Genomic DNA, 54,727 nt, shown 5'->3' on the forward strand with positions numbered 1-54,727 from the left:
TATGTAAATGGCAAGAGTAGGATGCCAACCAGATACCACAGTAGTTTTAAAGTGGTTCGGTCAAAATAACATACATCCACTTGCGAAACCTTCTTCGAAGAGGCTCCCAACATCCATTAGCAAATCTCTTTGTAGGGGAAGGACTAATACCCCTCTTACAACCTTTACAAGTGGTTCACACTCTTATAATTCTTTTCAACAAGATGGGAGGAGGTGAATACTCAAGCAATTTGAAAAACGAGACTTGCTAAGACTTTTCTAAGGCTCTTATATCAAACTATTGCTTTGCCAAAGGTTATATTCTCAGTTGAGAATTGAGGGGTATTTATAGGCCCCAAGAGGATTCAAAAATGGGCTCCAAAATTTGAATTCTCTTGGGTTTCTGAGGCTGGCGGTGCCACCGCCTATTGGTGGCGGTGCCACCGCCGGATCTCTCGGGTGCTGGGCGGTGCCATCGCTCAGTCCAGCGGTGCCACCTCTCAGTCCAGCGGTGCCACCGCTCAGTTCTCGAGTTCTAGGCGGTGCTACTGCCTAATCTGGCGGTGCCACCGCCTACACTATTTCAGCTCACTGGTTGGGCTCCAATCTTTGCCCAAACCAGTCCGAACTCGGGCCCAATTGGCCCGTACTTGGGTTATAGGATTAACACCTAATCCTAACCCTAATTAACATGCTAACTATGAATTTAAAGACATTTCCTAAGCTATTACAAAGTCCGCAAGTCAAGACTTCTTTCGGCGAACTTTCGACGGTCTTCCGATGAACTCTCGGAAACCATTCTACGGACTCCCGGTATGCTCCTAGACTTCACGATTTGATCTTGGTGAGTTCCAATGAGCTTCTTTGGCAAGCTTCGATCTTTCTCGGCGAGCTCCGTGAACTTCCAACGAACCTTCCGGCGAGCGTCCGAAAAACCCTTCGGCAAGCTCCTTACTCATTCTTGGCTAGTTCCAGTAGCATTTCCGACGAACCTTCGAACTTCCGTCGAACTCTTGAACTCCCAACAAATCCTTCGCGCTTGACTCCGACACTTGTTTCGCTTTATGTCTTTGTCATTATCGTAGTTATTCCTGCACACACAAACTAAAACTCTACTCCGATCTAGACAATTATTACAATGCGAATTGACATTCTGCTGCCCGGCACGTCATTGTTTGGCGCTTCGTCCGATTATTCAGCGCATCGTCCTCTCTTATGGCTTGTTGCCCAATCGGTGATTGACCTCCACAACCCCGATATCCTTGGCGCAATTCCGCTCTCCTTGACCCGATGCCCGACGTCTAAAGCCTTCTGCCGTCTAATATCCTAACGTGATCTCCTCCGGCGCAACGTCAATTCCTCCTGCGTCAACTGTCTAATCTTGATCAAGTAGACCTGTATCACTCAAAATGCAATTAAACATCTAAACATAATCAATTAGTTTCATCATCAAAATCTGAGATTCAACAATAATATTCATCTTTCACATAAAGACATGATTTATATGTTATCATGATTATCATATGAGTTTTTTCTTTTATTGATTAATGTTCAATAATTATTATGGTTATTATTCTATTATTGAACTGCTTATCATAAATTAAATTAAAAAATTTGATGAATATTATTTATAACTCATCTCACTAAGTTTTATCTGACTTGTAGCTACCAAAGTGGCTTGAGATGATAGACTTTTGTGATGTGAATTATAATAAAAGTTTTATCATTTATAAAATATTTTAAATTATATTTTATATTATTATATTGGTTTTACAGCCATCAAAGTAACCTAGACCAATAACTTATAAAATAACATTAAGGAATCAGTCCTAAATAACATCAAGGAAATAATATTCTCAATGACACACATAATTAGGAGATTTAGATAATCCTAAAAAAAAATATATTTTAAATAATTATGTGATAGGACAAGATGATACTATTTTGGATATCCTTACAGTTTAGGGTTGTATATCCAAATGTAATAATATTATTCCACAAGGATGGTATCAGTCCTCCATAGATGATCTTGAGTGAATACTAGATATGTCAATATTTCACCTAAATGTGAAATATAAATGGTATCAATAGTTCATCAAATTTTTAAAAAACTTAAAGTATTAATGTTATTTTATATTTTTACAGTGGTACTTCCGTCCATACATTCGTATGCTTCTAGTATCCCTATACTCTCTGGATCAAATTATTCAGAATGGTTAGAGCATATGCAATTCGCACTAGGTGTATTAGATCTTAACTTAGCATTGCTTGTTGAAAAGCCCACAGACATGACTGATGAAAGTACTATAGAATAAGTTAATGAAATGGAGGCTTGGGAAAGATCTGATAGGCTTAGTTTAATGTTCATAAGAATGATAATTGTAAATAATATAAAGACTTCATTACCGATTGCAACTAGCGCACAGGAATATTTAAAGGTTATTAAATATAGATTTAAATCTACTGATAAGTCATTGGCTAACATGCTAATGAAAGAATTGACTACGGCTTAATATGACGATACTTGAGGAATTCAGGATCACATCCTCAATATGGCTGATAAAGCTGTAAAACTTAAAGCATTAGGCATGAATGTTGATGAGTCTTTCCTCATGCAGTTCATTCTCAATTCTATTCATTCTCAATTCTATTCATTGTCAGTTTGGTCTATTCAAGATTCACTATAATATAAATAAGGATAAGTAGGACCTCAATGAGTTCACTAGCATGCATGTTCAGGAAGAATTGAGACTAAATTAGGAAAGTTCATATAATGTCATGACTGCTACTTAGGGAGCTGGTAATAAGAAAAGAAAATTAAAATACCATTCATCAAAGAAATTTGCTGGGTCTGAAAATATTAAACATACTAATGAAAAGAAAGCTTTTACTATAAAGTATTTCTTTTGTAGTAAGAAAGGACATGTGAAGAAGGACTGCACTAAACGCAAGACTTGGTTCAAAAAGAAAGGTATTAACTCGATCTTTGTATATTTCGAATCAAACATTACATAAGTTCCTTCTAATACTTGGTGGATTGATTCTGGTGCTTCAACTCATGTTACCAATAATATGCAGGGATTTCTTTCAATCCAAAAACCAAAAGAACATGAAAGATTCATCATTATGGGAATTCATCTTAAAGCGAAAGTGATATCAGTGGGGACTTATCGTCTACGCTTAGAGACGAGCTATCTGATGGATATTGTTGACACATGTTATGTTCATATTATTTCTAGAAATTTAGTTTCTCTATCTAGAATTGATGAATTAGGATATTATCTTTCTTTTGGTAATGATAAGCTTAGTATATTTTATGATTCAATAAAAGTTGGTTCTGGAATTTTGTGTGATGGTTTTTACATAATTAATTTGAATCTTGAGTTTATAATACTTACCAAAAAAAAATCTTGAGTTTACAAAGACATTATTGATCCTACAATAAGTGTTGGATTGAAATGTAGTTTCAATAATCAAAGATCTTTTATACTGTGGCATAGATGATTGGGGTATATCTCCAAGGAAAGAATTGAAATATTAGTGAAAGATAATATTTTGGAACATTTAGATTTCACTAATTTTGATATTTTTATAAATTATATTAAGGGAAAGCAAACTAAACATACAAAGAAAAATGTCATAAGAAGTAAATAACTCCTTGAGATTATTCATACTAATATCTACGGACCACTCTATATTCCTTGTTTTAGTGAAAAAAGGTATTTCATCACATTTATAGATAACCTGTCTAGATATTGCTATGTTTATCTAATACATGAAAAGTCTCAGGCCGTTGACACTCTTAAAGTATGCATAAATGAGGTCGAGAGATAATTAGAGAGAAAAGTTAAAATTGACAAGGGTGGTGAATTTTATCGCAGATATGATGAATCTGGTCAAAATATTGGTCCTTTTGCTAGATTCCTAGAACAACGGGGTATTTATACTTAATATGCATTACCAATGGTGTCACAATAGAACAGTATTACTGAAAGACGAAATCATACTCTTATGGATATGATTAGAAGTATGATGAGTTATTCCTCTATATCTGAGTTGATGTGGGGTGAAGCTCTTAGGACAACTATAAATAACTTGAACAGGGTTCCTAGTAAGTCAGTTCCATCAACTCCATTTGAGTTATGAACTGGTAGGAAGACTAGTTTGAGATATTTACATATTTGGGGGTGTCCTACAGAGATAAGAGTATTCAATCCACATAAAAGGAAATTGGATCCAAGAACTATTTCTAGATATTTTATTGGTTATCCAGAAAAATCCAAGGGATATAGATTTTATTGCCCTAATCATAGTATGAGGACAGTAGAATCTGGTAATGCAAGATTCCTAGAAAATGATGAAATAAGTGAGAGTGAAAAACATCGAAGGATCAATTTTGATATTGAGGAGATTCAGGTTAATTCTCCCATATTATCTCCTATTCGAGAAATTATTGTTTCTCAAATCAATGAGAGTATTGATGAGGGTGAAAAACAAAATAACATTGAAGAACTCTCACATAATATTGATGTGCCGCTGATGATCTTATAGAGCAATCACAATTGGCATCCTTAAGAAGATCTTAAAGGAAAAGGAAACATGCTATTTATAATAATTATATGGTATATCTACAAGAATCACATTATGATATAGGAATAAAAAGAGACCCCTTATCATTTTTACAAGCCATAGAAAGTAATGATTCTGAAAAATAGCATGATGCAATGAAAGAAGAGTTAAAATCAATGGTCATAATGGTGTTTGGGAACTCGTTGAATTGCTCAATAATTATAAAAGAGTCAATTGTAAATGGGTCTTTAAGACAAAACGTGACTCAATGAGCAATATCGAACGATATAAAGTCAGACTTGTGGCCAAAAGTTTTTCTCATAAAGAAGGTATCAACTATAATGAAACATTTTCTCCAGTTTATAGAAAGGACTCATTGAGAATTGTCATGGCATTAGTAGCTCAATATGATCTTGAGTTACATCAGATTGATGTGAAAATAGTATTTTTGAATGGGGATCTAGATGATGAAATCTATATAGAACAACATGAAGAATTCATAGAAAAGGAAAACGAAAGTTGAGCTTGTAAATTTAAGAAATTCATTTATGGCTTTAAACAAGCTTCTATATAAGTTTATTATATTGGTCTTGTATATGGATGATCTTTTACTTGCTATTAGTGATATTGGTTTATTGTACGAAACCAAGATATTTCTCAATAAGAATTTTAAGATGGTTGATATGAATGAGGCAGCTTATGTTATTGGCATTGAGATATTCATGAATAGATCTTAAGGATTATTAAGATTGTCTCAGAAAGGATATATTAATCGTATCTTGGAGAGATTTAATATGCAGCTTTGCTCAGCCAATGATATACCTATTACTAGGGGTGAAAAATTCAGCCAAAACCAATGCTTGAAAAATGACTTAGAAAATAATCAAATGAAGAATATTTCTTATGGGTGTACAATTGGAAGTCTATTATATGCTCAAACTTGTACAAGATCATATATCTATTTTGCAGTTGCAATATTGGGAAGATACCAAAGCAACCAAGGAATTGAACATTGGACAGCTGCAAAAAAAATAATGAGATATCTGTAGGGGACAAAAGATTATAAGCTAACATACATGAGATCAAATCAGCTTGAAGTGACAAGATATTCAGATGCTGATTTTGTAAATTTCCTTGATAGTAGGAAGTCCACTTTAGGATTTGTATTCATGTTATGTGGTGGGGTAATTTCTTTCAAAAGTGTAAAGCAATCACTTATTGTATCATGAATAATGGAAGCTGAATTTGTGGCATGCTTTGAGGCCACAAATCAAGCTTTATGGCTGTAAAATTTTATCTCATGACTTGATGTGATCAACTCAATTGCTATGCTACTGAGGATATTTTGTGATAATACCGTAGCAGTTTTTTCTCTAAGAATGACAAGTACTCTAGTGGTTCCAAGTATATCGAGATAAAATACTTGGTGGTTAGAGAAAGAGTCTAGAAACAATAAGTGTCAATTGATAACCTGAGCACCACAATGATGATTGTTGATCTATTGACAAAAACTTTACAGTATAAAATATTTAAAGAACATGTTCTTAGAATGAGGCTTGTGAGCAAGTCATAAAAGATATGATGATGCATGTTTAGATGGATGCTATTATGGATATTTTTCTTGCTTAATTAAAATTATTTATTTTTGCTATCCTATTTATATTTATGTTTATGCATATTATAGTTAAATTAATAATAGGATTGTCTTGACAAGACAAATTATAGGGATCATTATGGACTATATTAGGAAAGACTAATATTATTATGGTACATAGAAGGGAGTATGACATTGATGATATACAACTGTTCTGACTCACATAGATAGTTGGACTAAATATAGTATTATTATGTTTATTAGATTTATTGGCTTATTTTAAAATTCATGGCCATGTATAAAATAATTTTCAAAATTCTTTGGAATCCAATTAGGTAAAAAAATTTTAAAAAAAAATTATTTCATTTATTTTGATTTTGAATATCTTTTTATATCTTATCAATTAATAGGTCAAGTGGGAGAATGTTAGATTTTGTGGCCCTTTAAAATTAGATAAGATATATATAATATAACTAATTAGATTCTAATGACATATATTAGCCATTTAAAGTAGGATTCCTTAGGAGTTGCCCTTTGATAGGAGGAACTCTCCTAATAACTTATCGTAGACTTTCTGCTCTCGTCTATAAATAGATAAGACCTCTGAGGACTGTATAACAGACGTTATGCACCTTATAGAAGATTCAATTGAGGGATTATAAATTCTCTCTCAACTCTTCTCCCTAAACATCAATCTAAGTGGTCCTATGAAAGATCTAGTTTTCTTTTAGATTGACAGCGATCTTGGATCTAAAGACGCTGCTTTGCATATCAAACAAAGATCTCTTTTCAAATAGCATCAAAAGGTATGCATCGTAAAACCAAATTTAATTATATTTGATTTCAATCTTGGCATAAAAGATTGTTTTCGCATTTAATATAACATATTATAGATTATATGCTAACACCTTCTTCTTCAGTTGCAAACATTTGCTTTTAAAGTGCGGCCGATTATATTCATAGCAAGTTATTTTGTTCTTTTTAAATTTTATTGTGAAGAGTTCAAGGTCATCATTATCATCACTTGAGTTTTCTCCTAAGTGGTCTTCTATTATTCGAAATGCCAAATCCTTCCTATTCTTTGGAAGGTTGTTTATCATGTTCAATACAAGTCATTTCATAGGTCATTAAACACCCAAAAAGTTCTTCGAGCAGAAAATCGTTTAGGTCCTTTGCTTATTGTATTACCGTTACTTTAGGTCTTTGCTTATTGTATTGTCGTTGCTTATTGTGAAGAGTTCAAGGTCATCATCATCATCACTTGAGTTTTCTCCCAAGTGGTCTTCTATTATTCGAAATGCCAAATCCTTCCTGTTCTTTGGAAGGTTGTTTATCATGTTTAATACAAGTCATTTCATAGGTCATTAAACACCCGAAAAGTTCTTCGAATAGAAAATCATTTAGGTCATTTGCTTATTGTATTGCCGTTACTTTAGGATCCCAACTGTTTGGAAGGGATCTTAGTATTTTGTAATAAGTTCAAAATTAGAAAAACTTTTACCAAGTGCTTCCAAACCATTGACGATATTCATAAAACGGGTGTACATATCTTCAATGATTTCGCTTGGTTCCATTCGAAACAATTCAAAGCTATATATCAAAAGATTAATTTTAATTATTTAACTCTACTTGCATCTTCATGTGTAATTTCAAGAGTGTGTCAAATGTCATGTGCAGTTTCACAGGTCGAAATATAATTAAATTTATTTTTATCCAAAACACAAAACAAAGTATTCATAGCTTTTGCATTTAACGAAAATAATTTTTTTCTCAAAATCATTCCATTCATTCATAGGTTTAGAGCGTTGTTGAAAATAATATTCGATAATATTTTATAAATCAAAATTCAAAGAAAGCAAGAAAACTCTCATTTATATTTTTTAATACGTGTAGTCCATCCCAATGAACATAGGAGGATAAATGATAGAGTGACCCTCTATATTATCGGAAAAAGCCATCTCTCTTGGGTGTTAAACCAATAGAGAGAAACTTTAGCTCTGATATCAACTATTAGGATCGAAATTGACACTAAGATGGGGGGAGTGAATTAGAAAAATCTCATTCGATGAAAACCAATCTCGAGTGTGCTTGACTTAAAGTAGGAACAAGGTAGAGTGAGCAATAAATTAAGTAAGAAATAAAGATAAATAAGAAAGATGAGTGTACACCAAATTTATAATGGTTCGATCGTCATGACCTACATCCACTCCCGATTCCTCTTTCATCGAGGGCACCGGCTTCCATTATCGATCTTCTTTCAATGGGTGAAGATCACAATTGCCCTCTTACAACCATTTTCTCTTTTTCACAGGTTCAGGAGATAACCTTTACAAGCCACTCACCCCTCTTTAAAACTAAAACCGAAACTTATAGCTATAGGGGAATTCTCAAGGAATTATAGTAGAGTTTTCACACTATTTTTATTCAAGTTCTTATCTTAACCGAGTAGGAATTAGTGGGGTATTTATAGGCTCTAAATAGATTCAAATTTGGAGCCAAAATGGTCTCATCTTGGGTCTTTGGGATACTGGCAGTACCACCGCTTGCCAAACTGACAATTGGTGGTACCACTACCTGTCAGTCTGACACTGGCACTAACACTAGGTGATACCTCTATCTGACATAATATGGAAGACTATGTCTAGGTGGTAACACCGCCCAGTCTAGCGGTGCCACCGCTTGGCCCTTTTATGGATGACCGAATGGGCCATTCACTTAGCCCAAAATAGCCCAAACTCAGGCCCAATTAGCCCTTAATTGAGTTGACATTATTTCACTCCAAAATCGACTCAGTTAGACCTAAACTAACTCAATCTAGACACATGATTACAAGTATGAATCCTATGTTGTCTGGCATGTCATTAGTTCATTCGGCACTTCATTTGATCCTTCGATGCATCGTCGTCTCCTTCAACATATTGTCCAATCGGCATATTAACTCTTGTAACTTCTGCTCTCCTTGGCACAATGTCTAATCCTTCAGCCCGATACTTGAACTCATGGCACGAAGTATAGGAAAATCTAGGGGCGATATCATATCCATAACTAAAAATAAAAAACAAAAATCTTAAATTTTCCAAAAGGTGTTCTTTGTTATGCGAAGATTTATGCATAAAACTCACGACATAGAAAACCACAAATGCGATAGTTGTATTACCTAGGGTGACTGTATATCCTTGAATCCCTATAAATCTGTTGGAGAGGATGAAGGAGGTCAAGCGTCCTCCTCTCTAGCGGTGATCCACATAGTAGAGTTACGAGGATGCTCCTCAAATCTCCATGCCGGCTATCTGAGGAGGAGAAATAGAGATGACAATAGGAGGTGACTACCAAGAAGCCCCAGCCTATGGGTCTTTAGTTCCCTCCTATTTATAGATGCCCCTAGTTAACCCTAATGGATCCTATAATATTTGGTATTAGATCTCCATCCAATTACCCAAGCCTCTTAGATTAGTGGGTCTCTACCTAATAATCTCATATTAGCTCTTATTGGATCTCATCCATGGGATCCAATAATTCAAGGACTTTTTGGATATCCAATAAGATATGGGCTCTAGCGGATATCTCATATCCGAAACTCTACTAATCGCAACACCTACCATATGTATGTGACCCTCTAGGCCCAATATCAAGCTGGCCGTGAGTCATACCTGTCAAAATTCCTTCTTAGTGAATTATTATCTTTATAATAATTCACTCGACTCATCGACTATTGACGTACTAGGCCGCTATGCCACAATCCCCAAACTATAAAGGGGAATCCAATTATTTGGACCTATATGTCCTCAGTTACTATGTACCTATAGTTCCTCAACTATCTAATATCCCAGAGACCATATACCAAGCATGGTGCTATCAGTCCCATATAGTTTCTCCTCGAGTCTCACTCCAATCGGATTCTCCTAGAGAACTCTTTCTCTCTCAATCTGAATAATTTTGTTTAAGTAAGAACACACAAGATATTTCTCTCATGATACCGAGAGTGGATGATCCTCTATCAACACTCAATAGCCCTCGTAAGGTTAAATGCGCTCCCAATAATCGATTGTACTAGATTTAAAACTTCAAAATCTATAAGTTCAGTATCAAAGAGTGGAGTACTCATATAGGACATCCTTGGTGTCTCAAGTCTAAAGACCAGATACACTATTATGACTTAGAATCATTGTCTGACAATAAGGCATCATCAATCATCTAGTATTCCGCGAGTGAATCAATCAATGAACTCATTCTCCAATGAGCACTTGTACTATATTCTTAGTGTCCCCACACGAGCAGCTATGAGACTAGCTGCCTTTATAATATAAATGGATATACAGTACACCAGTCTATCTAGTTATCTCGATATCCCTTTCGAGTAACCTATGATCAAAATTATTTATGGTCTGTGTTTAAAGGTGAATCGGTCCCATTATCGTAATCTCATCATGATTCGATTCCCATTACACATATCCATGAACATCACAATATATACGTATATATACAACAAGCAATATAAAGTGATAAAATATCAAAATATAATAAGAAAAAAGAATGCATATCATGTCACATGTGCTATCACTCACGTGATTGGCTTGTAGGGCACCTATGACTAGTAATCTCCCATTTGATCTAAAGTCAATCACCTATGTGTCTGATCCCCATCAGACCCTTGTGACGCTCAGAGACAATATGAGATAATGACTTTGTTAGTGGATCTATGATGTTATCTTCGGATGGAACTCTTTCCACTACTACATCTTCTGATGAGACCTAGGTTCCCTCATTTAAGCAATCGCCCCGTAGTTATCACAATATAAGGGAATCGACTCTTCATTGCCTAGCACAATAACAAAACTTATTATGAACTTCTTCATCCAAACTCCCTCCTTTGCTACCTCTACTGTAGCAATGTACTCCGCCTTTGTAGTCAAGTCAATAGTAGTGTCTTACTTGGAACTCTTCTAATACACTACTCCTCCATTCATGGTGAACATATACCCTGAATTAGACTTGCTATCATCGACATCATATTGGAAGCTTGAGTCCATGCAGCCTTCAACCCTGAGGCTACTACCTTCATATACCAGTAAAAGATCCTTAGTCCTTCTCAAGTACTTAAGGATATACTTTACTGCTTTCTAATGCTTCAAGCTTGGATTCGCCTGATACCTACTTGTGATACTCAAAGTATACACTATATCAGGCCTGGTATATAGTATAGCACACATGATAGACACTATCGCTGAGGCATATGGTATCATATCCATGTCTGCCCTTTTTTTAGGAGTCTTTGGGGACATACTCCTTGAAAGTGATATCTCATGTCTCATTGGTATGAGACATCTTTTGAAGTTTTTCATGTCAAATCTTTTGACAATGGAGTCTATATACTTAGACCGGGACAAGCCAAACATCTTGTTAAATCTATCTCTATAGATCCAAATCCCTAATATGTATGATGCTTCCTATTAGGATCATTTTATTTTTCTTTTATTTTATGTGTTTTCCTTTTATTTTTTGTGTATTTATTAAGTATGTTAAAGTCGGAACTCTATAAATAGGATGTAACTACTTCTTTTCGGTTATCTATGAAAAATACTATTTAGGTTTTTGACAAACCGTAGGAGGTCGATCCCCTCGAAGTGATCAAGGAGGTCGATCCCCTCGAAGTAATCATCCCTTTCTCTTCCTTCTTTTACGATAAGACTTTAGGGTCTTATCATTTGGTATCAGATTATTTTACAATAAGACTTTAGGGTCTTATCATTTGGTATCAGAGCGGCGATCCTTGGTGTTCTCGCTACGCTGTAGCTATCATAAAAAAAAAAAAAAAAAGTCGTTAAGCTGGTGGCCATCGATAAGGATCCCCTGCTTCCCTTCTCCCCAACTGCTGCCCCTGCTCTTCGGCAGGCCACACCCTACAACGACCCTTGCTGCCTCCTTCCCACCGCCGCTGTTGCTTCTCAATCGATTGACCATTGTCGCCATTGCCCCCCCCTGGGCCAGCAACCTCTCCTCCTCGCTTTCCCATCTCGCTCAAGTGAGAAGGACCATCGGCACCATCTCCCAGCCAGCGGACCACCCCTTCGTCGCTGATACTATCGGCGATGTTGCCCTAATTGCCCTGCCATCGTGGCCCCGGTGCCCCCCCCCCCCCCCGGGGGGTCGCAGCTGCAGTCGCCGGTTGCCCCCCTCCTCACGGTGACCAAAACAGGGTAACTCACCGCTGCTGCCCTTGTTTCCAATCGCGCTTCCTGCAGCACTTCTCTTCCCCTTGAGTATAGTTGTCGCCCAGCCGACCCACTACCATAGCTAGCCACCATGCAACGACCGCCACTCGCCTCCCAGCTGCTGCTCCCCCTTGCTCTGCATCCTTTGTAATCGAAACAGAGCAAGCACGGGTAACTCACTTTGCTGCCCTTGTTTCCAACCGCACCACAGTCGCGGGTCCCTTTGCTGCTGCGAATGCTGGTTGCCTCCACTGTCGTTGCTACTGCCCAGCTAGTGATGTTGCCATTCGCTACCCAACCATGATTCTCGCAGCCTCCCCCTTGCTCTGATGATAGAAACAAGGCAAATCACTGATTGCCCTTGTTCCCGTAGTGCCAACGTCGATTCCTATTCTCCACTACAACCTCAACCCTGGCCACTTCAATGCTGCCTCTCCCTTGCTCTGCCTCCGCTGGCACAGCCACCAGTTGCCATCATCGCAGCCACAACCTAACTAATTGGCGATCGCTCCCGTGAGTCACAACAGTTGCAACCGTCGCATTCCAGCCCCTGATGCTCTCATCTCACGCAGCGACTGAAATGCAAGGCAGCACCTCTTCCTCCTCGCAGCAACTGCAGCACTGCCCTTAGTGTCTATTTCCTTAGCAACTTCGCAGCCATAGTGCGGATGCCCTTGACTAGACATTAGAAATAAGAACCGGGGATTACTGATTGCAATCGTATGCAATGGCTGCCGATAACTCAGTGAAAGCATAAATGGAAGTGTTGGAAATCAGAATTGAGAATCGGCTATAAGAAACCCTTTATGATTTCAAAAAGAGCTTATTGGAGTACTTTAGCGGGTTTTAACAAAATGAGAGCTCAAGTTCTACGTTGAACAGATTGGGAGGTACAGGAAAAGGGCCCCAGGATGGTGACACAAACTACCCACGCATTAGGGTAGAATTTTCACAATGGAAAGATGGGGATCCGACTAGTTGGATCTCTAGGGCAGAATTTTTTTTTTCATTTTCACATAACCCCAGAAGAATCCAAGGTAGAAGTGGCCTTAATCCAGCTCGATGGAGATGTAATCCAGTGGTACGATTGGTACAAAACTTGCCACGAAGTTCCTTCGTAGGAGCAGTTCAAAAAAGGGCTTCTTATTCACTTTGGCCCATCCAAATATGAGAATATTGATGGCCAGCTCGCCAAAATTTGTCAGACTTCTATAGTGTTAGAATATCAGAGTAGGTTTGAAAGATTGTTAAACCAAGCTAGAAATTGGTCAGAATGATAACTTCTGGATACATTTATTGAAGGGCTTATTCCAGAGATCCAGTGTGAAGTCAAGGCTGGTCAACCCCGCACTATGATGGCTGCAATTTTATTTGCACACCTGCATGAGGAAAAAATCAGTATGGAATATCGTCGAAATAAAGGTGCCAATAAACAGGTGATTAGCAGGCAACCCACCTTATATACTCCTAGTCGAAATCATAACACTCGCAGACTAACCCGAGAAGAACTCAAAGAAAGGTCAGCGAAGGGTTTGTACTGGCATTATGATAAAAAGTGGAGTAAGGAGCACCGGTGCAAACAAAGAAGACTTTTGATGATTGAACCGATCAAAGAGGAACCGAAAGCAGAAGTGTCAGATTCCGATCATGAAGATGTTGAAGCCGTCACACATACAGTGCATATATTTGCTGGCTACTCTAATCCACAAACTATGAAAATTAAGGGAACTCTGAAACAACAGCCTGTCGCTGTTTTGATTGATACGGGTAGCACTAATAATTTTATAGACAAGAAAGTTGCAGCCTGATTAGTTTACCACATCGAATGTTGTGACAAATTCGAACTCAAGGTCGCCGATGGACGAATTTTAACCTGTGACATCAAGTGCTCAACGATAAAACTAACTTTGCAAGGTCAAGAATTACTTGTGAATTTCTTTTTATTACCCTTGGAAGACTATGAAGTGGTACTCGAAATTGAATGGCTATCAACCCTAGGTGATGTCTCCTTAAATTTTTCTAAACTAATTATGAAGTTCTTTATTAATGGAAAGCGGGCGGCTCTCAAAAGAAGATGCAGAGGTAAGGTTATAACTATCACGGGCCATTGGATGGAGCGGGTCCTCCGAAAGACACACACCAGATTCTTGGTGCAATTGTAAAACATTGAAAAGGAAATGACAATGAACATCTCGATTGAAAATATTGAATCATTGCTAACAGAGTTTGTAGATATATTTGCAGAGCCACACGAACTTCCACCTCTTATATGTCATAATCATCAGATCCCACTATTACCAGGGAAGGCACCAACCAACGTCCAGCCCTATAGATATCCACATTTCCAAAGGGTAGAGATAGAGAGGATTGTTATAGAGATGCTCAAAATAGGAGTTATATGAGCTAATGTTAGCCTATATTCCTCCCCAGTCTTACTGGTCAGAAAGAAGGATGGCTCATGGCGGATGTGTGTCGACTATCGAGCACTCAATAACATTACAGTGAAAGATAAATATCCTATTCCAGTAGTGGATGAACTGTTGGACGAATTGGGAGGAGCTCAGATCTTCACTAACTTGGACCTACGATCGGGTTATCATCAAATCAGAGTACATGAAAGTGATGTTCAGAAAACTGCCTTTAGGACATATAACGACCATTATGAGTTTCTAGTAATACCTTTTGAGTTAACCAATGCGCCCTCTACCTTCCAGAGTTTAATGAATGATATATTTTGGGCTCATCTCCGTAAGTTTGTTCTGGATTTCTTTGATGATATTTTAATATACAATTCTTTCCTAGAAAGTTATTTATTACATTTACGAATTATCTTTAATATTCTTCATGAGCGTAATCTTTTTGTCAAGAAATCCAAGTACAGTTTTAGGCAACCTGAGGTGAAATACCTCAGCTATATCATATCTCAAAAGGGTATTGTAGTTGATCCTTCAAAAATCTAAGTGATGACAGATTGGCCAATTCCAAAGTTAATCAAAGCTTTAAGGGGGTTCTTGGGACTAACGGGCTATTATCGAAAGTTTATGAAAAATTATGGCAAAATTAGTGTCCCCTTAACGTCACTTCTGAAGAAAGATGCATTCAGATGGTTAGAAGAGGTAACTCAGGCATTTCATTTTTTAAAACTTGCAATGACTTCTACACCAGTGCTTACTCTACCCGATTTTAGTAAGTTGTTTGTGATGGAATCTGATGCTTCTGGAGCTGGAATAGGGGCTGTATTAATACAGGAAGGTTGGCCTATCGCTTATGCTAGTAAGGCTCTTTCCCCTTCCTATTTGAGTTTATCTATTTATGATAAGGAGATGCTAGCCATAATACATGTATTCATAAAATAGAGACCCTACCTAATTGGTCAGCGGTTTCAAATATGCACTGATCACAAAAGCCTCAAATATTTTCTAGAGCAAAAGATTTCTTCTTTAGAGCAGCAGAAATGGGTCACAAAGCTACTTGGATTCGATTATGAGATCGTTTATAAAAAGGGGAGCGAAAATTTAATAGCAGATGCCCTTTCACGCCTTCCAAAACAAGCTGAACTAGTAGCTATTTCTATTCCTATTTGTGAGACTTTGGAAATTATTAAAAGGGAATGGTCAGATAATCCTGAGATCCAAAATATCACTAAAAAATTAGAAAAAGCCCTAGGTTCTATCCCAAATTATAGTTGGGATTCGATGGACTTGCATTATAAAGGCCAAATAGTAGTTGCCCCACATTCTTCTTGCCAAGTGATAATTCTGAAAGAGTTCCATTCATCACCAATTGCTGGTCACTCGAGATTTCTTCGTACTTATAAACGAGTTCGACAACTTTTTTACTGGAAAGGTATGAAAAAATTCATTAAGAAATTTGTTGCAGAATGTGATGTTTGTCAGCGTCACAAAAGTGAGATAGTAGCCACCCCAGGCTTACTACAGCCACTCCCTATCCCTTATGCTACTTGAACCGACATATCTATGAATTTTATTGACAGACTCCCACCATCTCAAGGAAAAAGTACTATACTTGTAGTCATGGATAGGCTTACAAAGTATTCTCATTTTTGTGCTTTACGACATCCTTATACTGCTACAAGTATTGCTCGTATTTTTGTGGAAAGCATAGCTAAATTGCATGGGAGTCCCCGTTCCATTATTAGTGATAGAGACAAGGCTTTTACTAGCTCCTTCTAGACAGAACTTTTCCATTTATAGGGTACTCAGTTGAATATGAGCACTGCTTATCATCCATAAACAAATGGGCAAACTGAAGTAGTAAACAAGTGCCTAGAAAATTACCTCTGATGCTTTACTAGTGACAAGCTGAAGGAATGGATTAAATGGCTTCCCTGACGGAGTGGTGGTATAATACCTCTTACCATTTTTCTATTAAAATGACTCTATTTGAAGTAGTTTATGGTCAACCCTCGCCTATAATTACAAAATATATACCTTATTTTTCTAAAGTTGATTAAGTGGATAAGGAATTGATGGATAGAAACAAGATTATTCAGCTTTTAAAGGATAACCTCATAACTGCACAAGCAAGAATGAAACAACAAGCTAATAAACACCGAAGTGAACGAGAATTTACTGTGGGTGGTTGGGTTTTCCTTCGTCTTCAACCCTACAAGTGAACTTCCATGAAGGTTCAATCTTCCATGAAGTTGTCTCCTCGATTTTTTGGGCCTTATAAGGTATTAGAATGCATTGGACCAATTGCCTACCGCTTGGATTTGCCTGCTAGCTCTAAAATACATCCAGTATTTCATATTTCATGCCTTCAGAGGAAGTTGGATGAAGATGCGATAGTGTAGCATCATTTGTCGGACACTTCTACCACTAGGGAAGTTCAAGCTCAACCACAAGCCATACTTGATCGACGAGATGTAATGTACCACAAATATCCTGTAACTGAAGTGCTGCTGCGATGGGCCAACTTACCGAAGAAAGATGCCACTTGGGAGTCCTATAGCACGCTAAAGGAGAAGTTTCCAGAATTTGATGCTGCTTAGCCTTGAGGACAAGGCTGAATTGAAGGAGGCAGAATTTTTAGGATCCTTTTATTTTATTTGCTTTCCTTTTATTTTCTGCATATTTATTAAGTCTATTAAATTCAGAACTTTATAAATAGAGATGTAATTGCTTCTTTTCAGTTATCTATAAAAAAATACTATTCAGTCTTTTGACAAACCCTAGGAGGCTGATCCCCTCGAAGTGATCAAGGAGGCTGATCCCCTCAAAGCGATCATCCATTTCTCTTCCTTCTTTTACGATAAGACTTTAGGGTCTTATCACTTTCCCTAAGTTTTTCATGGAGAAGTATCTATATAGCCAAGCTTTACTACGTAGAGCATTCCTATATCATTAATGATCAGGATATCATCCACGTATAGCACCAAAAAGGTGATAGTACTCCCACTCACCTTTCTATATATACAAGGCTCATCTTCGTTCTTAACGAAATCATAAGATCTAATCGTCTCATCAAATCTTGTGTTCTAACTTCAGGAAGCTTACTTTAGTCCATAGATGGGTATAAGCAACCAGCACACTTTATCTGGACTATCTTTGGATACAAATCCCTTAGCATGTATCATATACACCCCCTCATTGAGGTTGCCATTGAGAAACACGGTTTTCACGTCCATTTGTCAGATCTTATAATTAAAGTATACTACAATAGCTAATAGAATTCGTATGGATTTTAGCATGACTATAGGTGAGAAGGATTCGTCATAGTCAACACCTTGCCTTTGACGATACCCCTTAACCACTAGCCTTGCTTTATATGTTTCTACTTTTCCATCTACTCTGATCTTCTTCTTGAAGATCCACTTATAACCAATGGGTACAATACTCTTTGGTGCATTAACTAAGTTCCAAACCTTATTGGAGTATGAAATCCATCTTAGAATTTATGATCTCTTGCCACTTCCTAGAGTCTATACTCGTAATAACCTCCTCCTAGGTTTGAGAATCAATATCCTCAAAGTCTTCTCCTATAATATGTTTCACATATCACTCAAGAGGATGGGATACTTTGTCGGATCTATGTAAATTTGGAACTTATGTGTTAAGTACTTGAATAGACTCAAGCTATGGAATGATGCTTAAGCTAGGTTCTCCAAACTCGCTCAACTCTATTATGCTCTCATTGTCTCCACCAAGAATGTGTTCCTTCTCAAATAACACTACTATCTTGGTTACAAAGACTTTTTGGTCCACGAGGTGATAGAAGTAATACCCATTAGTGTCCTTGAGGTATCCCACGAATATGTACCATTCCATCTTGGATTCCAATTTGTCGGGGTTATATCTTTTTGACATGGGTAGGGCAACCCCAAATCTTAACAACCTTAAGATCAAGCTTCTTTCTTTTTCATATCTCATATGGAGTAGACACCACCGACTTAGTTAAAATTCTATTTAGAAGGTAAGCTGTAATCTCTAGGGCGTATCCCTAGAATAAGACAGGTGTTGGGAAATCTAGAGGTGACATCATATGCACAGTGGAACAACATCAAGTAAAAATCCTACATTTCTCAATATGTATTTGTTGTCGTGCGAAGATTGATACACAAAACCCATAAAATAGAAACTATGTATGAGAAAGTTGTATTACCTAGGGATATCGTATATCCCTGAATCCTTGTAGATCTGTCGGAGAGGATGAAGGAGGTTAAGCATCCTCCTCTCTAGCGGTGATCCACACAGCAAGACTGCAACAATACTCCTCAAATCTCCAGGCTTGCTATCTGAGGAGGAGAAGGGGAGAGGAGAATAGGAGGTGACCACCAAGAAGCCCCAACCTATGGGCCTTTAGTTCCCTCCTATTTATAGAGACCCCTAGTTAACCCTAATGGATCCTACCCTATTGGGTACTAGATCTCCATCCAATTACCCAAACCTCTTAGATTAGTGGGTCTCTACCCAATAATCTCTTATTAACTCTTATTGGATCTCATCCATAGGATCCAATGATTCAGGGGCTTATTGGATATTCAATAAAATAGGGGCTCCAACGGATATCTCATATCTGAACCTCTACTCGTCGCAACACCTACTATATGTGTGTGACCCTCTAGGCCCAATATCGAGCTGGCTATGAGTCATACCTATCAGAACTCCTTCTAGCTCAGTGAATTATTATCTTCATAATAATTCACACGACTCATCGACTACGGATCTATTAGGCCACTACGCTATAGTCCTCATATGATATAGGGGGATCCAATCCTTTGGACTTATCTGTCCTTAGTTACCATGTACATGTAGTCTCTCATCCATCTAATATCCCAGAGACTATATACTAGGTATGGTGTTGTCAAGCGCATATACTTTCTCCTCGAGTCTCGCTCTAATCGAATTCTCCCAAAAAACTCTTTCTCTCTCAATCCGAATAATCTTGGCCAAGGATTTGTTTGAGTAAGAACACACAGGATATTTCTCTCATGATACCGAGAGTAGTGATTCTCTATCGACACTCAGTAGCCCTCGTAAGGTTGGCTGGTACTCCCAATAACCAATTGTACTAGATTTAGAACTTCCAAACATATAGATCTGATATCAAATAGTGGAGTACTCATATAAGACATCCTTAATGTCTCAACGGGCAATATCGAACGATATAAAGTCAAACTTATGGCCAAAAGTTTTTCTAAAAAATAATGCATCGACTATAATGAGACTTTTTTCTCTAATTTCTAGAAATGACTCGTTGAGAATCATCATGGAATTAGTAGATCATTATGATCTTAAGTTGTATTAGATGGATGTGAAAACATTTCTGAATGAGGATATGGATGAGAATATCTATATGGAATAATCTAAAGGATTCATAAAAAAGGGAAAAGAAAGTTGAGCTTGAAATCCATTTATGACCTTAAATAAACTTCTAGACAATAGACAATAGTATATAGAGTTTCATAATACTATTACTTCCTTCGGGTTTAAGGAAAACACTGTTGATTAGTGTATATATCTGAAGGTAAGTGGGAGCAAGTTTATTATATTGGTCTTATATGTGGATAATATTTTACTTGCTGGTAGTGATCTTGGTTTATTACACGAAACTAAGATATTTCTCAACAAGAACTTTAAGATGGTTGATATGAATGAGGCAGTCTATGTTATTGATATTGAGATATTCAAGGATAGATCTTAAGGATTATTATGATTATCTCAGAAAGGATATATTAATCGTATCTTGGAGAGATTTAATATGCAGCTTTGCTCAGCCAATGATATATCTATTATTAGAGGTGAAAAATTCAGTCAAAACTAGTGCTAAAAAAATGACTTAGAAAAGAATTAAATAAAGAATATTCCTTATGTGCGCAATTGGAAGTCTATTATATACTCAAACCTGTACAAGATCATATATTAGTTTTGTAATTGTAATGTTGGGAAGATACCAAAACAACCCAAGAATGGAATATTAGAAAGCTACAAAGAAAGTAATGAGATATCTGTAGGGGACGAAAGATTATATGCTCACCTACAGGAGATCATATCAGCTTGAAGTGATAGGATATTCAGATACTGATTTTATAAATTGCCTCAATAATATAAAGTCCACTTCAGGATTTGTATTCATGTTAGTTGATAGGGCAATTTCTTGGAAAAGTGCAAAGCAATCGCTTATTGCATCATCAACAATGGAAGCTGAATTTGTGACATGCTTTGAGGCCACAAATCAAGCTTTATGGTTATGACATTTAATTTTAGGATTTGGTGTGGTTGACTCAATTATCAAGCCACTGAAGATATTTTGTGATAACACCGCAACAGTTTTCTTCTCTAAGAATGGTGAGTACTCTAGTAATTACAAGTACATCGAAATAAAATACTTGGTGATTAGAGAAAGAGTCCAAAAATAACAAGTGTCAATTGACAACCTAAGCACCACTATGATGATTGCTAATTCATTGACAAAAGTTTTACAGTGTAAAATATTTAAAGAATACGTTCTTAAAATGAGGCTTGTGAGCTATTATTGATATTTTTCTTGCTTAATTAAGCAAGTCATAAAAGATATCTTTTAAGCAAGTCATAAAAGATATGGTGATACATGATTAAGTGAATGCTATTATTGATATTTTTCTTGCTTAATTAAAGTTATTTGTTTATGCTATCTTGTTTATATTTATGTTTATACATATTATAATTAAATATACTAATAGGATTATCTTGATAAGATAAATTACAAGAGTCATTATGGACTATATTAGGAAAGACTAACAAAGTTATGGTACATATAAGGGAATATGACATTGATGATGTACGACCGTTACGACTCGCATTCATAATTGGACTTAATATAATATTATTATGTTTATTAGACTTATTGGTTTATTTTAAAATTCATGGTCATATATAAAATACTTTTCAAAATTCTTTAGAATTCAATTAGGTAAAATTATTTTTAAACAAATTTTGTTTTGTTTTTTTTTATTTTGAATATCTTTTTATATCTTATCAATGGGTTAAGGGATAATATATATATATATATGATATAGATTTTATGATCCATTATTATAATTAGATAAGATATATATATATGATATTACTAATTAGATTCTGATTAGGTAAAAGAAATCCTACAATTTCTTATGAGATAACAGGAACTCTCCTAATAATTAGAATTATGAGATCTAATTATTTAATTGTATAAAAGATTGTTTCATTTATGCTAAGTTTATGCTGTCAGTCTGTAATATGTCTCAGCATTAAAAGATCATTCTTTTGCTTGTGTTTATGTATATATTTTTGAATATGTATATATTTTTGAATAGATCTTATGAAGCATGTAACCAAACCGATTCCACCAAGTAATCTTCGTCAGCAATGGATTAAGGGACACACAAAGATTTCTTATCGATCCAGACAAACTGATACGATAATACATCCTAAAGGTGCAGCAGAGAGTTGAGCTCTAGATTATATGTTGCTTGCAGAAAGTTCTTGATGCAATACAACCATTGTATACGACACAATGACAAAAGAATCAAGCTTCAACACTGAGGTCCACATTATAAGTTGCGTCCACAAGTCTCTTCTTCATGGTTTTTCGTGTTAGATCTCACAACTGAGATGAATGAATAACCTGAAGCAAAAGAATCATTGCCTGATCTCTCATGGTCTCCATGGCACTGGGGGTGGTGGGGGAGTTGGAGACATCGGTGGAACCGCAGAGAACATAGTGTTCTTGTCCACTCCAGTGCTCTCACCAGACAAAGACACCAGGGCAGCAACTAATCCAGCATTGCCTGCCAGTGTTGGCTCGGTGTAGTTGTAGTTCGTTCGAACATCCCTGAACCTGTCTTGTCTATCAGGGCCGGCGACCATTGCGCCAAAAATGATGTTTGGGTTTGGCTTTTTGGTGTCCCTCCACTTCAATCCTCCTTTGCAGCTATACTTCACCCCATTCTTTGGAATCGATGCACCCCGATGATGGACATGCTTAGGATAACGTTTGCCAAATCCAACGACATAGCTCATCTTTTGTGGATTTTTACCTAAAATATAATCAATCTGGCACACGAAGAGAATTAATCAGAGTTGATCCTAGAAGCTGTTTGATACAAGTACAGCATAATAAGAGAACAAACCTGAGTCCTGGCGAAATCACGTAAAACACCAGCAGGGAAGAAATTAGGGCCACAATACCATCCTGGAGTATCAGATGCTTCAAGATAGTCGCTGTAGACTGACGCAAGAAAAGCCACATTGACTACATACTGAAGGGGCTGTGGTCTTCCATGATTGAGTTGAATCAGACCACCTGTCGAAAACATGATCGATGAGAACCTCTTAAAAGGATCAATAACACCATTACCAAAAAAATAAAAATGTCAAACCTTTTGTCCGATTGAAGGAGTTAAAAACAGGTAGATATGAGCACATGACAATGCCGGTCTGGTTATGGAAAGTTCTCAGCATTTCTTCATATGGGTACCCAGGACTCAGGAACAGCCTTAATCTACTAAGAAGTACCTGGATGCAGAAGGGTGAAGATAAGCATCTGAGAATTCTGTACAATGATAAAAGGAATTTGATTTCTGAAGTACAGTTTGATTGAATGTAAATATAACTCAGCTGAAATATAACAGAAGGTGATCACCAACAGTGACAGTCAAATAGAATGCATCTCCTACTACTAGATTACATTCCCTTGCTACTGGCAAATCTAGCTCAAACACAATGAAGAAGTTTAGTCATCATAAACAAAATTCTAGTAGCGAAAGAAGACCAATACAGCTTATTTTTACACCTAAAAAATAGTTGTCTTAATGCCTAAAACGCTATCAAAGGAAGTATATGATTAGAAAGGCAAAACATACATATAGTTTCCCATCAAATGTATTTCTCTTAGATCCTTCATTACTCTGATACTTATGAGTTTATGAAATATATCAGAAGATTATCCGGGACATGCAAAAGAAAATAACTATACGGTCAAATAAATCTGCATGAAGAACAATATGTCCTAATGATATTTCTTTTGCATTCGGTGCCAGTACTAGTCTAATTGGTTAATTATAATGTCAGCAGGCTAAAGTTGACTCTACAGATGTATATTAAGCAGAGAAAACTTACTCAGTAATCTTCATACAGTGTCCTAAACAGATGATGAATTCACAAAAGCAATATCAAATTCTCCATGAAGAAGCATAAACAGCGGAAGTGTCACTCACTTGAGCACCAGTGAGTTTGTTATCCCAGCTTAGAACTCCATAATCTGGACCGCCCCAAAAAGCACCAGCATGTTTCGCGAGCTTGGGATGAGTAGATAACTGGAGGTAGGAGGCATTGCCCGTTGCAAGGTACATCCATGCGCCACCCCACACAAACTCATCCCAGTAACTGGTCGAATTGTAGAATATGGAGGCATCGGATCCGCCCTCGCTGTACCGCCCCCTCTGGTTCCTTGAAAACTTCCAGAGCGTGGCCGCGCCATGGACAAGCTTCTGGGAGTAGGCCTTGTTGTCCTTGAACACGATGGAAGCTGCAGCCAATGCTGCAGCCATCTCTGCCGCAAGATCCGAGCAACTGTGGCACTCATAGACCGGCCGAGGGTAGTCGATGTCCTCTGGTCTCGTCCAACAGTAGTGGTCATTTGGGTTTGCTCCACCTGAAGTGGCACCTTGCCCGACCTGCCGTGCATCTCAAGAACACAAGCTTGGTACCACTAATCTGTATGTTTCAGCTTCTAGTTTTGGGATTCGTTTGATATACCTGCGTGGCGATCCTATCGATCGTATCGGCTGAGGAATTGAAGGTCTTGAGAAGGTAATCGACACCCCACTTGATGATCTCCTTGACATGGCCGAGCTCTCCGGCGGCGTCATACTTGGCGCTGTACTCGATCACGCTCCAGCTGAGCATGGTCATGGCGAAGGAGGCGGGGAAGTTGAACTTGATGGCGTCGCCGGCGTCATAGAATCCCCCGACAAGGCTCTTCCCGTAGGACGGATCGGATATGCCATCCTTCATCCCGGAAGTCCCCCTCCAGGACACGTTGTTGTGCTTGGGGATCGGCCCGGCTGCAAAAGGAAGGAAAAAAAGGGCTCCAGAGATCTCATCAAAATCTCGTCTTTCCATCAAAACCCCATCAAAATCAGATCTTTCGACGAGATCTTTGCTCGCATTGAGGAAGAAGGCGAGGGTGACTCACATCGCTGGGCGTTGAAGAACATAAGGGCCTTGTGGAGGGCGAGGGTGTAGTTGTCCGGCGGCGGCCGAGGGCGATGGTGGCGGGGGACGGTTTTCACGATGAGGGTAATCAGCCCAGCGAGCGCAGCCGCGGCGACGACGGCGCCCAGGGACCACAGGAAGAGCTTGCGGCTAACGATGAGGCAGCCCAGGTCCACGTACTTCTTCTTCTTTCCCTGGTCCCCCGGCCCGGCGAGCAGCCAGCTCTGCTGGGTCTCGTCCAGCTGCCGGGACGTCATCGACAGCGCCGCACGATCCAAATCCAGGTTGCGGCTCCGATCGTCATCGGTGGCGGAGTCCGCGTGGATCTCCAGCGGCCCGCCCCAGGGATCCCGCCCGTACATACTCATCCTTCCACTGTTTCCTCTGTCGCCGTTCTCCCTCCTCTAAAAATGAGACCTTTCTCTACTCCCTCCCCACCTTTTCTCCTTCCCGGCCGAGACCACCACAAGCTCTACTCCGGTGAGGTGACGAAGAACAGAAGCAACGCAAAAGCGAGCTAAAAAGGCAGGGCGCCGCTCCAAAGGTCTCTTTCGCTTCACAGTCAGGCAGCGATGGGGACGGTGGGCAAAGCCAACAGCTGGTGCCGGTTACGTGATCGGATGGGAGAAGCGAGAGCAGTAGGAAGAAAGGGGAAGCGAGTAAAGCCTTCTCTCTCTCTTCTCGTGACGCCAGGATGGCGCTGGGGTCCGACGCCAGAGTTCGCCAGCTGGGGACAGTGGTTCTGTGGACATGGCAGCGTGAGAAGAGGAGGGAGATGGCGGACGCTGGGGAGGGCATGTCGTGGAACGACAACATTGAATGCTGTTCCCCCACCGCAGACGCGTACTGGCCATCGGCCATACATCGGATACTCCCACGGGCGTTGCAAAGGCTCATTGAAAATTCTGTACGAGCCCAAAAGCCATGTAGCCTCCAAATTCGAGTAAAGAAGTATTATTTGAGGTAAAATTATATGCATAATTCTTCAATATTTTATTATTTTACTACTGACAATATTTTATTATTTTATATTTAAAAAAATAAAAAAAAAATATATTATTATTTTTTATTATTTATCATCCTTCTAATTTCGATTGCATCCTCCATTATGAAAAAGAAATTCAAGTGACTTTTTAGTCTTTTTTTTTTCAAATCATTAATTTAAACATCCGAGAAGAATCTATCATTATCATAGATTATATTTTCTAGAATATCTTTAATTGAATGTAATCTTTTTTCTAAAAAAGAAATACTTTTATTAGGTTGAAATTTTCTTATAATCAATACCTTACTGTTTGACAGATAGTAGAGAACATATGCCATCTAGCTAATAATGCTTCCAAAGATTAATAACCTTATTACATCTAGCAAAATTAGTTAGTCAGTCGATATATTTATTTTTTCCTCTAAATACATGCACGCATGATAGAATATATTCAAATAAATTTTGCATTAAATGCAAAACATCTCTAGTGAAATTGATGATCAGCTTTCATGCAGATCTGATTTTTCTCTCTAGAATCTTAAGCACAATATCTGCTTTCGTGCATATCTGATTTTTCTCTCCAGAATCTTAAGCACAATATCAGTTTAGTAATTTGTTTCCATGAGACGAATTTATATCTTGTAAATAAATAACTAGTCTTACCTTTCCTAAGGTAAGGTATTAATCTGTACAATGATTCATTAGTATTAAGTTTAATCTAACCATCATTGAGAGGAAGTCATCTTACTATGATTTGATAATTTCTTATACAAGTCTCCTCTGACTCTAAGTAAGTATCATTACTTAAAAACTAAACAATACCATTACATATTATGTTCATAGTAGAAGACTTATTTTCTTAAAAATAAATCATCATAATCAATAAAAATAAGAGTATAAAATTAAGACTCTAAGGATCACCTTAATTGGTTAGATCATCTATCTTCCTTGCTTAGTCATTAACCAACATATCATTGATATTTATATTTAAATTTTAAGTATAATTTCTATTTATGCATATCCCACGGCCACACAAGAAACATTCATTCATGTGTTTACACAATCTCAAGTCTGTAAGCTTACATTTAGTAGAGAGGTGACACAATAACAATTTCTAACAAAATAAATGAAATTTTCTACAAAAACACGCATATAAGGCTCAATAATTGGATGCAAAATTATTGAGTTACTATATGTTTCTCATTAAATTTTGAGTCACGTGCGACGTACGCGTTGGCACGTGAGAGATTCTTCTTCTCGGTTGGTACTGCAGTGGGGGGGGGGTCACGGGGGCCCACCGGCTGCTGCCGGTTGAAGCGAAGAGTGCAGCCAAAAAAGACCGACGTGTCACGTGACAAGTCCCTTCCCGTAACTCACCCCGCCGCGCCTCAGCAGACATTCTATCTTAACAAACCATTGGCCGTTACTTGGGTCCCGCTCACTGACCCATCATTCATTATGAGCGGATTACCTGTTCCTTACAATGTCGATCCCCCAGGGTCGAGATGATCAACACGGCTCTTTAGCCTGTATCCTGTTCGTAACAAAAAATATAGCTCAACTCTACTTGAGCAGTTTGGTCCAAACCTGTGGATCCCACTCTCTAACTTATCATACGATACACTGTTCAGACTGTATCCTGCTTGGAACCATCAGCCGATCCGCAGGCCTCCACGTCACCACTACAGACAAACTTGAATGAATGCCTGTTCCTTGCAAAATGTGGATCCCGCTACCACTACAGTCGGATCGAACCGATCAACGCCGCTTTTCAGCCTGTATCCTGCGGATAACAAATATATCCGATCGACGCCTTTCGGGCCATCACTTCCGAGGGATTTCCAGACGAAGACCCGGCGACAGGCCGTCTCCTTCGCGGTGTCGGCAGGTACGCATGTGTTGATCCCTCTTCTTGCCGCCGCCATTTGTGTTCTTTGGATCAAATTTTTGGGCGAATCTGGAGAAGTATGGCCGAGTTAGGGCTTCTTGGTCTTGTGCTTTATGATTTGTTGGCTAGTCGGAACGACTGAGATCTATATGTTGCGGCGCTGGTTCTCCCGCTTCAATTAGCATACCTCTGTGTCTAGTGGAATAATGGCATTCTTCTTTCCTTGTTGTTGGAATCATTTATCTTTATATCGTCTTCTGTGACAAAGATTCCTCGGCAATTGTGGTGCATATTTTTCTTGTTCGATTGGGGTGGGGGGGGGGGGGGCGGGCAAGATGTTTAGTTTAGTTTCATAAAGGGACACTTCAATAAACTATTCGGATGAGGAGGAGGGGATCACGAAGTGGAAAGATCGTTGTTTCCAGCAACAATTTTACCTCTTGTAGCAGGCTTTAGAATTGAATCCTAGACCTTTGATCTAAAGCAACTATTGCTATCAAATAGTTAAATGCTTGATGAAGTAGTGAAATAAAAATACTTAGAGCAAGTCAATATCGAATAGAACGTTGTTAACTCATATTTTGGTTGTCCGAACTGGAATCATCACACCCCTAACAAATGCAAAAAACCAAAAAAAAAATCGAATTACGGCTTGAATACAATCTTTGGTAAATGACCATGTTTCTTTCAGATGTAAAATTTGTCAGACCACCATCGAACCAATGTCTTTATCGGCTAATCTTGTCTCACTCGATTTTTTCGGAAAACCATGAATTGCTTATGAAAAAATGGTACTTTGCTTGACCAGCTTTCCATGATTGCATTTTGTTTGCAAGTGAGTTACTTTCTTTTCCTTCATAAAAAATGAAATCATAAATGCTTTGCTACAGAGTATTGATAGAGACGTATACAGTGAACTCTATAGAAGACAAGAGAGCCTCGAGCTTGCCAACCATCCAACAGTTTCCATCATTGAACTTTCCTTAAAGGCTGTACAAGTCATTGCTTCCAAGTCTAGCTTTGGTCCTTTTGAGATGTTTAGACTTGTCCTGACTTTCGTTGCATTGTGGATGCTTCTAACCTTGTGTAATATCATTAAATCAATTGTTCAATGAATTGATCGGAAGAACACTAATCATCATTGTCACAGGATCTAATGGCCAGTCAGATGGAGTTAAGAATGTTACATACACCTTGGATTTTGAGTTTCCTAGCTTGCAGCTAAGATAATTAATAAGCCCCACTGCATGTTGAATGGAAACTGTCTTTTTTCCCCTTTGAAATATTTTATCTGATTCTGTATTTGTTAACCATATGACTGTTTATAATCCTTCCAATTGCTTCCCTACAGAATTTTTTTGGAGACGAAGCTACTTGCTTCTGTGACGATGACATCGGACCTCTGGCTTCTATGCTTTAAAAAGGTTGTCAGGATGAAGTTTTTGGGACACTCTCCTTTGGACAGGTACTCCCTAAACTTTGTCAGAAGTTTCTTAGGATTTCAGGCAACTGCATATAAGGATATCATATCAAAGATTAATATTTTTCCCAATAAATGTTGATGCTTAATAGATTGTTTCTTGTTCAGCATAAATTTTTTTCTTAGCCATCTAAACCTTGGTGGGAATACTATAAAAAGAAATCTCGAGGCCTTTTCATGTAAGTTTGTGTGATTTACTTGCTTGACCTTTGATGTCATTTGGGAAAGGACAAATTATAGATGCATCTTTCCTTGAGTCAAACAGGTACGCAAGCAGGATAGAAAGATAGAGATCTCTCTTTTAGCTTAGAACAAAAGATACTATAACTATTTAACTTCATCGATACTTGCAAAAATGAAAATTATTATTTTTTATTATTTTCAGTTTCATAATTCCTATATGACATCTGACTCAAACGAAATTAGTGTATTTTCACTCACCAAATGAGGGTTACAAATCTAATACGATAAATTTTTACACTTACAACGTTGATATGCTGATAATATACTTACTAAGGGTAAAGACTTTGATGTTTTATAGTGTTTGTGTCAACACCTTTAAGTCGTGGTCTCGGGACTGACGCGGCTTGGTTCAGGTTCGAATGAGCGGGGATCTTCCTGGGGAACCCGGGAGGCCACTGGGGTGGCTGACTTCGCTAGGCGCAATCGGGGATGAGTCTGCCGTCTTTTCCGGGTGGAGGCTCCCCTTTTGGGCGTCCGGGAGAGGCGCTCCGCCTTCGTACCTACACACAGGTCGGGTCGAAAGAGCTCGGCCCGACCCCTCCGACGATCAAGTTAGTGAATAGTCATAGGGGGTTTTTGTTGTCTCCTCCTCCTTTTCCTCGGAGCGCGAGGGTTTTTATAGTGAAGGTTACCGTTGTCTGATGTGCCAGCTTGCAGGGAGCAGGATCGTACTCCTGATAACGTCTGACATCGACGTTGGCGTAGCATGAAGGACCGAACCTGAGCAGGATGTTAATGTGCCTCAGTCGGCATTTCGATCCGTGTTGACCAGGTGCTGTCAGGTTAACAGAGGCGCGAGGCGTCATCTGGGACAGTTGACGTCAACCCGAGTCTTATCGCCATTATTGTCCTCATCAGATAGCAAAGTCTCGAGGTAAATATGCTAATCCTCCGGTAATTTACAGGGATATCAGGTTGGCCAATATGCTTTTGGATCATAATTTAAATGCAAAAGTTGCAGATTATAGTCTCTCAAAAAGTTGGTGACAAAATTAGTACTCACTGCCGGTCATCATCACGCATGATTCGGCTCCTTAAACATTTTTGGGAGATGCTATTTTGTCAATTGCTTTTTTCTTTGTAATTGTTTGTACAAGAAACTAGTTCCAATCTCATCAACTATTTTACATGGCAATTTGTTACTTGGGCATTTTGATAACTTGTTATCTTGGTGTCAAATTTCACAGGGTGATCTTGATTATGATTATTTCTGGACGAACAAATCGACTGTGAAAAAGTGATGCTTTCAAGAGGTTTGCAGGTCTGACTTTTGAGATGCACAGATTTGTGAGCTAAATCCATGAAGTTGCGAAGCAAATCCGTATGATATCGTAGAATTTGGACTGAACACAAAGTTTATCTTAATCATTTTCACTAAAGGAACCAAATACTTATAAGCCTCTACTATTATCCTTATTCTCGTATGCGGCTTATCTCGAAAAGATAAAATTGTGTAGATTTATTTAAAACAGATAATTTCTTACGAGTGTTTGCACTCTTGCAGGGGGGGTAAAACATTGACAGTATTTGCAGAAAAGTCATTCTAATTAATGCTGCAGCTATCTGCATTCAATATCGTGCAAGGAATAGTCATTGTTTCTCTGTACATGGATTACATCATTTCAATTAAAATCTCTGACTATTACATTTGACTTTGAGAAACATGACCTCAGCAGATACTTAAAGCTGGCCAGTTATTGAAGATCCCTGACTCCTCCATCCCATCATCGTCGACTTAATCCTGCTTTAAACTTATCGTTTCTGACCTGTTCATCCGAAGTGCGTGGCAGATATACGGTACGCAATGACGCGATCTCGAACAAGAAATGGATCATCTGAAACCCACATACGGTTCTCCGTCTCATTGATGTGACGGTGCATGTTCATATCTTGTGCAGGCACAAACGATGTCGACTCCCACAATACCTGCAACAAAAAATTCAGTCACAGATCCATGAAGTTACCACTCCAACTTGCATGCAGCATTAAAATGCTTTCAGTCGTATCAACTGGCAAATCGATGCACTTCACCATGTGATGAATGAAATCTTTAGATAAAGCATAGTGCAGTTCATAGTCATGATCAGTGATGCACTATTAATTTTGGTAATCTACCATAAGGCTATGATATCAATATACTAAAAATAAATAAAATATTAAAATATTAGATACGGATGATACTGGACCATATTCCTCAAATCAGTACATACCAGTTGGTCCGTACTTCACGCCAAGTCAAGATTTCAAGCTTGATCAAACTACCAGGTTGCTTCCTGGAAGCTTTACCTCCACTCCTTAGAAAGCTTCATTTCACCGTGTATTATTCCTGGTCATACCACAATCTCCTTGCACGGATGTGGTTCCCAGGTATCTTATCAAGCTCTAGTCCAAAAAAGATGCACGAGTTGATCAAATGGAACCATAGAAATGTCAAACCATAAAAGCTTCTGAACTAAGAAAACTTTTGATATCCTCGTAGCCTAGTCAGACGTGAGCAGCTTGTCTTGGTCTCCAATTCTAAGTTGCATATTTGTGAACCCTTCTCACCAACTAAGCTCGAGGAAGAAGAACCATCAGCATCCTATTTCAAAACTCTTTATCCTTGTAGACTGGTCAGACAAAAGAAAATTGACCTTGGTTACCAATTCTAAGTGGTAGAATTGTCATAAGGTTACTATTTTTATCATTCTTCATTGCATTGTTTATATAAGTCATCTCCTTTCCTCCTCGCCCATCAAAATGAAGGAAGAGCAAAGATCATCATCTCCTTAATCCTCAACTAATAAGCTTCAGAAGAAGGTATGAGTTCTGGCACAAACCCTCTTAGAGATTCCTGGAATTCAACCGTGATCAATCAGAATTATGGCATGTTGGCAGTCATCTCCTGTGTTAACCATGCTGCTGATGAAGGGGTTCCTTCTTCTGTTCATCATCATTGCTGGTCTTCATCAAGGCTCAAGTAAAACAGATCCAGCAGATGGTAATTCCTCCTTTCTTACTTGAAACTGCAATCTGAATTAGTTTCTTGCCTAACTATATTTTGCTTGGTGTTCATGTTTGTCATATTTATTGTGATGTTAGTCTTCATTGGCTTGCACCGTAGTCAAGGAAGATCGATCAATGTTTCACGCTTTGTTTATGAAAGAGTAGAGTAATTTTTTCTTTTGTTGATCATTTAAACTGGAAGATTAGTAGAAAGGATGATGCAGTTCATGTAGTAATCTGCATGTAAAGGCTAATAAGATCAACAAAACTTACAGTGTCTGCTCTCAAGTCTCTATCTAGCCAATGGAAGAACACACCTCCCAGCTGGAGGAATGCCGGCGACCCCTGCGGTGAATCTGGCGAGCCATGGGAAGGAGTAAACTGCAGCAATTCGCGGGTGACGGAAATGTGAGTTGTTCCCTTGAGACAACTGAGTGCTTTGAATTGTTCCCAAGACTAATTCTGTTGCTTACAGAAAGCTATTCACCATGGGGCTTGAAGGGACTTTAAGCAGTGAAATAGGGAACCTCGCCAATCTGGAAGTTCTGTAAGTAGTTTATTTATAACTCAGCAGAATATTCATCAATCATGATATATGTCCAGGTTTCTTACACATAATAATCTGAAGATATATAGAGTCACACATTATAATCTCAACCAGAATGAACTTTGATCTCAACATGTGTAAATGCAGGGATCTCTCCCACAACCAAAATCTTCGTGGTACTATTCCATCAAGCATTGGGATGTTGAAGCAGCTCCATACCTTGTAAGGCATCAAAATAGCTTGACACATGTGAAGCAATCATGTAATCGACATAACTTGATGTTCTCTTCATGATCTAATAGGAGGTTACTTGATTGTGGATTCAATGGTACCATCCCAAATGAGATAGGCAATCTTTCGTCGCTCAAAATCTTGTAATGATCTCAAAGCACCAATCTTTCTATGACGTATGAATTGTTCATGGCATTAGACTCTTTAACTCTTCTCTCTTTGATGAACGCACCAGAGCTCTGAATTCAAACCAGTTCAGTGGCAGAATTCCTGCTTCTCTTGGTAGCCTCTCCAACCTTGACTATCTGGATCTGGCAGACAATCAACTAACTGGAACTCTCCCAACTTCAGCAAGTGAGGGATCAGGATTAGATCAGCTCGTCAACACTCAACACTTGTGAGACTCTTCAATCCTAAATGAATTCTGCATACAGATGAACATATTAATACTAATAATCAACTTCTCTACTATGTGTTTAACAGCCATTTGAACAAGAATCATTTATCAGACTCGATCCCAAGCAATCTGTTCAGCTCCAATATGAAGGTCATACATATGTAAGCAGCAACGTCACTGATATCTTCTTGCTTTTGTATTAGCACTAAGTGTCTTCTGCTTCCTAACAATTGTCTGTGTTCAGACTCCTTGACAACAACAATCTCATTGGGGGAATTCCAGAGTCGATAGGACTTGTTCAATCACTAAAAGTCCTGTGAGTGTTTGCTAACCACATTAACCTGTTTATTTTAGATTCATTTGTATCTGACATTATTTACTCTTTATCAGTCGTCTGGACAATAATTCTCTAAGTGGATCAGTTCCATCAAGCATCAACAACCTTACGAACCTTGATGTACTGTAAGTGGCTGATGAAACCAGTAGTACTAAACACTTGGTCATCATGGTTAATTCCACTTTATTTGCTATTGTTCATCACTTTCAGAAACTTAGCAAACAACAAACTAAGTGGACCGATGCCAAATCTGACAGGAATGCATGTACTCAACTATCTGTAAGAATCGCGTACCTAGTAATGCACGTAGTAAGAAGTAGAACTCGATGACCCATGAATGGATGATGTCATTTGCAGGGACTTGAGCAACAATTCCTTTGATCCTTCAGAAGCTCCAAACTGGTTCTCGGATTTACATAATCTCACAACACTGTGAGTTCAACAGGCACCCACTTTAAATTCTTGAATTGTGTGATTCATTTATCAAATAGAAGTTTCAACCAAAAGACTGACTCTTGCTTGGTGGTATCAGAATCATAGAGTCTGGAGGATTGCAAGGGGAAGTGCCACAAGATCTGTTTAGCCTGTCTAACCTGCAGGAAGTGTAAGAATTTTGCGACAAGATAGATAGATAGATCGATCTTTTGAGAATCCAGCTGAATAATCTCATCTTGTTGCAACTTCTTCTTTGTCCTGATTATTTGGCAGGAGGCTCAGCAATAATGCATTCAGTGGTACCCTCAATATGAGCAGCAACATCACTCAGGGACTTAAGACCCTGAATTTTCAGAATAATCTTCTTACCTCGGTCACCCTCTCTTCCTACTACAATGATACTCTAATGTGGGTATCGAAAATTAGAAGTTAAATCTTCCATTCCCAAGCCCCTTGCTAATCTGGTATTTACCTGTTCCAAACCTGATGCAGACTCGAGGGGAATCCAGTTTGCAGCAATGTTCAGCTAAAACACACACAATACTGCCAAGGTCAGGTGCAAGACGCACAATCCAATGCCTCCAACAGTGTCCCCTGCCTGCAGCCATATGAAGGGCCAATCATTTGCAGAGCACCTTTCTTTGGCTACATAAGCGATAATAATCTTGAAGCTCTGAAGAAGAGGGTTACAGAAAAACTTGAAGGCACTCCAGTTACATTTGTTATTCGCGATTCCAACTTCGATGACAATGCTTATCTCCGAGTGCAGCTTGACTTATGCCATCCAACTGCAGAGTCCTTCACCAGGCAGGACATATTGCTCTGGTTAGATCTAAATACCCAAAGCCTCTTGATTCCAGAAAAGTATGGACCATGCTATTTCAATCCTAACCGATACGAATTCAGAAACGGAGGTATCTGATCTGAATTCTTAGTCTTGTAGGAAACTTAGCGATCCATTTGCTGATGTTGTTGTTGTTGTTCTTCTTCTTCTTCTTCCATGACTCTCAGGGACACGAGGATGGATTGTTGGAGTAGCAGTTGGAAGTGCTGCTGCGGTGCTCATCATTGCTGGGCTTGGAACCTACGCACTGTGGCAGAAGAAACGAGCTAAACGAGCCTTGTACCGAAGCAATCCTTTCGGTAATCTACTCCATGAGAACACATCATTCCTCCCGTGAGACGTTTGCTGACGGTCTCTTCTCCTTGTATCAGCATCCTGGGGATCAAGTGGCAAGGAAGCTGGCGGTGCGCCGCAGCCGAAGGGAGCGAGATTCTTCTCCTTCGACGAACTAAGGAAATGCACGGATGGATTCTCGAAAGCCAACGAAATCGGATCAGGGGGATACGGCAAGGTAAGGACGTCCGCAACATCAGATTCACTGGATGCAGCACTCCAACCGTTTGTCGTATTGCCCGTGCGCAGGTCTACAGAGGACTGCTTCCGGACGGGCAGATGGTTGCCATCAAGAGGTCGACGAAGGGCTCCAAGCAAGGAGGAGAAGAGTTCAAGACGGAGATCGAGCTGCTCTCCAGGGTGCATCACAGGAACCTGGTGGACCTCGTCGGCTTCTGCTTCGACAAAGGGGAGCGGATGCTGGTCTACGAGTACATCACCAATGGGACCTTGAGGGACTGCCTCTCAGGTACGCACGCGCTCTCAACGGAGCTCTTCCTGCTCATGGCATCGTCTTCTACTCACCGATGAATGCAGGGAGGAGGAGTGTGGCATTGGACTGGAGGAGGAGAGTGAAGATCGCGTTGGATTCAGCGAGAGGGTTGGCTTATCTCCATGAACACGCCAATCCGCCCATAATCCATAGGGATGTGAAGGCCACCAACATCCTTTTGGATGATCACTTGACGGCTAAAGTATCAGATTTTGGCCTCTCCACCTTCGTTTTGGACAGCGAAGAAGGCCATTTCTCGCTCGATGTCAAGGGCACACCGGTACTCTTACACTAATTTGCTCTGAATTTTCATCAACGTCAACAAGTACATGTACTTAACGACTGTCTTTTCTTCTTCTTCTTCTTCTTCTTCTTCTTCTTCTTCTTCTTCTTCTTTGTGATGATCATTGCAGGGCTATCTTGATCCCGAGTACTTCATGACCCAACAATTCACTGCAAAGAGCGACGTGTACAGTCTTGGAGTCGTAATGCTGGAGCTGATAACTGCGATGCCACCGATAGCGAAGGGCAAATACATCGTTCGGGAAGCGAAGATAGCAGTCGACGAGGACGATAACGAATACTACGGCCTGAAGAACATGATCGACCCATCGTTACTGAACACAAGAAACCTTGATGGATTCCGAAGGTTCACAGAGTTGGCTTTGCAGTGCCTCGAAGAGTCGTCCGTCCATCGCCCGACGATGAACGACATCGTGAAGGAAATTGAGATCATGTTGGGGAAAGACGAGCCGAACACTGACTCAACCTCAATTTCTGTGCATCCTCATGATGAGATTCTCGTGAGCACGGATGTGAGCGGCGAGCACATGTTTTCCAGTCGAAGTAGCCAATACTTGCTCTCTTAATTATGGTTTTTGGATGTTTAAGAGACCAGTAGTTGTAAATGGTACGGACGTTAACAAACTCTTCTTGTGATTTATATTATAATGTCATTATATACGTTAATATTCTATGATTATTATGTATCTTATGCCTTCAATTATATGTTAATAATATATCATATTATATTACTATCATTTTATTATTATATTTAGTGTTTTTATGTGTGTTAATGTTCAATGATTATTATATACCTTATATCATTTTTGTAATATATATATATATATATTTCTTTTCATATAAATTAGGTAAGGTTTCAATCCAAGTGAGGCTTCACCTATTCATCACCTCATCATCTGATTCAATTCACTCATACTTGGATACAAATTGCATTTGTAATGGCTAAACCTTTTTTTACTTTATTTTTTTATTTTAGGATATTAATGACACAAGCAAAATAGAAATAGATATACAAATTTTAAAAAAAAATTATAAATATGAATTAAATGTTTTTAAATTTAACTATGAATATGACTACAGAGCGGTTGTTGAAATTTTATTTCAGTCCTAATTGAGTTTCAAAATAGCAAACTTCCCCTACAAATTATGATAGAGCGTCAAAAAATTTTAGATAAACCCACTTGCAACAATGACTGCTAGAAATAAGTTTAAACTAAATATATATATATTATTTTTTTCGAAAATGTTAACTAACTTAACTGATAAAAGCTTTGACAGCACACAAATGGTAAAGTTTAGTGATGTCAACTAAAATTTCTTCCTACTTTTTAACACTCGAATGATTGTCAATTGATAGACAATAACTATAAGCAAGATAGATACAAAAATAGCTAGTCTTAAATTTAGAGAACAAATACATGACTTTTAAATTGAGTTATTTATTGAGGCAATTGAATGAATTGTCGAGCCTTATCTTTACATCAATTTCATACAATGATACCTTCATGCATTTGGATTCATGGCAACATCATACCAGTATTGAATTCAAGGGGGCAGTGTGCAGCAGACATGCCCACATTCATCTCCTCTCCCAAAGCTGATGAGGTTGAGAGGGCCACCACTGAGCTGTGTGGGGGCCATGCAAGGGAAACACCTCCTCTGCAGAACCATGTTCGAGAATTGTATTACTCCACCTTTTGCTGCTTAAACACCACAAAAGATGCACTTCTCTCTCTACCAATTGCTGAACACCCCCATACAAACATAATATCTCGTTAGTAGACTTGTCCAAGAAGTTTGTCATAATGTCACCAATCCAAATCTTTAGTGTTTGCTGTACAAATCAATGATACATTCTTTACATTCTAAGCTAAAGCACCATTCTCGGTAGTGTCTTCTCTATAAAGTTAGTTAATCTTTAATATCTAAATATAAAAATCTTAAATTAAACTCAAAGCAAAGTCCCAAATTCAAAGAAAAGAATATATATATATATACTATCACAAGTGTTATCTTGTTTTTGACATCCTAATTACTTTCCACTAATGGTCTTTCATATGACTGTGTTTTGTTTGATCCTCTTTTTCTTTGTCTGAGTTTGAGATTTCAAAATTGTACCCCTTCCTTTCTCAAGCGCCCTCCACTGTGGTTGGCTTTGTCTCTGTTCATGCAATCTAACAGCAGAAGCACCCTTGCCCATCCAAGACTTGGGATATGTGACAACTGCAACTTCAGGTCACTTCCACTGCTATCAGTCAGCCTGAGTAGAAGCAAAGCTTGAGCCTTGTTGCCTCTCTTAGAAGACCAGGGGAGTTTATGTCTCCTGGTTATATTTGAGCCAAGATTATGCCTAAGAGTAGCCTCTCTCATCATCACAGCTGATTGTGTGATGTCCTCGTAGCTGAGATTGCCTAATGATAATTACGAGTTATATGGAAAGAACAAAATGCACAAAATGATAATTATGAGTTCTACCATCCGCCAAGGTTGCCAGTGACTGAGTCCTTACGGTTGTCAAAAAGAACACCAACTAGGGCCCCGATAATGCTGTGACAATTGAGCTCGTCCTCCTCTACATCCAACAAATGATTGTGTTTTGCACATGATAAGTTGCTTACCTGCAAAGAATGAAACCATCTCACTTTTTAGATCATACACAATACACATGCATGGTTATAACTAGTGAGTTCAGAAAGTTGGTGGGAACATAACTGAGTGCTAAGAAGAGTAGAAGAGAAGGCATGGCGAGGGTCCACAAACCACACAACAACTCTTTCCATTAACACCACTTGAAGCCAAAAGAATGCCATCTTACCTCTTGCAATGGACATTCTGGAATCAATGGTTTCACGAGGTCATCCAAGGTTGACTGACTTTGAAGAGAAGGCACAGCTTTTGGCAAAAGGATCTTTTGCCAGCTTCAAGATCTTATGATGAGGAGAATCATGGCAGGCAAGTCAGTTGTTGGCTCCTGTGCAGACTAACTTCAAGAAAATATGGCTTCTAATACCAGGCTGAGCTGATCACTGTGTCTGGCAAGAGGTGGAGTTTCATCTATACTAGGCCAGACTGAGATGGGAACCCTCATCTTCACCCTATCTGTTTTCCTTGTCAGTTTAGGATCCAGTTCAGGAAGCACAAATCCCCAAGATGGTATGTACTCCTTGTGTTTATCTCTCCTCTTTCTAGGATCAGGAAAACAGAATGCAGAGAAGAGGGAGATCCATTCTTCTTGGGCTAACATCTGTAGTAGTTTTAGTGTTCCCCTGAGAGTGCTGAGCTTTGTTATTGCTATTCTGTTTCGCAAACCTGTCTGCAAGAACAAAGGATCTTCTCAACTCACCAAAAAAAAAATTCCAACTTCATGTTTCTAGTGAGCAGGAAAAACTCACCATTGCATGTAGTATTTTGCATGCTCCAATAGTTCTTGCCTTCTTGGTCACAAATACTTATAGAGCTTCTAACAGAAAATTCAAGGAACAATTCTCAGCAAGGATCAGACACTTGACTATTGGATCTGATTAAAGATTTCTTGTATGCTTAGCAGATGTCTTATGTTTGTACCTTTTGACTTAAGAAGCTATTCTGCTACGACTTTCAGCTGCTGCTCTGCGTTCATTGATGAGTCAGTGGCAGAACACACCTCCAAACTGGGGAAAGTCGGATGATCCTTGTGGAACACCATGGGAAGGAATAGGTTGCAGCAATTCCAGAGTGACAGTCCTGTAAGCCTCTCTTCTGAACAATCTTTTGTTTCAATTATCACAATTCTCCACATGATTTCAGGAGACTGTCAAACATGAGCACTAAAGAACCCCTCTTTGAACTTGTTTTTTGGTTTTTGTTATCTTAATTCTCTACTTGACTTCTGCATATTTCAGGAGACTGTCAACCATGGGCATCAAAGGTACACTGAGTGGTGACATCGGGCAGCTTGGTGAACTGAAGACCTTGTAAGTTCACTTTCAAACTCAAGTATTGGTTCTTTGAGCAGTTTGCCTGATTCCAGGTAGATAACCAGTAAGGGTTCATAACAATTCATAATTGGCCTCTTCAATCAAGCATCTACTAGATCAAGCATGCATTCCATTAAGGTTCTAAACAGCGTCTGTACTATGTTATTAACCAAAAAAATTCATTATCTATTAGATTCCACATTTACTAAGCACATACTGATATAACAGTCAAAGTTATGATTTACAAACTAAAGCAGCAAGATATGATCTGAGAAATATAAAGAAGGAACTTACAAATAGCTTTTGCAGGGATCTATCCTATAATAGTGAGCTCGGTGGTCCACTCCCTCCAAATATTGCGAACCTGAGGAAGATTACCACCCTGTAAGGCAGAAGTCTTGTCGCGACAATCACCCATTTGCTTCAAAAGATTCTCAGGTATTCATCATGTAATGCTTCTGAACTGCTCTACATTATGCACCACTTCGCAGGATCTTGGCAGGGTGCAGCTTCAGTGGGAACATCCCAGATGAACTAGGATCTCTAGTAAACCTCTCATATTTGTAAGGATTGATTTCAATAATCACAAATCAGTTCACCTTTAGAACGCAGAGTCTTCAAGCTAGAAAATTTAACACATCCATAAAGCATCTGAATTCTCACCACTGATAGTTTTATCTTCTCACCAGGGCTCTTAACTCAAACCAGTTCACTGGTAGCATCCCAGCTTCCCTGGGTAAGCTTTCCAATCTTTACTGGTTTGATGTTGCAGACAATCAGTTGAGTGGGTCTCTTCCAATCTCTACCAAAACATCACCAGGCTTGGACCAGCTTGTCCACACAAAGCATTTGTAAGTCATATTTCTAAAAAGTACAAAAATAAGTCAAAATTAGATTTAGTATTGCAGATTAAATGAATTGACAGATGAAATTTTGTATTATTTGCTTTCTAATGAATGATTCGTCTGCATCCTGCACTGAACAGCCACTTCAATAAGAATCAATTATCAGGTTCCATCCCTGAATATCTTTTTAGTTCTGACATGACATTGCTACATGTGTAAGCTGCTGTTTTCCCATCTTGCATTACTTCTGCTAAATCTGGTAACTCCACATCTACCATGACTCCTGATCATTCTACACGGGCAGGCTTTTCGATGGGAACAAATTTACTGGAGAAATTCCAGCTTCCATAGGACTAGTTCAAACACTTGAGGTTCTGTAAGTGCCCACCAACCAGACAAAAATTTTCAATGCTCTGCTTCAGTAACTAATTTCTTCGTTTTTTGACAGTCGATTGGACAGGAATGCTCTAGGTGGCACAGTTCCTTCCAATATTAACAATCTCACGCGCATCAACGAACTGTAAGATACATCATATCGTGTAGTCTTCACATGCAGCACTCTTATAAAATAGTTGCACCTACTCCCTGCTTTCATCTCTTTCAGAAACCTAGCAAATAACAAGTTAACTGGTCCAATGCCAAATCTGACTGGGATAGATAACCTCAACTATGTGTAAGAGCTCATCCAACTTCTGCAAATGCTTTCTTGCAAATCTATTTTTGTTTTATTACCTGAACAAGCTGTAAATGGCAAGACATTGACATGATCTTCAGAGATTTAAGCAATAACACATTTGATCCCTCAGAGAGCCCCGCTTGGTTCTCGGAGCTACAATCTCTGACAGCTCTGTAAGTTCAATGGGTACCCATTGTCGCTATGAAGCAAGTAATTTAGTCAACAAGTTTGCAATTTCACCAAAGCTTCCTTGCTGCCTGTTATCCAGAGTGATAGAATCTGGAGGACTTTATGGAGAAGTACCACAAAAGCTGTTCGGCTTTCCTCAATTACAGCAAGTGTAAGTGTCATGAAAAATCACGAACCAGAGAAAGAAGGAATCCATACAAAAAAGAAAAGGAAATTCTCACTCAGTCTGACATAACTATTATTGTCAACTTTTCACAGGATACTTGATGACAATGAATTCAATGGTACCCTTGACATGGGTGATAGCATCAGCCAGCAATTACAAATTGTGAATTTCAAAAATAATCATCTTACCGGAGTCAAACTGACAGCCAACTACAATAAAACTCTAATGTGATATTTGTCATTTTAGTTACAGTGCATTTCATTCACCATACCTGTTTATGCAACATTTCCTAAATCCATCACTGACTGCAGACTCGTAGGAAATCCTGTGTGCAATTCTCTCTCCAATACGAACTTTTGTAGTCTTCAACAAAAGCCAGCAGTACCTTACTCAACCAGCCTTGCCAATTGTGTAGAAAACTTGTGTCCCCAAGACCAGAGTCTCAGCCCTCAGAGTTGCAGCTGTGCCTACCCATTTGAGGGAGTGATGTTCTTCAGGGCACCTCGTTTCCGAGATGTGACAAACAACACACTGTTCCAATCACTGGAAAGCAGCCTGTGGACAAAACTTGGCCTTCCTCCTGGATCAGTGTTTCTTCAGAATCCCTTCATAAACAGTGACTCTTATCTGCAGGTCCAAGTTAAACTTTTCCCACCCAGCGGAATGTACTTCAACAGGTCTGAAATTTTGCAGATTGGGTTTGATTTGAGCAATCAAACTTACAAGCCTCCACCAATTTTTGGACCTTACTACTTCATTGCATCCCCATATCCTTTCCCAGGTGACCTTTCAATCCTTTGTGTACATATATAATTCAAGATCATCGCCGAGACTAACCCAAAGAAGTCATTTCTAGGCACTGAAGTAAAATCAGCACTGAGTATTGGCTTGATCATTGGAATAGCAGTTGGTTGTGCCCTTCTGATTATTGGACTTCTTCTTGTAGTAATCTATGCCTTGAGACAAAGGAAACATGCTCAAAGGGCCATTCAACTAAGCAGACCTTTTGGTAAGTGTTCCTTATTCCAGTTGTCAAAATAAAAAGCACTCTGCAGATACAAGGGGATGCTGAAAGTGCCATCATCAGTTTTGATACATGGCTAGGAATACATGCTAGATTCTAAGACAAACATACAAGAAATATAATATAACTGAATAAACTAGCTAAACCGAGACTGTCGGTAGTGCTTCAGTCTGCATCCAAGAAAAGTACCAGGAAAGCATCTATCATTTACAACTCATCTTGTAATTTCAGCATCATGGGCACGCAGTGGTGATGAAAGTGGTGATGCACCACAACTGAAGGGAGCACGATGGTTTTCTTATGATGAACTGAAACAATGCACCAATAACTTTGCAGTATCTAATGAAATTGGATCTGGAGGGTATGGAAAGGTAACATATTGGCTATCCTATGTCAAACTTCTCTAATTACAGGACATATGCAGATGACATTTTTACCTATCTACTCAGGTCTACAGAGGAATGCTTCCGGGAGGACAAGCGGTTGCAATCAAGAGAGCACAGCAAGGATCAATGCAAGGTGGACTTGAATTCAAGACAGAGATTGAGTTGCTGTCCAGGGTTCATCACAAAAACTTGGTAGGGCTAGTAGGTTTTTGCTTTGATCAAGGGGAGCAGATGCTGGTATATGAATTTGTACCAAATGGAACACTAAGAGAAAGCCTCTCGGGTATGTTCAACCGTACCCCAAAAATTCCCTCTGCTCTTTCTGTTATAACCTTCTTGCTACAACATCAACCTCAGGAAAGAATGGGGTACTACTAGACTGGAGGAGGAGACTTCGAATTGCACTGGGTTCAGCAAGAGGATTAGCTTATCTTCATGAACTTGCTGATCCTCCAATTATTCACAGGGATGTTAAGTCAAGTAACATCCTACTGGATGAAAATTTAAATGCAAAAGTTGCAGATTTTGGCCTCTCAAAGTTAGCATCAGACAATGAAAAGGGACATGTTTCAACTCAAGTAAAAGGAACATTGGTTAGTAGTTATTCTATCCACCTGCCTGAGAATTGCTTCCATGCACCAGCATATATTCTTTTATCATGACTTCCTAGAGAATCACTACTAGTAAAATTTAGTTGGTCATAAAAAAGCAATTTCTTAATTTGAGACTGTAACTCATCTACTCTGCAAAAAATATTCACTGATTATAGTTCCAAGATATCATGAAGCATAACACTACTGTTATATAAAAGCTTGTGCTCATCTTTACAGGGCTATCTTGATCCTGAATACTACATGACACAGCAGCTCACAGACAAAAGCGATGTCTATAGCTTTGGAGTGGTGATGCTAGAGCTCATAACTGCTAGGCAACCAATTGAGAAGGGGAAGTACATTGTTCGTGAGGTGAAGATGATAATAAATGCAAATGATGAGGAACTATATGGTTTAAAGGAGTTAATGGATCCTGTAATTCAGAATTCAATCCATCTCATAGCTTTCAAGAAGTTCACAGAGTTGGCCTTGAGGTGTTTAGAAGAATCAGCTGGAGACCGCCCAACAATGAGCGATATCGTGAAGGAAATCGAGATGATGTTGCATGCTGATGATCTAAGTACAAACTCACATTCAGCATCTTCATCTGCTACAGATTTTGGAACTGCAAAAGGTGTTCCTCACCATCCTTACATTTCTCTTTCTAGAAAGGATGTTAACAGTAATGCCTTCGAATACAGTGGTGGATACTCATTCTCAGCAAAACCCGAGCCCAAATAACAAAGGATCGGTGTTTCAATTATCTTATACTTTTGTATTTGGACAGTATATATTCTCTGAAGAAATGTAGGATTGTTGAAATATCATCGAAAGCAAATTTCTCAGGTGATGAAAGACTTACACCACGGACTGTGTTCTCTTGCTTCATTGCCCTATATTTGCTTGAATACGTGAGCCTGAATAGCAAGTTCTCTTCTTTATCTATATCTTGGCTACGAACAAGAAAAGATTTACTAGTTCAAATAAAGTTGATGATTCATTTCGGTAATTTCAACAAATTCTCCAATGAAGTTTCCCAAGATTTCCACCAACTATAGCAATTGCAACCTCAAAAGAGGAAATTTGAGGCGGTATAAGGAAAAGCATAAATAACATAAAAGATAAGGAATTCAAGATGGACGAAAGACAAAAACAAAAACAGTGACGATCGTGAGAAAAGAAAGGACTCGACGTCGCTAAATGTCAATTCACAAATAGAAACACGAGTGTGTGCTTGACAAAGAAGATGCATATATAGATAGTAGAGCACAACATACTAACCACCCAACAAGCACACTCTTGCAATGTTCTAAGGGTTAGCAGGTAAAAGTGAAAGCATAAATATCTGTAATTATGCTATGTCAATAATGCGGAAATAACCTATATTTTGGATTAAAGACGGTGCTTAGCAGATCAACGGGATTTCTGAACATATGACATCAAAAGGTACGCATCGTATAATTAGATCTATGCATTGATTTCAATCCTGGCATATAGGTTATTTCCGCATTATTGACATAGCATAATTACAGATCCTTATGTTTTCAATGCTCTGATACCAATTGAAAGCATAAAGATCTGTAATTATGCTATGTCAATAATGCGGAAATAACCTATATGCCAGGATTGAAATCAATGCATAGATCTAATTATACGATGCGTACCTTTTGATGTCATATGTTCAGAAATCCCGTTGATTTGCTAAGCTTAGCACCGTCTTTAATCCAAAATAACTGCAAGCACCGTCTTTAATCCGACCGTCTTTAATCCGACCGTCTTTAATCCGACCGTCTTTAATCCGACCGTCTTTAATCCGATCGTCTTTAATCCAATATCTGAAGAAGTGCCCTTTCTCCTCTCTTCCTATCCTTTCACAGGACCCACAGATTGATGGATTTGGGGAGATATGGATTTGGGGAGAGGGTTTTGGGGAGAGGAGAATAACTGAATCCCTCAACGGAGAGGTGCGTCTATACGTGTCAACGTTATGACGCTCTAACACACCCTCAACCCCTAGAGATCTATACGTGTCAGCAGAGGATCTACGATGAGATCTCAGAAGATTTCCTCCCATCGACATCTCTGAGTCTCTGAGTAATCGTTCCGTGGACTTAGTCTATTGGCTAAAATATCTGAACGGAACCCAATTAGTTATTCTATAGGTAGAAGCTATCATGAAAGATGCCATTTTAGTGAAAGTAACACAAACAACATAAAATTTAAAGCACACCAAGCAGCAGCAGAAGAAGATAAGGGATTGGGTGAGGAGGGCGTCGATGATAAGGGCATGGGCTCCAGTTCGAGGCTGGTCGTTTCACTCGGCGGAGGGCGTCAGGCTCCTCGGAGACCGGCGAATGCTTGCCCTCCTTCGCAGTCCGCCGGCTGCGACGGCGGTCTTTGGGTCGTCGTCTTCGCCAACGGCCCAACTCCCCGTAGAAGTCATTCGTTTATGATTTTTAAGTATATATATATATCGTAATAAAGATATATATATATATATATATATATATATATATATATATATATATTCTCATAACATCATATAACGTCGTACATCGAGACGTATTGCTTGCGAAATACTACACTAATCTGAATATCGTAATAAAGATTATTATTTATGTCTGTTTAATTAATATTACAGTGGATAACTAATGTTATGTTAAGTGCTAAAATAATCAAGTATTATTTATATCTATTTACTCGGTGATTTGAGCACTTCATATAACTCATTAATTATCCAATTGTAACTCTCTTTATTTCGAACCCAGCAGTAACTGTCTTATCTCTCTTCTCTCTCTCTCGTACAGACACGGTGAGAACACGGATCCACCGATGCCTAAAGAAAGACACTAATCCATCTCTCCCCGCCCTTGTCGCGCTCCTCCTCCTCTCCCACACGGCAAGCGCGGAGAACGAGTGAAGGAGACTAAGCCGTTGAACGGGCGTTCGCAGGAAGCCCTTCGCTCAGCTGCTGCCTCTATAAATCCCACCCTCGCCGAGGCTTCCATCGGAGTTCCGAAGACGAGTTATCTTCTCCACCAGATCGTCCACGAAGGACTCGGAATTGGTTGTCGTCGCTGCTCTCTCGAAGCATGAGGAGAGGAAGGGAGGAGGGGGAGGCTCTGCTGCTGGCGCCGCTCCTGGTGTTCATCGCGTTCCTCGGCCTCACGGCCGTCGGCGCCGAGGATCCCTACATCTACTTCACGTGGAAAGTCACCTACGGCACCATCTCCCCCCTGGGCATCCCTCAGCAGGCCATTCTCATCAACGGAGAGTTCCCCGGCCCCAATATCAACTCCACCACCAACAACAACATCGTCGTCAACGTCTTCAACAACCTGGATGAGCCCTTCCTCTTCACCTGGTTCGTCCCCTACTTCCTTTTCATGCTTTGATTTGTATGTACATAGGTCGGAGAATACAGGTCCCGTAAACTACTATGTACTGTTCTTCTGATGCAATAATATATTGCTTATAGTACATCTTATATTGTTGATATTGGAACAAGAGAACAACATCATATTCCTCATCTTGTATCATAAAGGAGAAAAAATGTAACCACTGAGGAGGGTTGATAGCATTTATTTTGTGTTGATGCATGAATTGTTCTTTTTGTTTTGTGTTTGTGTGTGAAGTACTGCTCTAACATCATATAATAAAATTTGTCACTGTGACTAATCCAAGGATTATGTGACATATATCTACTTCTTTGTCGGTGACGTATTCTTCTTCTTCTTCTCAGTTGTATCCTATATATGCATGGCAGGAATGGGATCCAGCAGAGGAAGAACTCGTGGCAGGACGGCACGGCGGGCAGCAACTGCCCCGTCCCGCCGGGTCAAAACTACACCTACCACTTCCAGGTGAAGGACCAGATCGGCAGCTTCGTCTACTTCCCCAGCCTGGGCATGCATCGGGCCGCCGGCGGCTTCGGCGGCCTCCGCGTCAATAGCCGCCTCCTCATCCCCGTCCCCTTCGCTGACCCCGCCGACGACTACACCGTCCTCATCGGCGACTGGTACACCAAGAGCCACAAGATCCTCGCCAAGCTCCTCGACTCCGGCCGCACCATCGGTCGCCCCGCTGGCGTCCTCATCAACGGCCGCTCCGGCAAGGACTCTGCCGGCAAGGACGATCCCCCGCTCTTCACCATGGAGGCCGGCAAGACCTACCGCTACCGCATCTGCAACGTCGGCATGAAGGTGACGCTCAACTTCCGCATGCAGTCCCACTCCATGAAGCTCGTCGAGATGGACGGCTCCCACACCATGCAGAACGTGTACGAATCCCTCGACATCCACGTCGGGCAGTGCCTCTCTGCGCTCGTCGAGGCTACCCAGGCGCCCAAGGACTACTACATGGTCGCCTCCTCCCGCTTCACCAAGTACACGCTGACGGCGTCCGGCCTGATCCGGTACGCCGGCTCCAACACTCCGCCGTCGCAGGACCTTCCCGCGGCGCCCGTCGGCTGGGCCTGGTCGTTCAACCAGTGGCGGTCCTTCCGGTGGAACCTCACCGCCAGTGCCGCCCGCCCCAACCCGCAGGGCTCCTACCACTACGGCAGCATCGACATCACTCGCACTATCAAGCTCGTCAACTCGGTGGGGCACGTCAACGGGAAGCGGCGCTACGCGCTCAACGCCGTGTCGCACCAGGACACTGCCACGCCGCTCAAGCTCGCCGAGTACTTCGGCATCGCCGACAAGGTGTTCAAGTACAACATCATCGGCGACGACCCGCCCGCCTCCACCGCCCCCATCAAGATTGCGCCCAACGTCATGAACGCCACCTTCCGGAACTTCATCGAGATCATCTTCGAGAACCCCGAGCGGAGCATGCAAGCCTACCATTTAGACGGCTACTCCTTCTTCCCCGTCGGGTGAGCTACAGATCAGTACTTGCGCCACCCAACACACACAAACAAACACACAGACACAACTGATGCTGTTGTTGCAGAATGGGACACGGGAAGTGGACGCCGCAGAGCCGGAAAACCTACAACCTTCTCGACACGGTGAGCCGGCACACGATCCAGGTGTACCAGCGGTCGTGGTCGGCGATCATGCTGACGTTCGACAACGCCGGCATGTGGAACCTGCGGTCGGAGCACTGGGAGAGGCGTTACTTGGGGCAGCAGCTCTACATCAGCGTGTTGTCGCCGGCGAGATCCTTGAGGGACGAGTACAACATGCCGGAAAAGGCGCTGATCTGTGGCGACGTCGTCAATCTCCCGAGGCCGCCGTCCTACGTTTGAGCCGCCTGTGCCAGTCTATGCATGCTAAGTTCCTCTCAAGTCCATGGAGAAGGAAGTTGGGAAGAGGATAGCTCGAAATGGTACACATAGGAAGGCCAAGAAGGGAAGGAGCTGTTAAACACAAAGGGCCTTTTTTTTTAAATTTTATTTAATTTTTTTTGTTTTTTTTGTTTTTTGGTTTTTCTGTGCCTTAAGGCTGTTTGTGATAATGCTATTGCAGCATTTCACCAATCTTATTGGTCTAAATTATTATTTACTTAAGGTTCATGTTTTATAATTTTTATTAAAAATAAAAAGATAATTTTCTTAAGAAGATGTTCACATATCAATCAAATCTTAGACCAATTACTTGTACAATAATACATTTAATATCTTAATTAATAACAAATGATTATTTATGTGTGGTTCCTATTATTCTAATTGTAAATGTAGCACCCAAGTATTGACTCACATTACAAACAGATAAAGAGAGTCATGTTATTTATAGAAGAGTTTACCAACGACTTAACCTAAGTTCTTTGAGATGCATTAATCTCCAAGCATAATTTATGACAGCCTTAGGTTATCTCCGAACTAATTAATTATAGTAGTTAATTAGTGAACCATATCATATTCCTCCATTAATAAGAAAACTCAAATTATATATATATATATATATATATATATATATATATATATATAATGCCATTATTGAGCCCACATTGTTTAGAACACAAAGGTTTGGGCCATGGATTTGGTCCACCAAAGACCGGTCTGCCAGTGCCTACTAGTATCAACTAGAGAGACAAAATAATTAAGCATAACAATAAAGTGATGGATGATACATCATCATTTTCTATTGTCATTGTTCAATAATAATTGAACACAACCATAGCAGGTTTTCTCAAAATATATAGATCAAAATTTTAGAGTCAATAATAATTTTTTTGTCTTAAAACTTTCTTAATTTTCGTTTAGAATCACTCAAACTCTAATACAAATTTAGAATAAAGTTACAAAACCTTCAAACTTATGAAAAAAGTATTAATTATTATTGATGAGGATTGGAACTATTTAATACTCGATGACTGTGTTTTTATTAGGGTTACAATATGTTAGATTAGTTTTTTTTTTTAAATTAGAGGTCTATCCAGGAACTCTAATATACCTTTTTTTATTATTATTCTATTATAATAAAGTGATAGGTGAAATATTCATCCTAATCACGACTCTACATGTATCAACATAGTTAGCAATGGAAAAGTCGGGTCCTGGTCAATGATTAGACTATGTGGACAATAGTCTAAAAAAATTATTTCGTCAAAATCGTATTTCACCCATATCTTAGAATATTTTCTCCAATTAAACCCACTATAAGTGGTAACCTGATCATCGTAAAATTAATGACACCACTTACCCTTGTGAGTAAGAGGGGATAATTGAGCTACAAGAGGAGAATGTTAGAATGTTAGAAACCTAGAAAAAGGGCAAAGAGGATAGCCTTCTTATATTGATAAATATCAAAAAAGTCAGATGATATATATTTAAGTCTAACACATGATATTATATTTGAGTCTAACCTGCAATCTAATAGTTTAAGTTTTTGAATTGAATTGATTTCTAACTCAATATATGATAATCTGATGATTAGTCTGACTCATTTCCAATATATCTCTCCATCATTATCAATTTTTCTAAATATGCATGGTATCTAACTCATTATATTCTAGCAAATGATTGCATATTCTTATATTATGAATGGTTCATTAGAAAAAAGAAGAAAAAAAGAGACTTGATCATCCAAGAAAAAACTTCTCTCTATTGGCCCATAAACCTCTTACAACTTTATATTCTGATCACATCCGTGTGAAGACCAAATGAGTTGTAATACCTTGAAAACGCCGCGATTCCTTCAATTACTTCCGCAACATACATGTCACAAAAGCATGTAGTCCACACCAGACTTCCCCATTTCATTTGAAACCTTGTCATCATACTACGGTTCTTCCAAGATGCCTTTTGGATCGAACAAGCAACAGTGTCTCTATCAATTCTGACATCTTTAATTCCCCATCCACCAAGTGGAAGAACCTCTCCCTTACTCTCAAACTCCACAACCCTCCTCCTCAATCCCTTGAGAGCATCTTTCTCACAGCTCAATAAAGGAGGGTTCTTAGTATTCTCCCGTTATCGATCAGCTCGAAACATTCAGGATATATAATGAGTGGTTCATGCAGTGGAGACACAGATGCAGAGTGTTCTTTGAGGCTGCTATCCACCTCAACCAAACTTTGATCGACATAGTCTGTGTTCTCAAGATTTGAGATGCCATTCAGTGAACTAAATTCTGCATCAACCCCAAGTTGATTCAGTTGTTCTTCAGCTTGAATAATGGTACTGTCACTTTTCTTTGATGAATCATCAGAGAGTGTAACACTAGTCTTGCTTATCACATCAGCTTGAGTAGCTGGTATCAGTAGATTTATGTTAGCCTTTGAACGTAGGCAGTAGTATCCCGGCGTAACATCATCTGAAGCATGTTATCCTCTCAAATTATTGGATATTCTTATATCATACATGGTTCAACAGAAGGAAAAAGATACATAAACCTAATCATTGAGGACCTGCCTCTCTCCATCCATCAGAATCAGGATAGGAAGAAAGAAGAATCATTGAGAACTTTATCTTCTGATCACTGCTGTCTGAAGTCCACATAAGCTGCATGTCAAAGAAGTATGCATGCAGTCCCCCACCAAACTGCCCCATCTTATTTGAAACCTTGTCATCATCTTCCACATCACTACTCCAGTTCTTCAAGATGCCCTTTGGATCAGATAAGTAACAGTCTCGATCAACTCTTCCATCTTTAATTCCCCATGCAGCAAGTGGAAGAACCTCTAAAGGGGTTACACTATGTCACGCACAGGACCATCTAACTTACGTATACCAGATGCCATACAAACTTGACCTACAATGTACTACTAATACGTAAGACACCAGTTTGCAGGATTACATCGAGATCGGTACATTCATTTTACGTATGTAACACGATGGATGATGTTATCTGTGCTTGCAGGTAGAACACATTTAATTTTACTGTGAAAGGAATGATCACCGGAGGAGAAGTCGTCGCAGGAAGCATTGGATGGATGTTGTCTAAGGTCAAGTGCATTGGTTTGGTACTCCGCCATGTGCAAGCACGGTTCATGGTAGGGTTACGATGTTGACGTTGTCTGGGTTGACCCCCTTCAATCGTTGGATGGCTCTTACTAGCTGTTTAGCTTCTTTATATATACAGTCCATCTTTATAGAGTCTTGGTGGTGCTAACACAGTTGCATTCAGATTGAGCTTTGAAGGCAGGATGAAGATTTAGACTCTCGGAAGTAGGTGATCGATTAGCTTCTTTCTCGAGGCTTGATGCAAGTAAGAAATGGGTAGCTAGTGTTGCGGACATTTGAGGTCAAGGAAGTCGGCAAAGATGTGTGATGATATATATGGTGGCAATGTAGAGAGTTCTTCCGAGTTCTGTGAGTGGGGCAGTCGTTGCTGTGGAGTGTCTGCAAAGGCAAGGAAAGAGGAGCTGTCAGAAAGCAGTGTTCAGATGCAGATCTTTGAAGCCTCTCGATGCAAGTTGAATTGGTTTTACGGTTTATCCAGAACTCAATGAGTAGTAGGAGTACATCATCAGCTTCTTAGGTTAGGAATAATCAATTAATATTTTGTACTATAAAAATATGGGCACACTCTGAGTATGTTTATGAATCATTTGTTGTCATGTTAGGAGAAGTTTATAGGCATCCGTACTACCAACTCTTGTGCATGACGACATTTAAAGAACACTTATTGTGATGTATATTGACCCCATGCATGCACAAGAAGTATCACGTAGGAGGATGAGTAGATTACCACGTAATCTACGTCACAACAGCATTTATGCATTCCTCATCGAGTGCATTCAGCTCATCACAATATTATAAGTTTATGCCTTAATCAATGAGACTAAATGTTACCTTTAACATCAACTACAGGTCTTTTGTTGTTGTTATTAGTGTCCTTATAAAAGGATAAACTTCATCAAAAGACACATTGTTCGGAAGATGGACTAATTATATTATATTATCTTTGTAATTTTTATATTTTTAAAAGTTACATTAAGATTTCTATACTTATGAAAATAAAATATTCCATCTTGTTTTTCCTCACGTTATCGATTCTATTAACGAAAATATCATATAGTTTACCGCTGAGCATATGTGATATTTCTAATAACAGAATCGATGGTGCGAGGAGAAACAAAATTTAATATTTTATTTTCATAAGTATAAAGATTCCAATATAAATTTTGAAAGTGTAGAGATCGAAATACTAAAGTTAATAAGAAAATATGGAGAATCAACAAAACAAAAACCCAAATAAAATAATGATACAAGATTAAGATGAAAAATTAAAAATATATTTAATTTTTTTAATCATCCCATGTTTAAACCTAGTGCCTCTTATACATCCTCTTTTTAAGATAATACCAAGTGATCTTTATTTTGATGAATTATATCTTGGACATATGAGGTAAAGTATCTCAATGCAAAAAAATAATAATAATAATAATAATAATAATAATATGAAGAATCAATAAAAGCTTTATGAATTGGGAAAATAAATAAAAATTTTAAAAATGATTCTTTCTTGAATAAATATGAGCCCTAAACTATTATTCTCTCAATCCCCCTAAACTTATAAGACAGAAATTTTAAGATTTTTTTTTGTCATATTCCTCCATACGACAATCAAAATCAAATTTCCAAAGATTTATTTGCATCCGTAAAACTTTATCCTTCAAATAATCTCATCCTTCAAGAAATTTGATTTATGTTATAAGTCAAATACATAAATAGATAAATGCCGAGTGTCTTTTGTTGACAAGACCATTACACACTCGCAAGAAGGAATTCGACCGAGTTGGGGGAGATGGAGCACGCGTAGACATCTCCCCACCACCGCCACCCCAACCGCCTGTCACTTCATCTTCTTCCCCTTTGTTTAGCCTATCCAAACAATTATATTACGCGATATTCCTTATCTGAAGATTCCGGACAACGCAACGAGGC

General features: G+C 39.2%; 4 protein-coding genes and 2 long non-coding RNA genes across 9 annotated transcripts; 4 read left to right on the top strand and 2 right to left on the bottom strand.

Moving 5' to 3' along the window:
• Positions 1 to 22,207: 22,207 nt before the first annotated feature.
• Positions 22,208 to 25,885, bottom strand: LOC135649944 (endoglucanase 9-like). The gene is made up of 6 exons (XM_065168928.1): positions 25,033 to 25,885; positions 24,594 to 24,901; positions 24,053 to 24,511; positions 23,216 to 23,351; positions 22,967 to 23,139; positions 22,208 to 22,889 (listed from the first exon to the last, which is right to left on the bottom strand). Exons 1-6 carry the CDS (start codon positions 25,418 to 25,420, stop codon positions 22,491 to 22,493), a joined length of 1,863 nt encoding a protein of 620 aa, XP_065025000.1. The 5' UTR covers positions 25,421 to 25,885; the 3' UTR covers positions 22,208 to 22,490.
• A 1,886-nt stretch (positions 25,886 to 27,771) lies between these two features.
• On the top strand, positions 27,772 to 31,045 carry LOC135648972 (uncharacterized). Its single transcript, XR_010501151.1, has 4 exons — positions 27,772 to 27,925; positions 29,277 to 29,390; positions 30,002 to 30,522; positions 30,836 to 31,045. It is a non-coding gene; the product is annotated as an uncharacterized LOC135648972 (long non-coding RNA).
• A 1,249-nt stretch (positions 31,046 to 32,294) lies between these two features.
• LOC135648970 (leucine-rich repeat receptor protein kinase HPCA1-like) lies at positions 32,295 to 37,232 on the top strand. Its single transcript, XM_065167020.1, has 20 exons — positions 32,295 to 32,447; positions 32,526 to 32,628; positions 32,909 to 33,041; positions 33,109 to 33,180; positions 33,328 to 33,402; positions 33,483 to 33,554; positions 33,647 to 33,808; positions 33,895 to 33,969; positions 34,053 to 34,124; positions 34,199 to 34,270; positions 34,356 to 34,424; positions 34,503 to 34,577; positions 34,678 to 34,749; positions 34,854 to 34,988; positions 35,073 to 35,494; positions 35,592 to 35,723; positions 35,796 to 35,935; positions 36,007 to 36,226; positions 36,295 to 36,530; positions 36,664 to 37,232. Exons 2-20 carry the CDS (start codon positions 32,544 to 32,546, stop codon positions 37,117 to 37,119), a joined length of 2,775 nt encoding a protein of 924 aa, XP_065023092.1. The 5' UTR covers positions 32,295 to 32,447; positions 32,526 to 32,543; the 3' UTR covers positions 37,120 to 37,232.
• Positions 37,233 to 38,344: 1,112 nt separating this feature from the next.
• On the bottom strand, positions 38,345 to 46,829 carry LOC135648926 (uncharacterized). Of its 3 annotated transcripts, none has more exons than XR_010501137.1 (5): positions 46,619 to 46,829; positions 40,804 to 43,453; positions 39,946 to 40,552; positions 39,369 to 39,866; positions 38,345 to 39,171 (listed from the first exon to the last, which is right to left on the bottom strand). It is a non-coding gene; the product is annotated as an uncharacterized LOC135648926 (long non-coding RNA). The 3 variants fall into 3 exon arrangements; XR_010501136.1 differs by lacking the exon at positions 46,619 to 46,829 and adding an exon at positions 44,148 to 44,277 and having other exon boundaries at positions 40,804 to 44,073; XR_010501135.1 differs by lacking the exon at positions 46,619 to 46,829 and having other exon boundaries at positions 39,946 to 40,013; positions 40,118 to 40,552; positions 40,804 to 41,204.
• Positions 39,567 to 45,210, top strand: LOC135648924 (leucine-rich repeat receptor protein kinase HPCA1-like). Of its 2 annotated transcripts, XM_065166947.1 has the most exons (19): positions 39,567 to 39,706; positions 40,155 to 40,278; positions 40,435 to 40,506; positions 40,819 to 40,893; positions 41,001 to 41,072; positions 41,199 to 41,360; positions 41,495 to 41,569; positions 41,659 to 41,730; positions 41,803 to 41,874; positions 41,959 to 42,027; positions 42,129 to 42,203; positions 42,299 to 42,370; positions 42,478 to 42,612; positions 42,697 to 43,166; positions 43,242 to 43,394; positions 43,641 to 43,780; positions 43,859 to 44,078; positions 44,153 to 44,388; positions 44,626 to 45,210. In XM_065166947.1, exons 1-19 carry the CDS (start codon positions 39,628 to 39,630, stop codon positions 45,127 to 45,129), a joined length of 2,877 nt encoding a protein of 958 aa, XP_065023019.1. In that variant the 5' UTR covers positions 39,567 to 39,627; the 3' UTR covers positions 45,130 to 45,210. The 2 variants fall into 2 exon arrangements, with proteins under 2 accessions (XP_065023019.1, XP_065023020.1); XM_065166948.1 differs by lacking the exon at positions 41,495 to 41,569.
• A 440-nt stretch (positions 46,830 to 47,269) lies between the features above and the next one.
• Positions 47,270 to 50,244, top strand: LOC135648925 (L-ascorbate oxidase homolog). The gene is made up of 3 exons (XM_065166949.1): positions 47,270 to 47,752; positions 48,155 to 49,267; positions 49,345 to 50,244. The coding sequence occupies exons 1-3, from the start codon at positions 47,481 to 47,483 to the stop codon at positions 49,640 to 49,642; spliced, it is 1,683 nt and encodes a 560-aa protein (XP_065023021.1). The 5' UTR covers positions 47,270 to 47,480; the 3' UTR covers positions 49,643 to 50,244.
• The last annotated feature ends 4,483 nt before the right edge of the window (positions 50,245 to 54,727 follow it).

This window comes from Musa acuminata, chromosome BXJ3-9 (genome assembly GCF_036884655.1).
Source record: "Musa acuminata AAA Group cultivar baxijiao chromosome BXJ3-9, Cavendish_Baxijiao_AAA, whole genome shotgun sequence".
NCBI classification, from domain to species: Eukaryota; Viridiplantae; Streptophyta; class Magnoliopsida; order Zingiberales; family Musaceae; genus Musa; species Musa acuminata.

Excerpts from the sequence above, each read along its gene's own strand:
- LOC135649944 (XM_065168928.1), bottom strand. The coding sequence starts at position 25,420 with ATGAGTATGTACGGGCGGGATCCCTGGGGCGGGCCGCTGGAGATCCAC. Across the intron at positions 24,902-25,032 it reads GTTCTTCAACGCCCAGCGAT|CCGGGCCGATCCCCAAGCAC; the intron begins GTGAGTCACCCT and ends TTCCTTTTGCAG. Across the intron at positions 22,890-22,966 it reads GTGATTTCGCCAGGACTCAG|ATTGATTATATTTTAGGTAA; the intron begins GTTTGTTCTCTT and ends TTCGTGTGCCAG.
- LOC135648970 (XM_065167020.1), top strand. The coding sequence starts at position 32,544 with ATGCTGCTGATGAAGGGGTTCCTTCTTCTGTTCATCATCATTGCTGGT. Across the intron at positions 33,970-34,052 it reads AATATGAAGGTCATACATAT|ACTCCTTGACAACAACAATC; the intron begins GTAAGCAGCAAC and ends GTCTGTGTTCAG. Across the intron at positions 34,271-34,355 it reads CTTACGAACCTTGATGTACT|AAACTTAGCAAACAACAAAC; the intron begins GTAAGTGGCTGA and ends CATCACTTTCAG.
- LOC135648924 (XM_065166947.1), top strand. The coding sequence starts at position 39,628 with ATGGGAACCCTCATCTTCACCCTATCTGTTTTCCTTGTCAGTTTAGGA. Across the intron at positions 40,894-41,000 it reads CTGAGGAAGATTACCACCCT|GATCTTGGCAGGGTGCAGCT; the intron begins GTAAGGCAGAAG and ends ACCACTTCGCAG. Across the intron at positions 41,073-41,198 it reads CTAGTAAACCTCTCATATTT|GGCTCTTAACTCAAACCAGT; the intron begins GTAAGGATTGAT and ends TCTTCTCACCAG.
- LOC135648925 (XM_065166949.1), top strand. The coding sequence starts at position 47,481 with ATGAGGAGAGGAAGGGAGGAGGGGGAGGCTCTGCTGCTGGCGCCGCTC. Across the intron at positions 47,753-48,154 it reads GAGCCCTTCCTCTTCACCTG|GAATGGGATCCAGCAGAGGA; the intron begins GTTCGTCCCCTA and ends TATGCATGGCAG. Across the intron at positions 49,268-49,344 it reads TACTCCTTCTTCCCCGTCGG|AATGGGACACGGGAAGTGGA; the intron begins GTGAGCTACAGA and ends CTGTTGTTGCAG.